Source organism: Rutidosis leptorrhynchoides, chromosome 10 (genome assembly GCF_046630445.1).
Source record: "Rutidosis leptorrhynchoides isolate AG116_Rl617_1_P2 chromosome 10, CSIRO_AGI_Rlap_v1, whole genome shotgun sequence".
NCBI lineage: Eukaryota > Viridiplantae > Streptophyta > Magnoliopsida > Asterales > Asteraceae > Rutidosis > Rutidosis leptorrhynchoides.
The window spans coordinates 73255994-73324617 of record NC_092342.1 but is presented as its reverse complement, the minus strand read 5'-3'; the positions used below and the strand labels follow the sequence as shown (position 1 = coordinate 73324617).

At 34.1% G+C, this 68624-nt stretch overlaps 2 protein-coding genes across 2 annotated transcripts; one reads left to right on the top strand and one right to left on the bottom strand.

Annotated features, from left to right (window-relative positions):
* The first annotated feature begins 31298 nt into the window (after positions 1–31298).
* On the top strand, positions 31299–32102 carry LOC139870373 (uncharacterized). Its single transcript, XM_071858183.1, has one exon. The coding sequence runs from the start codon at positions 31299–31301 to the stop codon at positions 32100–32102; it is 804 nt and encodes a 267-aa protein (XP_071714284.1).
* A 1458-nt stretch (positions 32103–33560) lies between these two features.
* LOC139870372 (uncharacterized) lies at positions 33561–34106 on the bottom strand. The gene is made up of 2 exons (XM_071858182.1): positions 33722–34106; positions 33561–33619 (listed from the first exon to the last, which is right to left on the bottom strand). Exons 1-2 carry the CDS (start codon positions 34104–34106, stop codon positions 33561–33563), a joined length of 444 nt encoding a protein of 147 aa, XP_071714283.1.
* Positions 34107–68624: the final 34518 nt, after the last annotated feature.

Here is a 68624-nt window from a genome sequence, read left to right as displayed (position 1 = left end):
GTATAGTGCTCGAGTATATATGTTTATGCATGCTTGTATTCTAAATTTTGTCATTAAACAGTTTATGATGAATCACGAATTAAATACATATATTACTGATAAAAGGTATCTGATATGCATGTTTTTGGAAAGCTGGCGAAAAATCAATAACTTTTCATTTAGATATCGTATGATTTCGATGAACGAATTTAAAGATATGATCAACTGAATTATGATTGACTTTAATCGAAATTGCTTTTGAATCTGCAATTAATATTTAAACAACTTGTTTATAAGATTGATAAATTAAATTTTTAAATATTACCAGCGTAGTAAATGAATTCTTATATAAGGCACGTCTCGTTTTGTTGAACAATTGTCAAAATTGATTGTTTTATCATATTTTAAAGCCTTATAAAAACTATAGTTTAATTTTACAAGAATTGAGAAACTATGTGAAATGTTAAAATGTTTCGATTGCCCTGATCATTCAACTATAGTATTGAGTCAGATTGACTTTTTGAAACGACTTTTGATAACTTTTGTATGTCGATCTCGAGCATTAGGATTGTGATACACTATGACCAGATCTAGCTTGATAGACATTTATTGACCAACATATGTTCTCTAGGTTGAGATCTACGGTTATTTGGTATTCCGAGTTTCGGTCACATTTCGGTGAACGACTTTATGTGCTGCTAAGGTGAGTTTCATTTGCTCCCTTTTTAATTGCTTTTGCAATCTATATTTTTGGGCTGAGAATACATGAACTTTATTTTAAACGCAATGGACACAAGTACATACTTAATTCTACACTGAGTTTGAACCAAAAATCCCTTAGCTTTGGTAACTAGTAGCTGCCGGTTATAAGAACCGGTGGGCGCGAATAGTAGTATATGGATCCATAGGCCTTGACATCCCCGTCTGTTCCAGGTATAGAAACCCTAGCCTGAACTATAAAACAGACGTATGCTATTTGAGTTTAGTACATGTTGGTTTGCATGTATTGTACATGTTGGTTGCATGTATGTTAAAACAGGGGTACTTATTATAACGTTAAAGCTTAGTTACCAGGGTGCTCAATCTTGTAGAATATTTTGATAAACGTTTCTGGATGAAATAACTGAAATCTTGTGATCCACCTTTATATACAGATTATACGAAACATTAAAACTATGAACTCACCAACCTTTGTGTTGACACTTGTTAGCATGTTTATTCTCAGGTTCCCTGGAAGTCTTCCGCTGTTTGCTTATATGTTATACAAGATATGTGCATGGAGTCATACATGCTTTATTCAAGAAAACGTTGCATTCACAAAACATCACCATCTATCTTATTTTGACTGCATTGTCAACAGAAGTATTATTGTAAACTATTATATTACGGTGATTGTCTATATGTAGAAATCATCAGATGTCGAAAACCTTTTATTTAAATATTCATTTATGGTGTGCCTTTTCAAAAGAATGCAATGTTTACAAAACGTATCATATAGAGGTCAAATACCTCGCAATGAAAACGATGAATGACGTGTTCGTCCAAGTGAATTTGGAGCGATCATCACAATATGTAATGTCATGACTTTTTCATAGAATTGGTACACCATCATCGATGGTCCAGCCTCTTCGATGATTTTATTTTATCGTTATATACATACACAAATATTATAATATTAATTATTCATGACGACTCTCTCGAATACTATTCTTTTGCTGAAATAATAACAACTTTTTAAAAATTAAACTTGCGGGTTACACTTTTATTTAAAAAAATAATTGTATATAATAATTTTAAAATAATATAACTTATACTTTACTAATGCTACGTTTCATGACAAATTTTCAATGTACTATAAATATTGCGTAGTATAAAATTTATATATTAAAAAATATTAATTGTGAGAAAAAATTGTAGATATTAAGTTAATAACACCACCATAAACACCTTTTTTGTCAACAACACGGGTTCTTAAACTTAAAAAAACTTTTAAAATTCGTCAACACCGCGGGCTTTTAAATTCAAAAGAAATTTTTAAAATTTGTCAACACCACGGGCTCTTAAACTCAAAAGGATTTTTAAAATTTGTTAACACCACGGGCTCTTAAATAATTTTTATATTTTTCATATTTTTTTGGTATTGCTATTTACATAGCAATATGAACTGCAAATTTCTTTTTTTGCACGATTTTTTACACACTCGTACAACGCACGGGCTCAAAAACCTGGTATATATATATATATATATATATATATATATATATATATATATATATATATATATATATATATATATATATATATATATATATATATATCAAAAGTTTTGCTATTTCTTTTATTAGTAAAACTATTGTTCATCCTAGATAAGTATGCTCTGTATTAGCCAAACTATGTTTGGAATTTTACATCAGAAAACATGGATGATATCTAGTTTGAATGACTAGAAATATGTACAATAATGTTCTCTTACAAGATATTCCCGGAGGCCGGAGTGTTATTGTAGCCGAGGAAATGGCGTTGTTTGAACACGTAGCCGTAGGAAGTTGGTAGAAGAAAATTATTGTTTTCAAAACCTGAAACCCAACATCAGAAAACTTTGCAAAAGGTGTGTAATACCAGATCACTTCTAAATATGTCTTTCAGATCTCCATCAAACTCATCTTCCTTACCCTCTTCAAAATTAGATTATCTATATCAGTTATCATATATAGATGACGAATCTAAAATTCCAGAATCTAGATATCCTGTAGTTAATCCTTATGATGTTTATAAAAAACCTTCTTCTTCAATTTCTAGAGTAGCTTCTCAAGTATTTCACTCATCGAAAAATCCAAAAACAAAAGAATTTATCCAAGCTTCTCGATTTGATCAATATCAAATCCCTTCTGATTCAAAAGAGCAGTTGGTATCTCTTGAATTACCAAAACATTTAATCCCTAATTGGCAGAGAGCAGGTTACACACATATGCACTTTGGTGCTATCAGATTAGCTCTTACTTTTCATGGGAGAAAAGGACTTGGAGTAGTCTCTCGAATAGCTCTCCTTGATTCAAGGTTTACAAGATATCAAGATGCTTGTATTGCAACAGTACAAACAACTCTGAATGCTGGAACAGTCTTCCTGACTTTCTTTCCAAATTTCAATATGCCTCTCACACATCCATCACTGTTGACAGCCTTGAAAGTCCAGATGCAGATAACTGGAGCACCTCAGGTAAACACATATGCTGCTACTCTTCACTACCAAATGGTTTACAGAGTACAAAACCATGCTTTTGACATACCAGTTCCATCTCACATAAACACAGAAGATGCTATATTTCTTAATATAGATTCAACAGCTACACCTAGTCTTTCCTACATCCCAAAACAAATAACCAAAGAAGCCCTTTGTGAATCACTCCCTTCTTCTTGCTTAACAAATTATGAATCAATCCACTCCCAGACACAAACAGCCCAATCAACAGATCCAGTTTTCCATACTAGATCAGATGGTCTAGTTGAGATCCGTTTTCCAAAACCAAATATTGTTCAAAATTGTCCAGTGGTTCCCTCAGAACTAAACGTATTAGATTCTGATCCACTAAAAGTTGCATATTTTACAAGTGAAGGAAATCCTGTTTATCATGGTAAAGATCCAGTCACAGGACATATATGGTATGATGATTCCATTTGTAAATGCTATCTATGTCTAAATCATCAAGATGATTCTGAATCTGATGAAGATATAGAAGATCCTCAACCATCTACCAGACGATCGAGAAGAAACCCCAGAACCAGATCTAATCGTATCCTACAACCGGAATGCAACATGTTTGAACTACAAAACCCATCATATGAACAAGAATTCCCACCTCTTAAACCTTTTCAAAACCCAGAGAAAATCTCTCATTCATGGAAAATAGAAGCCCCTGTAGCTATTGATCATCAAGGCAGACGAACTCAACAACCACTTGTTGAGTAAGTGCTTAATTGGCAATCAGAAAATCAAGTTGCTCAAAATAAAGTATTAAAAAAGCTTTCAGATGACAATGAAAAAATGAAATCTAAAATTTTTTCTATAGAAGCAACTACTGCAGAAATCAAAGCCAAAATTGATGTACTTCATAAAGAATTGATGATGGTGGTTACTACAATGAAAGGTACCATAAATTATTCTGAACTCCTCTCTCAAAAAGAACAAGAGAAAAAAGCTCTTGAAAACCAATTATTTTATTTTCAGAATAAACAAAATCAACCCTCATCTTTTCCTTCAAACCCTTTTTCCCCAAGAATTTCACAACCAAACATCCAGATTCAAACACTTCAAGCAAACTCTTCATTCCACCCATCAGTTAACCCATTCTCACTAAAGCCAAAACATACCATAGACTCCAAACCACAAGTTAAACCAAAGGTACCCAAAACTGAACCAGATGAACCCGATGCTTTTATTGGTGCTTCAACCTCAACCTCAACAGCAAATGAAACCCTTGAAACCATGGCCCTACAACAAGAAAACCCGATAAGTGCATTTTTGAAATCTCTTACCATACAACCACCAAATCCAAAACCCCATATCAAGCCAAAAAAGCCAATTCCAGAACCATTTGATCCGTTTCAAGCTTTTGAAGAACTATACATGGCAGATCAAGAAGAACTTCACTTTGATGATCTTGAAACTCCTTACACAGAAACCCACCAAACATCACAATCCATAACGTTCAAAAGTTTCACTATTGATGATATTCCTTTTTCGCAATGGCGAGATCGCATGCAACATTTTCTTGCATGGTGCACGGCTGAATTAGAAGAAAATGATATGCATGAAGTCTGTAGACGATTTGTTGCAAGACTTGAAGGCAGACTCTCTGATTGGTATCATTCTCTTGGCGAATACCGACAGATAGAAATCCTTTCAGCAAGATCCCCAATTGATCTCATGAATTATATTCACACAGAATTTCTTGGTACTGGAGATCAGATGCTTACTGCAGCTCGTGAAGAATTTTTGAAAATGAAATGCTGCTCCTTCGAATCAAAACACCTGAATAAGCATTATAATCGAATGTCAAAAAGATTTTATATGCTTGGTGGAATAGATGATGTTAATCTCAAACAAGTTTTCTTGAACTCTTTTCCTGAACCTCTGGCAATAGAAGCAACACGAACTATCCAGAAAACAGGCAAGCAATTAAAAGATGTTTCATTAGGTGTTCTATATCAATTCATTACTGAAGCATTGGAAAAGTTTTGTAATCACAAAAAATTTCTCAAATACGTTGAAGAAACTGGCTCTAAGCTTGGCAACGCATGTGATGACAGAAGATTTAAGATAAAGTGCAAAGATGAAAAATGCAATTGTTCTTCCAAAAGATCCACAAGATTCAAGAAATACAGAAACTACAAGATGAAGCCTTTCAAACGAGGAAAATGGAAATTCCTAAGAAAGAAAAATAAAAATTCTTTTAAAGGGAAAAATCGATGCTTCATTTGTGGCAAAAGTGGTCATTTTGCAAAGGAATGCAGAAACAAGAAAAAAGATAAATTCATGAAACAAGTCTCGATGATTACAGAAGAAGACTCGTCTGATCATGACATCGAATCTTTATTTTCATTAGATGATGAGCCCAATGATGAAACAATTTTAATGATCCAATTGTCTGATTCTGAATCAAATTGCTCAGAAGATACTTCAGAAAATGAATCGATGATGATAGATATTCAAGGAATCTATCCTGTTGAAAGAAGTGTCCCTTATGCACCAGTCCAAATACTCCTTACCCATTATTCAAAACCTCAAACCCTTATCGCCTTTTTTGATACAGGTTCTTCTTCAACCATTATGAATCCAGATCTCCTCCCCTCTCATATGTGGCAACCATGTTCTCAAACCTTTCGAACAGCTAATAGTTCTTCTCTTTCTATAGAACTTATTAGTAAACCTTTACTCATAAAACTCTTTCCACAATGTATAATACGTCATAGAGTTTTAGGATCTCATCTTCCCAATAAAGATTTGTTATTAAGTTTTGATGTCTTGAGTCAAATCAAAAATCTTTCATGGTCAAACCAAAGTCTAAAATATAAGTCTTTTGTATTACCCTGGTTATCACTAACCCATTTGCAGGTACACACAATTGACAACAATTTTGGAGAATTTTCAACAAAGATAATTAGTACATCCTGTGCTAATTCACATACAGAATTTCTTCAAAAATGCAAGAATCCTTTATGGCAGAATCCAGAGTTTTTCATCAAACTACCTTTCAAGCTCAATGAAGATGTCAATCCAACAAAAGCAAGCCACCAAGGAATGAATCCAGAAGACTTACAACTTGCAGTCCAAGAACTTTCCCAACTCCAGCAAGAAGGCCTGATCGAACCAACAACATCCCCATGGGCGTGTGAAGCTTTCTATGTCAACAAACATTCAGAGCAGATACGTGGCAAGAAAAGACTTGTAATCAACTACAAGCCTTTGAATGAATTCCTTGCAGATGATAAGTTTCCTCTTCCAAACAGATGAACTCTTTTCCAAAGCTTAACCAATGCAAAAGTTTTTTCCAAGTTTGATCTTAAAGCAGGTTTTTGGCAAATTGGCATTCATCCTGAAGAAAGATACAAAACAGCTTTTTGTATCCCTGATCATCACTATCAATGGACAGTGATGCCCTTTGGTCTAAAAAGTGCTCCTTCAGCTTTTCAAAAAACAATGATCAAGATCTTTGAACCAATTCTCTCAAGTGCAGTAATTTATATTGATGACATTCTTCTCTTTTCAAAGAATGAAGAAGAGCATTTAGTACTGCTAAACAAATTTCATTCATTGCTTTTGCAATATGGAATTATGCTCTCAGAAAGAAAGATGATTCTGGCAACAACTCAAATTGATTTCTTGGGAATGACCATCAACAACTCTCAATATCACCTTCAACCTCATGTAGCGGAAAAACTACTTGAATTCCCAGACATGCTTTCCACTACCAAGGAAATTCAACAATTTCTTGGTATAGTAAATTACATGTCCCCGTTCATCAAAAACCTTTCCCATTTAACCAAACCATTGTATGATATGCTCAAAAAGAACCCTCCACCCTGGAATTTTCAACAAACCAAAGCAGTGCAACAACTTAAGAGGCTAACTGATAATCTCCCTCCCCTCCAAATTCCATCCAATGGAAAAAGAATATTACAGACAGATGCAAGTGATGAACACTGGGGAGCAGTCCTCTTAGAAGAAATTAATGGTAACCGCAACATCTGTGGTTATCAAAGTGATCATTTCAAACCTTCTAAAACACACTACCATTCTACTTTCAAAGAAATCCTTGCAGTCAAAAATGGTATCAAAAGGTTTGCCTTTCACCTTATTGGTCACAAATTTCTTATTGAAATGGATATGTCTTCATTTCCTAAAATGTTACAATTCAAGAGCAAGACAATCCCACATCCTCAATTACTCAGATGGGCAGAATGGTTTTCCCAATATGATTTTGAAGTCAAACACATAAAAGGATCAACCAATTTTCTTCCAGATTTTCTTTCAAGAAAAGGTGCAGAACAAAGCAATTTACTCATTCCTGTTATAGCAGTTTTACAACCAGATGCAGAATCTTCATCTTCATCATCAGCACCTCAATCAACAGTATGGCAAAGAATGGATCAACTCCCACATGAAATCACAGAAAAAATCCTAGAAAAGTCAATTCCTGTCTACTGTCATGAAACATGGACAGCATATTGGAAAATACTTGCTAGAAAATATGGAAGCTCTCCATTTCGAGGAATGACCTTCAATTCTGAATACCCTATTCTCAACCTTTTCCACATTCATGATCCATATCACCTTGTCCCTGAAGCAATCCCTTTCTTCCTCAATCTATCCAGGTGTCATTACATTGCAATTGTATTCAATGCATAAGTGATGAACAGATATTTGTTCTTAACACAAGTAGGAAATCCCCAAGATGAATAACAAATGTTTCGAAATACTCTCAAATTCCTTCTAAGATATCAAACAATGTCTTATTGGGAATCAATATTTGGCAATTTCCTCACTACATATGTTGTAGTTATTTTCCATCAGAACCTGGTCCGATGTTCACAGTCTCCAAACGGCACAATAATCCATCAAGATTCATTTGTAAAAATCCATGGCTGGTATGGATATAATCTCATCAGTACAAAAGATGTTCACCCAGAACAGTGGTTATTATTCAAGGTAGAAATGAGTCAGCTCAATGGATTACCTCATACATTCATTGACTCAACATCTTTCCGACAAGAAGATCACCCTCTAAGCCAGTCACCAGGAACAGCTTTGGATACTTTTGTTAAGAATACTATTCGTGAAAGAGATTTAATGGAAACCATAATCAATACAGATCCAAACAATCACATGGATGAAACATCATCAGAAGAAGAACAGTACAGGCACCCTAGAGATGATTTCGACAGTGATGAGTGGCCGGATACAGATTAAAATACGTATTTATGTATTTGTGTAATATTATGTATGCAATGATGTCATAGTGTGGTGTGATGTGTGCAATGATGTCATTAGATCAATAATTGTGAGTGATGTAAGCAATGATGTAATTAGATCAATAATTGTGAGTGATGTAAGCAATGATGTAATTAGATCAATAATTGAGCTTTTACCTGATTAGCAGGTAACAAGTCATCCGGTAACCTCTTTAAGAGGTAGCAGGTCATATCTACTTTTATGGCCTATAAATATGTATTGATAGCATGGAGTTGGATCATAACTAAAAAAAAGATCACAACTTCTTCTTCCTTGTATACTAAAATTCCCAGTTTATTGTAATTCTCTCCTTCTGCTTCTCTATTTTTCCACTTTGTTTTACGAGTTTCTCTCCTCACTGAGACAACCCCCTCCTTGGTATCAGAGCCGGTAACACACTCATTAATGAGTCACTAAACACCTCATCTGGTAAAACACCCTTATATCTGGGAGCTAATCTGATCCACAGTATGGTTAATATCTGGGCCATCAGAGTTTCTATCTGAATATCTGGGAGTTTTATGATAGAAACTTGAGATATAATTGGCTAACAATCACATGGATGAAACATCATCAGAAGAAGAACAGTACAGGCACCCTAGAGATGATTTCGACAGTGATGAGTGGCCGGATACAGATTAAAATACGTATTTATGTATTTGTGTAATATTATGTATGCAATGATGTCATAGTGTGGTGTGATGTGTGCAATGATGTCATTAGATTAATAATTGTGAGTGATGTAAGCAATGATGTAATTAGATCAATAATTGAGCTTTTACCTGATTAGCAGGTAACAAGTCATCCGGTAACCTCTTTAAGAGGTAGCAGGTCATATCTACTTTTATGGCCTATAAATATGTATTGATAGAATGGAGTTGGATCATAACTAAAAAAAAAGATCACAACTTCTTCTTCCTTGTATACAAAAATTCCCAGTTTATTGTAATTCTCTCCTTCTGCTTCTCTATTTTTCCACTTTGTTTTACGAGTTTCTCTCCTCACTGAGACAACCCCCTCCTTGGTATCAGAGCTGGTAACACACTCATTAATGAGTTACTAAACACCTCATCTGGTAAAACACCCTTATATGCAAAGAGTGCTTAAATATCAAAAGTTTTGCTATTTCTTTTATTAGTAAAACTATTGTTCATCCTAGATAAGTATGCTCTGTATTAGCCAAACTATGTTTGGAATTTTACATCAGAAAACATGGATGATATCTAGTTTGAATGACTAGAAATATGTACAATAATGTTCTCTTACAAGATATTCCCGGAGGCCGGAGTGTTATTGTAGCCGAGGAAATGGCGTTGTTTGAACACGTAGCCGTAGGAAGTTGGTAGAAGAAAATTATTGTTTTCAAAACCTGAAACCCAACATCAGAAAACTTTGCAAAAGGTGTGTAATACCAGATCACTTCTAAATATGTCTTTCAGATCTCCATCAAACTCATCTTCCTTACCCTCTTCAAAATTAGATTATCTATATCAGTTATCATATATAGATGACGAATCTAAAATTCCAGAATCTAGATATCCTGTAGTTAATCCTTATGATGTTTATAAAAAACCTTCTTCTTCAATTTCTAGAGTAGCTTCTCAAGTATTTCACTCATCGAAAAATCCAAAAACAAAAGAATTTATCCAAGCTTCTCGATTTGATCAATATCAAATCCCTTCTGATTCAAAAGAGCAGTTGGTATCTCTTGAATTACCAAAACATTTAATCCCTAATTGGCAGAGAGCAGGTTACACACATATGCACTTTGGTGCTATCAGATTAGCTCTTACTTTTCATGGGAGAAAAGGACTTGGAGTAGTCTCTCGAATAGCTCTCCTTGATTCAAGGTTTACAAGATATCAAGATGCTTGTATTGCAACAGTACAAACAACTCTGAATGCTGGAACAGTCTTCCTGACTTTCTTTCCAAATTTCAATATGCCTCTCACAGATCCATCACTGTTGACAGCCTTGAAAGTCCAGATGCAGATAACTGGAGCACCTCAGGTAAACACATATGCTGCTACTCTTCACTACCAAATGGTTTACAGAGTACAAAACCATGCTTTTGACATACCAGTTCCATCTCACATAAACACAGAAGATGCTATATTTCTTAATATAGATTCAACAGCTACACCTAGTCTTTCCTACATCCCAAAACAAATAACCAAAGAAGCCCTTTGTGAATTACTCCCTTCTTCTTGGTTAACAAATTATGAATCAATCCACTCCCAGACACAAACAACCCAATCAACAGATCCAGTTTTCCATACTAGATCAGATGGTCTAGTTGAGATCCGTTTTCCAAAACCAAATATTGTTCAAAATTGTCCAGTGGTTCCCTCAGAACTAAACGTATTAGATTCTGATCCACTAAAAGTTGCATATTTTACAAGTGAAGGAAATCCTGTTTATCATGGTAAAGATCCAGTCACAGGACATATATGGAATGATGATTCCATTTGTAAATGCTATCTATGTCTAAATCATCAAGATGATTCTGAATCTGATGAAGATATAGAAGATCCTCAACCATCTACCAGACGATCGAGAAGAAACCCCAGAACCAGATCTAATCGTATCCTACAACCGGAATGCAACATGTTTGAACTACAAAACCCATCATATGAACAAGAATTCCCACCTCTTAAACCTTTTCAAAACCCAGAGAAAATCTCTCATTCATGGAAAATAGAAGCCCCTGTAGCTATTGATCATCAAGGCAGACGAACTCAACAACCACTTGTTGAGCAAGTGCTTAATTGGCAATCAGAAAATCAAGTTGCTCAAAATAAAGTATTAAAAAAGCTTTCAGATGACAATGAAAAAATGAAATCTAAAGTTTTTTCTATAGAAGCAACTACTGCAGAAATCAAAGCCAAAATTGATGTACTTCATAAAGAATTGATGATGGTGGTTACTACAATGAAAGGTACCATAAATTATTCTGAACTCCTCTCTCAAAAAGAACAAGAGAAAAAAGCTCTTGAAAACCAATTATTTTATTTTCAGAATAAACAAAATCAACCCTCATCTTTTCCTTCAAACCCTTTTTCCCCAAGAATTTCACAACCAAACATCCAGATTCAAACACTTCAAGCAAACTCTTCATTCCACCCATCAGTTAACCCATTCTCACTAAAGCCAAAACATACCATAGACTCCAAACCACAAGTTAAACCAAAGGTACCCAAAACTGAACCAGATGAACCCGATGCTTTTATTGGTGCTTCAACCTCAACCTCAACAGCAAATGAAACCCTTGAAACCATGGCCCTACAACAAGAAAACCCGATAAGTGCATTTTTGAAATCTCTTACCATACAACCACCAAATCCAAAACCCCATATCAAGCCAAAAAAGCCAATTCCAGAACCATTTGATCCGTTTCAAGCTTTTGAAGAACTATACATGGCAGATCAAGAAGAACTTCACTTTGATGATCTTGAAACTCCTTACACAGAAACCCACCAAACATCACAATCCATAACGTTCAAAAGTTTCACTATTGATGATATTCCTTTTTCGCAATGGCGAGATCGCATGCAACATTTTCTTGCATGGTGCACGGCTGAATTAGAAGAAAATGATATGCATGAAGTCTGTAGATGATTTGTTGCAAGACTTGAAGGCAGACTCTCTGATTGGTATCATTCTCTTGGCGAATACCGACAGATAGAAATCCTTTCAGCAAGATCCCCAATTGATCTCATGAATTATATTCACACAGAATTTCTTGGTACTGGAGATCAGATGCTTACTGCAGCTCGTGAAGAATTTTTGAAAATGAAATGCTGCTCCTTCGAATCAAAACACCTGAATAAGCATTATAATCGAATGTCAAAAAGATTTTATATGCTTGGTGGAATAGATGATGTTAATCTCAAACAAGTTTTCTTGAACTCTTTTCCTGAACCTCTGGCAATAGAAGCAACACGAACTATCCAGAAAACAGGCAAGCAATTAAAAGATGTTTCATTAGGTGTTCTATATCAATTCATTACTGAAGCATTGGAAAAGTTTTGTAATCACAAAAAATTTCTCAAATACGTTGAAGAAACTGGCTCTAAGCTTGGCAACGCATGTGATGACAGAAGATTTAAGATAAAGTGCAAAGATGAAAAATGCAATTGTTCTTCCAAAAGATCCACAAGATTCAAGAAATACAGAAACTACAAGATGAAGCCTTTCAAACGAGGAAAATGGAAATTCCTAAGAAAGAAAAATAAAAATTCTTTTAAAGGGAAAAATCGATGCTTCATTTGTGGCAAAAGTGGTCATTTTGCAAAGGAATGCAGAAACAAGAAAAAAGATAAATTCATGAAACAAGTCTCGATGATTACAGAAGAAGACTCGTCTGATCATGACATCGAATCTTTATTTTCATTAGATGATGAGCCCAATGATGAAACAATTTTAATGATCCAATTGTCTGATTCTGAATCAAATTGCTCAGAAGATACTTCAGAAAATGAATCGATGATGATAGATATTCAAGGAATCTATCCTGTTGAAAGAAGTGTCCCTTATGCACCAGTCCAAATACTCCTTACCCATTATTCAAAACCTCAAACCCTTATCGCCTTTTTTGATACAGGTTCTTCTTCAACCATTATGAATCCAGATCTCCTCCCCTCTCATATGTGGCAACCATGTTCTCAAACCTTTCGAACAGCTAATAGTTCTTCTCTTTCTATAGAACTTATTAGTAAACCTTTACTCATAAAACTCTTTCCACAATGTATAATACGTCATAGAGTTTTAGGATCTCATCTTCCCAATAAAGATTTGTTATTAGGTTTTGATGTCTTGAGTCAAATCAAAAATCTTTCATGGTCAAACCAAGGTCTAAAATATAAGTCTTTTGTATTACCCTGGTTATCACTAACCCATTTGCAGGTACACACGATTGACAACAATTTGCTAGAATTTTCAACAAAGATAATTAGTACATCCTGTGCTAATTCACATACAGAATTTCTTCAAAAATGCAAGAATCCTTTATGGCAGAATCCAGAGTTTTTCATCAAACTACCTTTCAAGCTCAATGAAGATGTCAATCCAACAAAAGCAAGCCACCAAGGAATGAATCCAGAAGACTTACAACTTGCAGTCCAAGAACTTTCCCAACTCCAGCAAGAAGGCCTGATCGAACCAACAACATCCCCATGGGCGTGTGAAGCTTTCTATGTCAACAAACATTCAGAGCAGATACGTGGCAAGAAAAGACTTGTAATCAACTACAAGCCTTTGAATGAATTCCTTGCAGATGATAAGTTTCCTCTTCCAAACAGATGGACTCTTTTCCAAAGCCTAACCAATACAAAAGTTTTTTCCAAGTTTGATCTTAAAGCAGGTTTTTGGCAAATTGGCATTCATCCTGAAGAAAGATACAAAACAGCTTTTTGTATCCCTGATCATCACTATCAATGGACAGTGATGCCCTTTGGTCTAAAAAGTGCTCCTTCAGCTTTTCAAAAAACAATGATCAAGATCTTTGAACCAATTCTCTCAAGTGCAGTAATTTATATTGATGACATTCTTCTCTTTTCAAAGAATGAAGAAGAGCATTTAGTACTGCTAAACAAATTTCATTCATTGCTTTTTCAATATGGAATTATGCTCTCAGAAAGAAAGATGATTCTGGCAACAACTCAAATTGATTTCTTGGGAATGACCATCAACAACTCTCAATATCACCTTCAACCTCATGTAGCGAAAAAACTACTTGAATTCCCAGACATGCTTTCCACTACCAAGGAAATTCAACAATTTCTTGGTATAGTAAATTACATGTCCCCGTTCATCAAAAACCTTTCCCATTTAACCAAACCATTGTATGATATGCTCAAAAAGAACCCTCCACCCTGGAATTTTCAACAAACCAAAGCAGTGCAACAACTTAAGAGGCTAACTGATAATCTCCCTCCCCTCCAAATTCCATCCAATGGAAAAAGAATATTACAGACAGATGCAAGTGATGAACACTGGGGAGCAGTCCTCTTAGAAGAAATTAATGGTAACCGCAACATCTATGGTTATCAAAGTGGTCATTTCAAACCTTCTGAAACACACTACCATTCTACTTTCAAAGAAATCCTTGCAGTCAAAAATGGTATCAAAAGGTTTGCCTTCCACCTTATTGGTCACAAATTTCTTATTGAAATGGATATGTCTTCATTTCCTAAAATGTTACAATTCAAGAGCAAGACAATCCCACATCCTCAATTACTCAGATGGGCAGAATGGTTTTCCCAATATGATTTTGAAGTCAAACACATAAAAGGATCAACCAATTTTCTTCCAGATTTTCTTTCAAGAAAAGGTGCAGAACAAAGCAATTTACTCATTCCTGTTATAGCAGTTTTACAACCAGATGCAGAATCTTCATCTTCATCATCAGCACCTCAATCAACAGTATGGCAAAGAATGGATCAACTCCCACATGAAATCACAGAAAAAATCCTAGAAAAGTCAATTCCTGTCTACTGTCATGAAACATGGACAGCATATTGGAAAATACTTGCTAGAAAATATGGAAGCTCTCCATTTCGAGGAATGACCTTCAATTCTGAATACCCTTTTCTCAACCTTTTCCACATTCATGATCCATATCACCTTGTCCCTGAAGCAATCCCTTTCTTCCTCAATCTATCCAGGTGTCATTACATTGCAATTGTATTCAATGCACAAGTGATGAACATATATTTGTTCTTAACACAAGTAGGAAATCCCCAAGATGAACAACAAATGTTTCGAAATACTCTCAAATTCCTTCTAAGATATCAAACAATGTCTTATTGGGAATCAATATTTGGCAATTTCCTCACTACATATGTTGTAGTTATTTTCCATCAGAACCTGGTCCGATGTTCACAGTCTCCAAACGGAACAATAATCCATCAAGATTCATTTGTAAAAATCCATGGCTGGTATGGATATAATCTCATCAGTACAAAAGATGTTCACCCAGAACAGTGGTTATTATTCAAGGTAGAAATGAGTCAGCTCAATGGATTACCTCATACATTCATTGACTCAACATCTTTCCGACAAGCAGATCACCCTCTAAGCCAGTCACCAGGAACAGCTTTGGATACTTTTGTTAAGAATACTATTCGTGAAAGAGATTTAATGGAAACCATAATCAATACAGATCCAAACAATCACATGGATGAAACATCATCAGAAGAAGAACAGTACAGGCACCCTAGAGATGATTTCGACAGTGATGAGTGGCCGGATACAGATTAAAATACGTATTTATGTATTTGTGTAATATTATGTATGCAATGATGTCATAGTGTGGTGTGATGTGTGCAATGATGTCATTAGATCAATAATTGTGAGTGATGTAAGCAATGATGTAATTAGATCAATAATTGAGCTTTTACCTGATTAGCAGGTAACAAGTCATCCGGTAACCACTTTAAGAGGTAGCAGGTCATATCTACTTTTATGGCCTATAAATATGTATTGATAGAATGGAGTTGGATCATAACTAAAAAAAAGATCACAACTTCTTCTTCCTTGTATACTAAAATTCCCAGTTTATTGTAATTCTCTCCTTCTGCTTCTCTATTTTTCCACTTTGTTTTACGAGTTTCTCTCCTCACTCGTAAAACAAATTGTGTCCCATGGTAATGGGACACAATTTGTTAAAGGATTACAATAAACTGGGAGGTGTTGTAAAACACAACTCCTTTACAACTCCCATACTAGATCCAGTTTGGATCTAGTATGGGAGTTTACATTGGCACAATGTATGGTTACACACCATATCTGGGATTGCTATCTGATTGTGGGAGTTTTACAACCATACAATATCCAGGCGTCTATTTTATCTACAGTTGACACAAATACACAAATAGATCTCAATACCCGAGTTCCATAAAAGTAGATATGACCTGCTACCTCTTAAAGAGGTTACCGGATGACTTGTTACCTGCTAATCAGGTAAAAGCTCAATTATTGATCTAATTACATCATTGCTTACATCACTCACAATTATTGATCTAATTACATCATTGCTTACATCACTCACAATTATTGATCTAATGACATCATTGCACACATCACACCACACTATGACATCATTGCATACATAATATTACACAAATACATAAATACGTATTTTAATCTGTATCCGGCCACTCATCACTGTCGAAATCATCTCTAGGGTGCCTGTACTGTTCTTCTTCTGATGATGTTTCATCCATGTGATTGTTTGGATCTGTATTGATTATGGTTTCCATTAAATCTCTTTCATGAATAGTATTCTTAACAAAAGTATCCAAAGCTGTTCCTGGTGACTGGCTTAGAGGGTGATCTGCTTGTCGGAAAGATGTTGAGTCAATGAATGTATGAGGTAATCCATTGAGCTGGCTCATTTCTACCTTGAATAATAACCACTGTTCTGGGTGAACATCTTTTGTACTGATGAGATTATATCCATACCAGCCATGGATTTTTACAAATGAATCTTGATGGATTATTGTGCCGTTTGGAGACTGTGAACATCGGACCAGGTTCTGATGGAAAATAACTACAACATATGTAGTGAGGAAATTGCCAAATATTGATTCCCAATAAGACATTGTTTGATATCTTAGAAGGAATTTGAGAGTATTTCGAAACATTTGTTGTTCATCTTGGGGATTTCCTACTTGTGTTAAGAACAAATATCTGTTCATCACTTGTGCATTGAATACAATTGCAATGTAATGACACCTGGATAGATTGAGGAAGAAAGGGATTGCTTCAGGGACAAGGTGATATGGATCATGAATGTGGAAAAGGTTGAGAAAAGGGTATTCAGAATTGAAGGTCATTCCTCGAAATGGAGAGCTTCCATATTTTCTAGCAAGTATTTTCCAATACAATGGTTTGGAACCCCTCCTTGGCACAATAATGGTAACAGCTCCTTCACCATTTTTGACACAACATATCCGGAACACCTAATCTCTTTACAGTAGGTGTTAACAATGTACCAGAAGCTCAATTATTGATCACATTGTGAAACATTGATCAGATTTAGCAACCATTGATGGTTGCTAAATCTAGAAGTGTAACCATTTGGCAATCCCTAATTAGCCAATTATATCCATGTGGATATAATTGGCTAATTAGGTCATATCTGATATCTGTGACCTGTGTAACCATGCTTACATATAACTAAACCAAACCCGAAACCTAAGTTATAACCAACACGTGTTTTGAACACAAAGAGGGTGAAACACTACACTAAGACACCAAACCAAAAAAAAAAAAAAAAAAAGTGCTACAACATCGCTACTTTTGCAACTGCCGAATATAGAGATTCATGAAGCCGTGTGCCTGAGAATGCAACCTAGATTTAAAGTAGATGGTGACAAGGAAAAGAATAAATAATTGACATTCTAGAGAAAAGAAAGAAAAATAACAAATAATTGTAAGATCAAATATCTTAAGTGTTCGATCAGGCAGAACGACTCAAAAAATAAATTACTATCCTCAATTTTGAAGAAAAATAAGTATAATGAGTGAACGGTCTTGTATCTTTAGTATATCGCACCACTAACAACATATTTATTGTGATGGACGAAAAAAGTGACCCGGTTTCTTTATTAGATTTATTTTTATTTTTATTTTTGTTTTCATCCGATTCGGTTAATTTATGATTAATATGGATGATCCAAATGATGCGTAGTAGATATGGATATGGATATGGATATGAATGCAGTTGAGGATAACTGTGTATGAGATGAACATGTGGGTGGTTGAGTCCTTCTGAATGAGCCTAACAGCTGTCCAAAAAAAAGATATGGATATGAATAATTTAATAATTTGCAAATTAAATATGAATAACTATTTATTATTTATAAATATATTCATTATTATTCAAAATTATATACATACATATATGCATACTAAAACATATGTATATTCATATGAAATTATGGATAAATAACTATAAATTCTAAACTTATTAACATAATTAAAGGTTAAAAATTTTACATTACTAAATTTTTATGAATAATATTAAACGTGATACATATAAATTGGTTTAAACATATATAAGTAACGTTTCCTCAATGGAAGGCACGCTCGGCAATAAATCACAATAAGAACATGTGTAATAATAAAAAACATAATGATTAAAATATCGTAAACTCTCTCACGATCCCTTTCATCATTTTCGGTGACTTCAACGAAGTCAGGAAAGCTTCCGAACGCATGAACTGTGAGTTTAATCAACAATGGGCCACTAACTTTAATAACTTCATTAACAACTTTGGACTAATAGACATCCCACTTGGCGGAAAAAAAATCACCAGAATCTGCATTAAAAGAATGAAATTCAGTAAACTAGATAGATTCCTCGTATCTGATGACATTTTAAAAATATGGCCAAACATTTCATCTAAAACCCTCGATCGTGATCTCTCCGACCACTGCCCCATACTCCTTAGGAACACATACTTCAACTCCGGTCCCAAACCTATCCGTGTCTTTAACACTTGGCTTGATCTTAAAGACGCTGACTCGATCATCACTCGAGCCTGGTCATTACCTATAAATGGAACCCGTCCTGACTGTATCTTCCGTAATAAGCATAAAAACGTCAAATCTGAACTTAAGAAACATAGTGCTCAACTCGATAACCTTGATTCTCAAATTCTAGATCATTTAAATAATATTAACAAATGGGAAGCCCTAGCTGAATCTAGACCTCTATCCGAATCCGAGAAAAACAAATGGCTTGAAGATAAATTCTCACATCTCGAAAAAGAAAAAAAAGAAAACAAACATGTTAAAACAAAAGTCAAGAATTAAATGGGCCCTCGAAGGAAAGGAAATGTAACGACCCGGAAATTTCCGACCAAATTAAACCTTAAACTCTATATGTTTCCGACACGATAAGCAAAAACCTGTAATTTTGAGTCTAGGAAGTTTGAAATCTATATTCAGTTAATCAGTTACCCTTTGACCATGCCTGAAGATTCACGAACAATTGTGTGTAAGTAAATCTGTAAATATATATATGTATAAACAATTTTATACATAGGTAATATTGTATATACTGTAAATTATAAATATTAATGATTCAATAAGTAATATAATTGATAGTGATATATTTGTAATATTAATATTATTATTATATCAATATTTGTATATAAAGTATATATATGAAATTCGTTATGTACAAGTATTATTATTAATATCAATATTATTATCATTATTAATTTTGCTGTTATTATAATTAATTGTTTCATTAAAATTAGATATCAAATTGTATAATTAATATAATTATGATTCTCTATACATTCACTATACAGATATATAGATATATATATATAGAACTCGATATAAGTTATTATATTATAAAAATTATTAATATTATTTTCATCAATAATATTATGATCAGTAGTATTATTAGTATTAATAAACATATTATTGCTATCGTTTTATTATGATTGTTATTAGTTAACTTATTAAAATTATCAATTTTATGATTCTTATTATTACCACTATTTATAATAATTATTAATATAATTATTATTATTATTATTGATATTATTAAAATTATCATTTGTATCATTTTTAATTTCGAAATAATTATTAATAAATTTTATTAGTATTAGTATTTATTATTAATAACATTATAAATATTAAAGTTTATGAATTATATATAATCAAATATATAAATAAATATATATATATAAATACATATACATAATATATTTAAATACTGATATATAAATATATAATTAAGAGATAAGTACATATATTATACACCTAGGATCCTAATCAAATCTAAATTACAATCTAAGAATCTACTTTTGTCTAAAAATCTTGTAAAAATTCGAAATCAAACAGATTGCCCAAATTTTTTTTACTAGCAATCGACATCAACTGTTCTTTTATTTATTTTTATCTGTACATGATTTTTTTTTTTATTTGTCGGGTTATTACAAGTCCTTCTCAAATCGTGATTTTTAAACAGCAAATTCTTCTATATATATTAAACGTGCTATTGTGAATGAATAAAAAAGCGATTTTTTTTTTCATTAGCGATACCTCTGTTCAGAACCCTTTAAATCGTGAACTTGAAACCGAATGAATTTCCAAAATCTATTAATGCCAAATTGTTAGAAAACTTCTGGTCAATCTAACTGTAAAGTTTCAAAATTCAAATCGTTGAATTGAATTCGAATTTTGAAATCAAAGTTTATTTTTAAAAAAATCAACTAATATGTTCAACCTAAAATTCGAATTTGCTGATATGGTTTAAGTTAAATTAAGGAATCCAATAGTTTCTATATATGATTAGAAAACTTTTTCGTGTAGAAATCATGGTCTAAAACATCTTAGAAATTGGATTTGATGTTTGGGTTTTAAGAACGTGTTCTTCGCCCCTGTTTATTTTTTTAGCAATTCTAATAAAATATATAAATCAAACTGAGTATTCTGCTTCGTTATAAGGTTTAAGACAAACAAATTATAGTTATGTTAGGATTTGTGAGTTACTGGTCGACTGAAAATTTATAAAGAAGAAGATGATTAAGATAAACAGGAAACTGGGTTTAAAACAATAAGGGTCGATTATAAAACATAAAAGACTGAGCTAGCGTGATGGTTAAGGGGTGTGGAGTGTTAACGGGAGGTCTCGGGTTCGAACCCTGGCAGGATCACCATAATTCTTTTTGGACGAATTTTTGAGGTAGTTTTCTATTCCAATATTATTATTATTATTATTATTATTATTATTATTATTATTATTATTATTATTATTATTATTATTATTATTATTATTAAGTAGTAGGTATCATTATTATTATTTTGATTATGATTAAGAATATCGTTATTATAACTATTAAAATCTTAGTAAATATACTTATTATTAATTTTGTTATTATTAACTATTACTATCAATTTATCAGTTTTAATATTAAACTTATCTTTTTATTAAAAACTACTAATAATATTAAAAGTATTATTACTTTTAATCTATCATTTTGTTAAAGCTATTAATACTATCATTATTTTTGCTAGTACTATTAAAATTATTTTTTTTATACTTATTTTAGTATTATCATAACTGATACTTTGCAAATAAAAGATTAAGATATAATATAAGTATATGATTTAAATGGAATTTAGTATAAATTTTATATAACTACAAAAATATAAATAATATAATATCATGTGATAGCCCTATTATATGTCTTAATATATATATATATATATATATATATATATATATATATATATATATATATATATATATATATATATATATATATATATATATATATATATATGAATGATATAGGTTCGTGAATCCGAGGCCAACCTTACACTTGTTCAATGATGTTATATGTATTTTTACTACAAAATACAGTATGGTGAGTATATAGTCCCTTTTATCTCTAAATATTTTTGGGCTGAGAATACATGCGCTGTTTTTATAAATGATTTACGTTATGGACACAAGTGATCAAAAATATAAATTTTACGTTGAGTTGTACCATGGCATATCTCTTTATACTTGGTAGCTAATATTTACGTGAGGAGCGTAAACGCGAATCCTGTTGATAGATCTATCGGGCCTGACAACCCCAACCGGGCTGGACGACCAGTTTTAACGGTTGCACAGTACTTCGTTTCGTTACTACACTTGGTACGGTGTAGGGTTTATTTAAGAATATGCTGCTGTGATTTAAATGTTAAGTATGGTTACCAAGTGCTCAACGACTTTTCCATACACTTGCGAGTGTATTATGTATAAACATGAAATCTTGTGGTCCATAGTTATAACGCTGCTAGCATCAAACCTATATATCTCACCAACTTTATGTTGACATTTTAAAGCATGTTATTCTCAGGTACGAAATAAGTCTTCCGCTGTGCAATAGCTCATATTAAGGACCCTATTTGGAGTCGATCATCGCAATGGGACCAACTGTTGAAGACTCCGTCCGGGAGGATTAGTTCGGGTTACTACAGTTGGTATCAGAGCGTTGGTCTTAGCGAACCAGGCCTTGCATTAGTGTGTCTAACTGGTAGTTGATAGGATACATTAGTGAGTCTGGACTTTGACCGTATCTACCTGTCAAAAAGTTTTGCTTATCGTTTCTAGTCGGAGATCATCTGCTTATCATCCTTAGAAAATTGCCTGCTTATTATTCTTAAGTCTAGACACGTCTTACTGCATTTAGTGCATCGATAGTGTATAGACAAAATTCATATCTTAGCGCATCTGTAGACTTGCCTGACATATGCCGTAGGTTCCTCTGTAGTCTACGAAATCTTTAGTATTATATATATAGATATTCTATATAGCTAGAATATCATCCGATATCCGAAAATCATTTCACATCGAAGATCCCTTCCATCCATCAAATTGCCCTCTCGACGAGAACCTAAAGCACTTATCGGCGAACCTGTTCGAGAAACCAATTTTTCTTTCATTTCCAGAATATTTCGTCATGATTATATACTTTTCATATTTCGAATCTTGTTCATTCGCTCGCTCCAACCGCCAATCATCCCGGTGTACTAGAAAAAGTTAACGAACTACGCGCTTGTGTGACGGCTTTAGAGAATATGGTACGAAGGTTACAAACACCAGCAGCATAATCTGTACCACCATCATCAACGTCGACAGTACCCTTATCATCCCTAAACCATAACCGCGCCATAACTCTCAACATCACAATCTGTACCTCGAATATCAACATTACACGTCTCAATATCACCATCTGAACTTCGAGTATGAACTTCGTTCTACACATCGATCTACATCGATTATCTTCGCTTTACGTATCATTCTACTTCATTTTTCCTCGTTCGACATGGTGATTATGTAATTTCTAAAGTTTTAGAGATTATGTAATCTAGTATTAACGATAAATCAAATGAGTTTTTGACTCATTAAATCCATAATTACATCCGATGAAAATATATATGCAAGTATATTTTCATAAAGATTGTAATTAAAAATTCTTTTGTACAAACTGTTAATGATGATAATATTTTAACGGGTGGGTAGTACCCGAAGAATATTTAGAATTCACATTAATAAGTTACACTATACATTTTTCGAATCTGATTCAACGATCATTTACTATCCTATTTACAACCACCGATACACATATCTGTTTACCACAGAATAACCATTTCCATTCAAATTTCATATTTGGATTTTTACCTACCAGAATCCAACAAGTGGCATAACGAAGAAAACATTGGATATAATAAAACTTGTTAGAAACAAACGGATTAACTAATTGAAATATTGTTAAGATTTCATGCTAACTGTTCCTAGCTAACTGTTCCCAGCTAACTGATTAACATTTAATTTATCGCAATTTACATTCTCGCAATTTTATTTATTGTTATTTAATTTCCGCACTTTACATACCGTCGGGACACATGTACAACAATACGTCGGATTAATTCTGAGACAACACGTTGTATAATGGGTCATGATATATATTTATTTATTTTACGCACTTTAAATAAACGGGACACGTATACAAGGTTTCGACTTATCATATTGACCCATCTATATATATATTTCGGAACAACCATAGACACTCTATATGTGAAGGTGGGAGTTGGCTATACAGGGTCGGAGTTGATTCCAAAATATATATATACTTTGAGTTGTGATCGATACTGAGACCGGTACACGGGTAACGATACGTATTAATTAATTTGAATATTATGTATTTAATTTATGAAATTATTGGACCATTGGACAATCGGACTATTAGACTGCTAACTTTGGACAAGTAAAATGAATTAAAATATTGATTATAACATATGAAACTAAACTAATCTTTAAGTTTGCCACTTGATTTCATCTTAAACCTCATTCGTATCTTGACGATTACAATCCGCGTTCAAACCTATCATGATTCTTAAAAACACCCGATTGAGAAGTTGAACCAGCCGCACCTCGTCTACGGAAGAAAGATTTATGCATACAGTTATGCACCTGAAAAATTTTCGAAACCGAAGTTATAGTTAAAACGTATCCGCGTCGAATTCCCTATCATTCATTAGCAAAAACAACCTTGCAATTCCTTTTCAAAGTAACTAAATTTTGTTACAGCTCCAGCAAGATAGCTTCAACTTTTCAGTGAGACTAGTCTTATTATAACCTCGATATATATACGTTGTCCTTTCACCATCGTTACCGGGGAACCTTTTATATTCCCCCATACTACCATAAGCGTTTAATCATCTAAAAACACAATTCGCCCGAAAACACCACGGATTGATAATCAACGATTCAGATATGGCTGCATTAAATGCAGAGGAAACAGTAAAATTGTAGATGGCCTAAATGGCTAAAAGTTGATGATAAAGAAGGGAGTGTTGGGAACGCTCGATAGAAAATTTGGTACTGAAAAATGGATTGAGCTAACCGTGAAGGAAACAAAGAACAAATACAAGGACTGAATCTGCTTTCAAATAATCCAAATGATTCAGTGTCTGTTGAAACCGTCAGTACGAACCCTACTCCTTATTCTAAACTTTTTCCGATGATATTCTTCATCATCATCTTATCTTAGATATTATAAGATATCTTCCTATCTTCCGTTATACATATTCTCCATATTTCTGGAGATATTTTCACAACTATCCTTATTTGAAATCATTTATCACTCCGTAATATTTGCGTTACAATATAAAAGAAACTGTGTTAATTTCTAAGTTCTAAAACCTTCGAGTTTGAAATAGGAATGTTCTGAAGCAGTGTTGGGAACTGATGCATGAATTAGTATAATATAATGAAACTTGATCAACTTCATTATATTACAGTAAGTCATGTTAAGTTTCTAATGGAATGTGATGATTCACAGTACCGTCATCATGTGCCATGTTACACGACTCTTACATTCTATCCAATCTCCAAACACATTAGGAACATATCACTTTGATAGTTCTATCTTTCCAGAATATCCTGGTAATTTGACAATTCGAAACCATTCCATTACCATTTCTTTCTATGAACATTAGCTATATTCATTCCAAATTTCATACCTACGAATTCCGGACCATTGATCGCTTGACTCAAGGACGGGAAGAAGAAACGAAGAGACAAAGTCTCCAAAATAAAAATTGGGGTATAGATCACAACAAATAGGAGAGAGTATTAACAATGGTTGACAATGATTATGGAAAACAGAAGCAGGAGCATCAAAGTATAAGGGAAGATATCAAACTCAACAACCACCCAGGATCTACAAACCGTGTATATCAATACGTATTGCAACGTAAAGACACGGGAGTATTAAGAACATTATAATTCCAAGGAAAGGATAAAAGAGAATAGATTCTTCTGGCGATAGATGAAAGAGAAGAATGAAAGATATGAAAGTTAGAAGTATAACAAGAATCAGAACGGGATGGAGCATATTAGCGAATGCTTTAAAGTAGGAATTAAGGATAAAGAGTAGAAGATGTAGAATATGGAAATAAGGAAACGAAGGAGGTGGATTTATAGTGAATTATCCGACAAAGAAATCGAAACAGATTACCGCATTAAATCAAAGGAGATCCTTTTTCCTAAATCGTCGAAGAACCAAATCTTATTACATAAGATTTTCTTTAAATCCCTTAAATTTTGGAAAATCAATCATAACCACGTCATCAGTTAAAACGATATCATATTACTCATTTCACTCTCTTTTGTGATAGCTTCGCTCGTACGCTTCACATGATCGAAATGTTTTATCTATATCTATCCATAATGATAAAATTACGTTATTACCTCATATTTGTCATGAAAACATTCCTATTGTTATTTATGACAACCTCTACCAAATTTCGGGGACGAAATTTCTTAAACGGGTGGGTACTGTAACGACCCGGAAATTTCCGACCAAATTAAACCTTAAACTCTATATGTTTCCGACACGATAAGCAAAAACCTGTAATTTTGAGTCTAGGAAGTTTGAAATCTATATTCAGTTAATCAGTTACCCTTTGACCATGCCTGAAGATTCACGAACAATTGTGTGTAAGTAAATCTGTAAATATATATATGTATAAATAATTTTATACATAGGTAATATTATATATACTGTAAATTATAAATATTAATGATTCAATAAGTAATATAATTGATAGTGATATATTTGTAATATTAATATTATTATTATATCAATATTTGTATATAAAGTATATATATGAAATTCGTTATGTACAAGTATTATTATTAATATCAATATTATTATCATTATTAATTTTGCTGTTATTATAATTAATTGTTTCATTAAAATTAGATATCAAATTGTATAATTAATATAATTATGATTCTCTATACATTCACTATACAGATATATAGATATATATATAGAACTCGATATAAGTTATTATATTATAAAAATTATTAATATTATTTTCATCAATAATATTATGATCAGTAGTATTATTAGTATTAATAAACATATTATTGCTATCGTTTTATTATGATTGTTATTAGTTAACTTATTAAAATTATCAATTTTATGATTCTTATTATTACCACTATTTATAATAATTATTAATATAATTATTATTATTATTATTATTAATATTATTAAAATTATCATTTGTATCATTTTTAATTTCGAAATAATTATTAATAAATTTTATTAGTATTAGTATTTATTATTAATAACATTATAAATATTAAAGTTTATGAATTATATATAATCAAATATATAAATAAATATATATATAAATACATATACATAATATATTTAAATACTGATATATAAATATATAATTAAGAGATAAGTACATATATTATACACCTAGGATCCTAATCAAATCTAAATTACAATCTAAGAATCTACTTTTGTCTAAAAATCTTGTAAAAATTCGAAATCAAACAGATATGCCCAAATTTTTTTACTAGCAATCGACATCAACTGTTCTTTTATTTATTTTTATCTGTACATGATTTTTTTTTTATTTATCGGGTTATTACAAGTCCTTCTCAAATCGTGATTTTTAAACAGCAAATTCTTCTATATATATTAAACGTGCTATTGTGAATGAATAAAAAAGCGATTTTTTTTTCATTAGCGATACCTCTGTTCAGAACCCTTTAAATCGTGAACTTGAAACCGAATGAATTTCCAAAATCTATTAATGCCAAATTGTTAGAAAACTTCTGGTCAATCTAACTGTAAAGTTTCAAAATTCAAATCGTTGAATTGAATTCGAATTTTGAAATCAAAGTTTATTTTTAAAAAAATCAACTAATATGTTCAACCTAAAATTCGAATTTGCTGATATGGTTTAAGTTAAATTAAGGAATCCAATAGTTTCTATATATGATTAGAAAACTTTTTCGTGTAGAAATCATGGTCTAAAACATCTTAGAAATTGGATTTGATGTTTGGGTTTTAAGAACGTGTTCTTCGCCCCTGTTTATTTTTTTAGCAATTCTAATAAAATATATAAATCAAACTGAGTATTCTGCTTCGTTATAAGGTTTAAGACAAACAAATTATAGTTATGTTAGGATTTGTGAGTTACTGGTCGACTGAAAATTTATAAAGAAGAAGATGATTAAGATAAACAGGAAACTGGGTTTAAAACAATAAGGGTCGATTATAAAACATAAAAGACTGAGCTAGCGTGATGGTTAAGGGGTGTGGAGTGTTAACGGGAGGTCTCGGGTTCGAACCCTGGCAGGATCACCATAATTCTTTTTGGACGAATTTTTGAGGTAGTTTTCTATTCCAATATTATTATTATTATTATTATTATTATTATTATTATTATTATTATTATTATTATTATTATTATTATTATTATTATTATTATTATTATTATTATTATTATTATTATTATTATTATTAAGTAGTAGGTATCATTATTATTATTTTGATTATGATTAAGAATATCGTTATTATAACTATTAAAATCTTAGTAAATATACTTATTATTAATTTTGTTATTATTAACTATTACTATCAATTTATCAGTTTTAATATTAAACTTATCTTTTTATTAAAAACTACTAATAATATTAAAAGTATTATTACTTTTAATCTATCATTTTGTTAAAGCTATTAATACTATCATTATTTTTGCTAGTACTATTAAAATTATTTTTTTATACTTATTTTAGTATTATCATAACTGATACTTTGCAAATAAAAGATTAAGATATAATATAAGTATATGATTTAAATGGAATTTAGTATAAATTTTATATAACTACAAAAATATAAATAATATAATATCATGTGATAGCCCTATTATATGTCTTAATATATATATATATATATATGAATGATATAGGTTCGTGAATCCGAGGCCAACCTTACACTTGTTCAATGATGTTATATGTATTTTTACTACAAAATACAGTATGGTGAGTATATAGTCCCTTTTATCTCTAAATATTTTTGGGCTGAGAATACATGCGCTGTTTTTATAAATGATTTACGTTATGGACACAAGTGATCAAAAATATAAATTTTACGTTGAGTTGTACCATGGCATATCTCTTTATACTTGGTAGCTAATATTTACGTGAGGAGCGTAAACGCGAATCCTGTTGATAGATCTATCGGGCCTGACAACCCCAACCGGGCTGGACGACCAGTTTTTAACGGTTGCACAGTACTTCGTTTCGTTACTACACTTGGTACGGTGTAGGGTTTATTTAAGAATATGCTGCTGTGATTTAAATGTTAAGTATGGTTACCAAGTGCTCAACGACTTTTCCATACACTTGCGAGTGTATTATGTATAAACATGAAATCTTGTGGTCCATAGTTATAACGCTGCTAGCATCAAACCTATATATCTCACCAACTTTATGTTGACATTTTAAAGCATGTTATTCTCAGGTACAAAATAAGTCTTCCGCTGTGCAATAGCTCATATTAAGGACCCTATTTGGAGTCGATCATCGCAATGGGACCAACTGTTGAAGACTCCGTCCGGGAGGATTAGTTCGGGTTACTACAGGAAAACTCGAAATATTTTCATAACTTTATTAAAAAACGCAACAGCAAAAACAATCTTCATGGTTTATCGATTAACGGAACTTGGATTGAAGATCCAAACATCATTAAAAACGAAACCTATCTTCATTACAAAAATCTCTTTAAATCTAGTAATCTTAACAACCACTGTCCTCTTGATAATGCACCTCACCTAGATTATATCTCCTCGCAAGACAACCTCTTTTTAGAATCCGAATTCCTTGAAAACGAAATCAGGGATGCTATTCACGACTGCGATTGCTCGAAAGCACCTGGTCCCGACGGTTTCAACATGAAATTCTTCAAAAAATATTGGGATCTTATAAAACACGACCTTATCACAGCACTACATTGGTTCTGGTCCAATTCCGAAATTTCCAAAGGTTGTAATGCATCCTTCTTCACCTTAATACCCAAAAAATCTAACCCAATCGGCCTAAATGAATATCGCCCTATTTGCCTAATAGGGAGTTATTATAAAATTCTAACCAAAATCCTGTCCAACCGCCTCGCCAAAGTCATCCACAAGGTCATTGGGACGGAGCAAACCGCTTTCCTCAAAGGCCGTAACATCTTAGATAGCGTGTTAATTGCAAACGAAATTATAAATGAACTTAAACGTAAAAAAACGCAAAGGTTTGATCTTCAAAGTCGATTTCAAAAAAGCTTTTGACTGCATCGAATGGGATTTCCTATTTAACACCATGCATTACATGGGATTTGGTCCTAAATGGATCAGTTTCATTCGTGCATGTCTTTCCTCCTCATCTATCTCCATTTTAATCAATGGTTCTCCTACGGTCGAATTCTTCCCCGAAAGAGGTATTCGCCAAGGGGACCCAATCTCGCCTTTCCTGTTCATTATTGTTGCTGAAGGCCTTAACATACTCACTAAACGGGCCTTATCTAGTGGTCATCTTCGTGGAATCAATGTTGGCAATGACAACATTTGCGTCACCCACCTTCAATACGCCGATGACACAATCTTTTTCGGGGAATGGAGTAAAAGAAATGCCAAACACATTTCCAAACTCCTCAAATGCTTTGAGAAAATTTCTGGACTCAAAGTCAATTTTCAAAAAAGCAAACTCTATGGTATCGGAATTCCTCCCCAAGAAATAGAAGAAATGGCCAATTATATTAATTGTTCCTCCGGTACTTTCCCCTTCACATACCTTCGTCTTCCCATTGGTGTGCCTTCATCCCACCCTTCCTCTTGGCAACCAATTGTGGAAAAGTTTGATAAACGACTTTTCGACTGGGCGGCCAAAGCAATCTCGTTCGGAGGACGACTTACCCTCATTAAATCTATTCTAAGTAGCATACCACTATATTATTTCTCCCTCTTCCATGCACCTTCTTCCATCCTTAAACTCCTTGAATCTAAAAGACGCAAATTTTTCTGGGGTGGGTCTTCAACAGAAAATAAAATTAATTGGATAAAATGGGATCAAATTTTACTACCTTATGATAAAGGAGGGTTAAATGTGGGTTCACTCTTCAGCAAAAACATCTCACTACTATGTAAATGGTGGTGGCGCTTCAAAAACGAGAAAAACGCACTTTGGGTTAAAATTATTACTAGTATTTATTGGGGGGGGGGGGGGGGGGGGTTGGAATCTAACGTTTCTTGCAGGAATATTTCAGGTCGCACGGTTTGAAAAGAAATCATTAAAGCTGGAAAAATAGCGGATAGCACGGGCGCCTCATTCTCTTCCTCCATCACAAAATGTCTCGGGAATGGTGTTTCTATCAAATTTTGGAATGACATTTGGTTCGGCTCTGAACGATTTAGCACACTTTTCCACAGATTATACATGCTTGAAACAAACAAAGATGCCTCGATCGCTGAAAGAATTACACACCGCAATGGACTTTCTTACGGTAACTGGAGCTGGACAAGGGACCCAACTAGTCGGGCCACAAACGAAATCACAGAATTAAATAGCATAGTATCTTCTGTTTCGTTATCCGATAAACAAGATTCCTGGAAATACAATTTAGACTCCACAGGGATATTCACTACCAAGTCCTTGGCATCTCTGATCAACTCCCTTCGGTTTGGTAATAACGCGTTAAGCTTGTCAACGCCCCGTAACAAACTCCTACCGCAAAAAGTATATATCTTTATATGGAGAGCCATACAAAACAAGATCCCGGTCAGATTTGAAATAGACAAAAGGGGTATTGATCTCGATTCCACTTTATGCCCTTTGTGCGAATTGGAAGTTGAAATCACCGAACATATCCTGTGTTTGTGCCCCAATTCGGCACTCTTATGGAAACTTGTTCTTGATTGGTGGGCCCAAGATGTTTCTCTAATATCCAATCTTAACGAAGCCATCATCAACAATCAGCCATTCGCTCACAACATCCCCGGATCCTCAATTTGGCAAGCAACCAAATGGATTACATGCTACATAATCTGGAAACATAGGAATTTGAAAGTTTTTTCCAAAAAAACGTGGTCCCCGGCCTCGATCTTATCTGAAATACAAACACAAAGTTTTAGCTGGATTTCCAAAAGATCTTACAAAAAGAAAACAATCGAGTGGCACCAATGGCTCATCAACCCCTCCTTCTTTGTCGCGGATACCACACACCGTGTTGGGATTGGATAATCTTCTGACTACTACCATATGCAGCCACGAATTCCATTTCTTCTATTGAGGGTTTGATTAATCGGGATAGTTTGTGTAACTTTGTTGGCGCTAGATCGTCACTGTTATTCTCTCTATTCCAGCTTGTTTCTTCAAGTTCTTATTCCCTCTTTAGTTTTTATGGTGTTCGTTTGGTTTACTTGTAATATAATAGCCTCCTATAATTGTATTTCCGTTTCAATATTGTATAGATATATTTAGGGCCCTGTAACTCCTTTATTAATAATAATTAATTTTGCTTTTCAAAAAAAAAAAAAAAAAAAATATTGCGGGTTGGGTAATGATACTAAAATGTCGTGAGTTAAGTGGGAATCCATCCTTGTCACTTACACATGATTAGTACCTAATATACGTAATGGTCTGCACGTTTTTGACGCTAGGAAAATTGCGTAAAAAGAGAAAACGGAACCATCGATATGATGTAGGTAGTTTAAGTTGTTTATTATACGTGTATGATGTAGTTTAAGTTTTTTTTTTTTTTTTTTTTTTTTAAAAAAAACTTTTTTCTACTTAAAGGCCGGAGGTCCTCTCAGAAGCAATCTCTTTATCCGTCGAATAAAGAGAGGTATGACTTTCTCTACTCTTGAGAGTGTTTCACTCTGGGTGGAGAAATGACTTGTCTTTATTTCTCGGATAGAGAAAGGATTGTCTACATCTCACCTCCCCCATACACCACTCATGTGGTATTGGGTTTTGTTGTTGTTATTGTTGTATAAAAGGTAGCCCAAAATATTTAACGTTTTTGAAAGATGTTTGTTTCGCGTATAGCTAGTTGCGTTTTGTTCGAAAAATTATTTCGAGTTGAACGTTGATGTCGAAAAAATTTAACGCGTGACGAGCGAGAACATATGGCCCGTAAGTTAGGATGGAGTTTATTTAAAAATTTTGATTAAATAAATAAATTTACATTTTGTACCCTTAGTTTGAGGGTTAAAATTATAAGTTGGTTAAAGTGTAGGGATCAAATTTGTTTTTTTTATGTTGTCGTTTTGATTGGTCATTAGGCATCCGACGACCAAAGTCGGGTTGCATAATACTAGTATATAGATAAATAAATAAATTACCAATATGAATGAATAAAAACTAAATACTTGTGTATTCATGTATGTGAATATGGCATCACACAATCTATCGTCATCTCTATCAATGTGCATATATAAAAAGCCAAGGATATTGTTAACGATAGTGTTTGCTAACGATAATTTATACGACTGTCGTTAAACATAATTATATTGTACATAGATATTAAAATTAAATGCACGATAAAATCTGAGAATAATATGCACGATAAGAGGTTGTAGTTAGCAAAATCTAAAAGAAACAACCGTATACTTTAAGGACATCCATTTCTGTTTGATAAAATTAAAATTAAAAATTAATTCTAAGAACTACTCCGCATAAGATATTCATCTGAATAGGTCACTGAGCCGGCAAAGTTTCCGGCCGCCATAACAAATCGGACGAACCAAATCCTAGATCTGTATGATCGAACAATCCATCTAACGCCACGTATTCACTACCAGTATTATTATTACTACCACTATTATTATTATTATTATAATAATTACTATTATTATTACTCGTAATATCCACATCACCATAACCATATTCATAATCAAACGAGTCATAACTCGTTATCTGTTTATCTAGCCCCCATAACTCACTGAGTTCGACCGACTCAGCTAAATCTCTCGTTTTTTCAGTTGGAGGTAAACCAAGTTCATCATCCGACGCTTCCAATAAAAACCCTAGCTCCGGCCGTGACTCGCCGGACTCGGTTACAAATTCCGGCGCCGGTGAAATCTCGTCTTGAAAGCTTTTCATGAACGAGTCAAGGTCTTGACTCACTGTGTATCCATCCGAGTCATCGAGTATATCGAAGAGGATTCGCTTGGCTTCTAGTGAGTCAATACCTGACTCGTCCGAGTCGGAACGGGATCGTTTTCTAGAACTCACGGAGTCCATTTTACTTGTAAAATAATTAAAAAGAGGAGGAGAAAGTAAGGGTAGTTTCGGTATTTAGAAATGAAAGAGTTGGGAGACAAAGGATGTTTGTGAAGTGTCAAATGAAACACGGGAGGATTTTATAATGTCGACAAATCTTTGATTTTTATTTATTTATTTTTTATTTAATATTATTTTGATATTTGGAAAATAAAAATCATCGTAGGACCCCAAGACAAGAGCGGGTAGGATGGATACTTCGAACATCACGCATGTATATTCGGCTGCTTTTTAATAATTTTCTTTTCTCTTTCGGAGTATTTAATTGAAATTTAAATATTTTTTTATTGAAAAGTAATACGAAGTATAATTTTACTTTTTCCCTCTTATTTTAGTAGTTCAGTATTTTTTATTGTCTTAAATTATAGTTTACTAGTTTCATAAATAGATAAAAACTAGTTATCGAACCCTCGCTTCGCGTCGGGGTTCGATTTTTAATGTATTTTATTGCGTTTAGTAAAATTATTTTGTGGCTAACGATGATGTCGTTGAAGCGCAACTCGAGTCGAACTAAAAGGTATAACATGTGAGAGATTTAAATGTTTTTTTTAAATTAACAATATATGTGCATCTCCGCGTTTCGCTATGAAATTGTCGACTTTTAAAAATTTAACGCAAAATCAACGTGTATGAAAAGTACCCCAAATATTTAGCATTTTTTAAAAAGCGTCTGTTTTGCGTATAGCTTGTGACATTGTGTTCCTAAAATTATTTCGAGTTTAACGATGGTGTCGGAAAAATTTAACTCGTTGCGAGCGAGAAGATATGACCCGTTGAATATTTGGGTGAAGTTTATTTAAGATTTTTTATGAAAATGATTATTTGACACTTTACCCCCCTGTTTGGGGAGTCGATTTGAATTTTTTTAAAAAATGTGAGGCCTTTGTTGGTAAAATGAAATTTAATTTAAATTAAAGGAAAAAAAAAGTGAAAACTCGAAAATGCCCCTAATTACCATTCATAACTTTTGTCTAATAGTTAGTATGTAAATAATAAGATATATATTCTTTATTTTCTTTACTTTTACATATAAAACAATAAATAGGTTAAAAATTACTCTCTAGTCTCTCCGTCCCATATTAATAGTCCAGTATTCCATTTTGGGATGTCACAAATTAATAGTCCACTTTCATAAATAGAAAAGAAAAAAATAAGAAGCTTAAGTTCTATTATGCCCTTAATGTATGTGGATAGAATTAAAATAGAAAGAAAATGTAAGGGTAAAACTGGAAAGTAAATAGAAAGTACAGTACTTTTATGACATTCCCTTAAACTGTGTGTTTTTTGTGTGTGGACTATTTTTTTTTTTATTTTTTTTATTTTTTTTTTTAGAACGGCAAGTTAGTTTTCATCGCACGGTTAGTGGTTAGATCGCATCGCACGTTCCAGGAGGAAACCGCCACCATCCAAACGGGCAGGTGGGGAAAACCCCTGGTGAGACTCGAACCCGGGTCTCCTCGAAACCATGCAAGCATGGTTACCAATGAGGCAAAGCCCCATTGGCGTGTGTGGACTATTAATATGGAACGGAGGGAGTAATTGTTAAAACCGTAAAGGAAAAAAAAACATGCAATAGTTTTTTTTAACTATGTGACAATTCATTTGAGACGTAAAATTTAATGTACGAAGGAGCAGGAACCCGTGCATCTACATTCAAATGCATGGGACAGTAAGATACATATATATAAAGTTACACGAAAATATCACATGACATAACTTCAGAAGGAGTAAAACATGAAGGCATCTAGAAGTAAGCAAAATATAAATGAATTGACAGCTGTAGAGCAAGCACTGAAAACATAATTTCAAACTAATGAAGGTAGACACTTGGGCTAAGTAATTGGTAACGCTTCGACGGCCCCGAGTTATTTGAATTAGATCGAAACTTTGGCTTTTCTGAAAGTCTTGAAAAGAAAGGCCCGATTTCTAATCCCGTGACGTGTGTTAGGATTGGTAACGCTTCGATAAAGGTATTTTCATATGCGTTTGAAAATCGGGTTGGCAAGAAATTCAACCGTTTGAAGGTTGAAGGTGCGGTTTTGGTTCGAATTTATGTTTGTAGTTTTTGGTTAGATTTGGAGTTTGTATTCGTTGTAGTTTTTTCATTGTGTCTCGCATGTGTTTTAGTGTTACGCTTGCTCAAGGCTCGAGGTTAGTTAGGTTAGGCTCTTTGTTTAGTTTTAGGGAACGTTTGCTGCATTCAAGCCTTGGTTTGCGTTTGGATCGATTGTATTTTGTTCATCTTTTTTATTGATTGATGACAAGACTTGGTTATATGTTATCATTATTTTAGTAAAAAAAAAAAAAAAAAAAAAAAAAAAAAAAAAAAAAAAAAGGGGGGGCAAGTGATTGAGTATGCCTATCCAATTTAACACCATTTATCCTCCTAACAATCCATTCAAAAGACATAATTTGCACTACATTTAGCGCCACGATAGCTATCCAACTGATACGTTTAAACACTCGACAGTTCCTATTTTTTTAAAGCAAATAACCGCACGTCCATTCTAATGCTTGTCAAATTTATTTCCCAATTGATGAAAGTGGAGAAGAACAATTACCCATAAATGCATCAGACATGTTATAGCTCGAACCAGTGCTCAGATTCCACCACTTATTTATACGATCCCACACATCTTTTGCGAATTTACAACGAAGTAATGAGTGTTCAACCGTCTCTAAGTTGTCATCGCATCGTGAGCATCTAGTATTATGTAGATCCACCGCTCGTTTATCAAGTTCTATCCTAACCGGTAGTCGTAATTTCAAGGCCCGCTAAACAAATTGCTCAACTTTCTTTGGAATAAGTGAGTTACGTAGAGTACCATGAGATGATCTATAACCCTCTAGCAGTTTCGCATCCAATAGATCCGTGAGTTTTTTGACAGTTAAGACACCACTATTGCCTAAAACCCACTGCCATCTATCATTCGATCTTCGATCAGCAACAAATAGGTTAAACATATCTTTTCATTTAACTCATCAAGTTCCCCTTTAGTTCGTCCCTTCTGAGCTCAGATCCACGACTAGATCCCTGTGTTGTGATTACCATCCCACGAAATCCTTTCTTTAACAGTTGCTTATTTGTTTTCCTAAAGTGTAAATAGTCTCGCAAACCTCTCATTGAGAAGAGAGTCGTCTAACCATAATTCATTCCAAAAAGAAGTATCTTCATTTTCACCTACTACTTTCTTGAATGATTTGTTGAATGGTATATCCAAGTCAGTCATCACGTTTCCTGCAAAAACAATGTTAAGTCATGGACTAGACGATGGATTTTGAAATGAGTCTCCATACATCGACAATCCGCCACACGAACCATAAATACTGTAAATAACTTTGAGTCGTAAAGCATTGGTTTCGGTTTTAAAACTCCACCACCATATCCCTAGCAAAGCTAAGTTTATGTGTTTAGGAGATATGAGATTTAAACCTCCTTGTGAGGAAGAAGAATGTTTTCCCATTTAACCTAAGCAATTTTTGAAGTTGATCACGACACACCCCCAAAAAAGGAACGCCTCACTCACTCTAATTTTTTAATCACACTATTGGTACGATTTTCCGTATAGGGGCTGTAAGGTACAAGTACAAGACAATAGTTGCTCAGCGTGTGGCGTATGATGTTGATTGTTGTTTGCCCTTGAGAAATAATCTCTGCAGACCCGGAACACGGATGAGAGATCCGTGGGGTGGCCTCAATCAATCTGGGGATCAATCTGTAATTGATCCGTCTAGCGCAATGCTGTTAAGCGGCTAATGTGCGTTTAGAGTGAGAAAGAACTGTGTGAGAGAGAAAGTATACTTCTCTCTGACTGAAGTTCCGATGTGAAATGTGGTGACCCAGGGGGTCTATTTATAGGCGCAGAATGCCCAAAATTCTCGGGATACACGTGTCAATTGATGAGTGGTTCTGTTACACGAAATATTCGGAAGGTCGGTGGCGTGTGCTGACGTGGCTGCGTGCCGTTCACGAGCTGAGTTAAAGGGCTTAAGGATAGAAGCTGCCTGTAGGGCTTACGCTTGACGCTGGGCGACCTAGTGTACGCTGGGCGGCAAACACTGAAAACCGCCAAATTTTATTATCTTTTGTGCTCTTTAATCCATTTTTCTTGTATAAAAATGGTGTTGTTATACGTGTATCCCCTAGGATACACCATTAAGTCTCCCCAGTTTAATGTCTTATTTTTGTAAAAAATAAAGTCATTAAACTAAAAAATGAAGATTGCCTTTTTCTCTGGAACATAAACCTGTCACAGCCGTCCTGTTTACCTGCTATTGCAGCTACTTTTTGATCATCACCTGCAAAAAGTGCCTTTTTGAAATTTGAATTTTATTTTTAATTAAATTTACTTCTCTTGCATATTTGTATACCCGACACGTGGCAGCATATCAACCACGCGATTAACCGTCAACTGTTCATCTTCTACTCGCTATTTATTATCCAACTTTTACTGCGTCGTATTTATTCGATCCGCATTTATTTCCTTCATCTACCTTAAACCTCTGTCAAGAATTTCTTTCTTAACTACCTAATTAATGGCCATCTTTAATGTTGAAGATATTCCAAGCAGAATTTCCTCGATCTATCTCGATCGTTTCAGAGTTGCTTTTCCCAAAATTTTTGGTGCCGATGCTGTTCTTCCTAGTCCTCATGATCGTGCATCTCGTCCTCCCTCTGAAAAAGTAGCTATTTATGGTCGTGCTTTATATTTTTCCGATCTTCGTATTCCTTTTACAAAGTTTTACTTAGACGTTTGCTTCTTTTATGGCGTTAGTGTTGGACAGTTTGAACCGATTTCCATCCGCAAAATTATGCTTTTCGAGATGTATTGTATGGCTCGAAATATTACACCTTCTGTACGTCTTTTTTCTTATCTTGCAACCATAAAAGCTTATGATAAAGGATGGTTTTATATTACTCTGGATGGGTTTTTGCTTAATTATGGTGATACAAATGAAATCTGGCAGAGTACTTTCTTCTTTATTAATAGTGAAGTTATTCCCAACGATTGTCTGAAAGCTCTTTATTGGCGTACATCACTTGATCCTCCCAAAGTTATTCATCCAAGGATAACTCCTGATGAACGAAAATTATTAAATTCAATTAGAAAAGAGAAGATTTCAAACCGTCAATATCCAGAACATATGCTTTCTTTATGCTCCCTTAATGCTGAATGGGATGCAGAAACTCGTGGCTGTGCCATTGTTATGTTAAAAACAAAGGTATATTCTAATTAAAATTTGTTTAATTAATGTTATCATTTGTATAATAATTTTTGTATGCTGTTCTTTTAGTGATTACTCCGCTCGCCACCTTGCGTTATACCAAATTAAATGAACTGCAATTTGTATCTGAAAAATTGGTTGATGAGACGCTTGAGAAAAGTTTATGTGAAAATGAACTTGAAGATGATGATGCTGCTGCTTTAACTCGAGCAAATTCAAGGAAATGTCGTGCTGCTGGTAACCTCTCTTTTGAATCAATAGCAGAAGAAAATTTTTATTGCTTTTTCCATATGCCTAGCAATCGTGGTTATTATAATGTTGATCAGGATAAGTATCCAATATTGAATTGTGATTCATCCTATATGGATTGGAAAAACTTTTTGAATAACAATTCTTATGTTAATTCAGCCATGGCATCTGAAGAAGCACAAAGAAAGCTTGCTCTTCCGCCACCCGCTCAGCGTAGCAGAATAGGGGAAAGCAGTTCTCAAATTAGCCTTCCTAATTTGGATACTGCTGGTTTGACATCTATTTTGGCTGGTCCTCTTGGTAGTTATGAGGATTTCATGAAATATCTTGAAGCCATACTGTCTCCTTCACTCATTAATTTCTTTGAGAGTTTATCTGATGGTGATGCCCGAAAATGTCAAGCACAGGGTATTATCTGGAATATTGCCTCTGAATTTAATAATCTGAAGAGTTTAGAACGTTCTGACCAAGTTTATCGTGACAAATCTGAAAAAATTGAAAAAAAAATGCAGAGGCATTGAAAACTGCAAAGCTTGAGTTAGAAGCTGCTGTTGCTACAAAAAATGCTGCAGAGGCTCGTTATGTGGAAATGACAACAAAAGAGAAATGGTATCGGCATAAGATTGATACATTAACTCAGTCTGAAACATCATTGAAGGAGTAACTGGAACTAAGAAAGGGTGAGACCCAGCGACTTATTGCTGGTGTGCCAAAGATTATAAAGAATGCCTTTGCTTCTAAGAAATTAACTGAGCCTTTCGATGAATTTATAACCGTTGCGTTGGACACTGAACGGATAAGGTTTCTGGATACCTTGAAAAAGGATTTGCCTGATTTTCCAAAAGTTTTACCTGAATCACTTATATCTCAGTTGAAACCTGATGCAGAAGACATACTTAAAGTGATAAGTGATCAAATAGAGCATCTATCATTTCCTGAGTTAGAAACTTTGTGTAATAATGATGGTACATCGGTAGACGATGTTTTTAATTTGAAATTATAATCTGCATTGGTTGTATTATCTGTTGATGTATATTATATATGTTTTTACTTTGTTGTTAATTTTGCCAAAGCTTTATATGTTGGATTTAATCAATCAAAAAATGATGACTAGTCATATACTGTTTGTATTATTTTTACGTCATGACAGTCGTAGACACATTCTATTGTCTGGATGTTCAGCGGATTTCTACGTTATCCGCTGCCATTTCAATCTTTTGTTTATGATTGAACTTCTGCCACCGAGGAAAAACTTCTCTTTTGCAGGCACGAATGGCACACAGCTTTGTGACATCTGATAAAAATCCTTGGCCAGATAAAAGATTATAAATAGTATGTTATAAGAATTTTGTCTGAATTCTTAATTCAATAAAGAAATTTCTACATTTATGATTGCATCTCATATTCTAAATAGTTGATCAGGCTATTTGAACATGCAATACTACGTATAAAATTTCTTTAAGCTCATTGCATTCCATGTTCTTTGAATTTCTTCACCGGAGGGCGCTGCGAGGGTATATGATCCATTAGGATATGCCTTTACAACTTTATATAGACCCTCCCAGTGTGGCCCTAACTTTCCTTGTTTTTCCTATCTACTTGCTTCATTGTCTCTCAACACTAAATCCCCTTCCTTGAATTGCACATATCTGACTCGCTTGTTGTAATATTTTGCCATTCGCTGCTTTGCATCCGCTTGACGGATGGCGGCCATGATTCGCCTTTCTTCCAATAAATTCAAGTTTTCACGCAAGATGGATGAATTATTTTCAATAACAAATGCCAAAACCCTTTGTGTTAGAACACGGATTTCAGCTGGTATTACTGCCTCAGTGCCATATACCAAAGTGAATGGCATTTCACCCGTGCTCCGCTTTGGCGTTGTGCGGTGAGCCCACAAAACATATGGCACTTCATCTACTCATTTAGTTTGACTCAAACCCAACCTAGCCTTTATGCCGGCTACAATTTCTTTGTTTGTCACCTCGACTTGCCAGTTGGCTTGTGGGTGAGCAACTGAGGTAAATGTTTGATTAATGTCTAACTCTTCACACCAACTTCTGAACGGATTATCTGCAAACTGCTTACCATTGTCACTGTCAATTTCAGTTGGTAACCCATATATACACACAATATCGTTCCACACAAACTTCTTTATATTTTCTCCAGTTATCTGTGCCAACACTTTTGCTTCAACCCACTTGCTGAAGAAATCGATTGCAACAACTAAGAACTTTACATTTTCTACACTACTTGGAAATGGCCCTACTATATCAATTGCCCATTTACAAAATGGCCATGCAGATGGTACTGAGGTTAAATCATACTTGGGTAGACGCTGGACGGTTCCATGCCGCTGACAGGCATCACATGTTTTGATTACCTTTGCTGTATCTTTGTAAATTGATTGCCAATAATACCCTTGTCGCATTATCCGTCCAACCACAGCTCTATAACCAGAATGTTGTGCACATAAACCTTCATGCATCTCTCTTACGACTTCTATTGCTTGCTGTGGTGTTAAACACCTTAAATTTGGACCACTGGAGGTGATAATGTTAAAAACGAACATATATTTCATAACATTATCCCTCAAGAAAGATAAGCTTTTAGTTGCAATTGTTCTATTTACAAGTGATATTCGTTTAAATAATAAAAGGTGAAGACAAAAGACAGATTCGACGAATTGAAGACGCAAACGACCAAAAAGCTCAAAAGTACAAAGTACAAACAAAGTGGTTCAAATTATTGATGAGAAACGTCTAAAAGTTACAAGAGTACGAGCCGCAAAACGCAAAGTACAAGATATTAAATTGTACACAAGGACGTTCGAAAATCCGGAACTGGGACCAGAGTCAACTCTCAACGCTCGATGCAACGGACTAAAAATTACAAGTCAACTATGCACATGAATATAATATAATATATAATTAATTCTTAAAATTATATATATATATATATATATTATATTACATATATAACCGTCGGCAAATAAACAAACAAAAGATTGTGAGCTGTATTCTTGCACCATGCGATCGCATGGCCTGGAGGCCTAATTCCCATGCGATCACATGACTTACTTTTTCTGGCCACACTCCTATAAAAAGCATTTTGGTGCTCGAGCAAAACATACCATCTATCCTCTCTATCTCACATATATATATATATATATATATATATATATATATATATATATATATATATATATAAAATTATATTTTAATTTTAATTTTAATTTTAATTTAAGATTAATAATAATAAGGGTATGTTAGCGAATGTTGTAAGTGTGTAAGTCGAAATTCTGTCCGTGTAACACTACGTTATTATTAATCATTGTAAATGTCTCGTAGCTAAGTTATTATTATGCTTTTTTAATACTGAAGTAATCGTGATGTTGGACTAAATATTAAAGATGGGATAATTGGGCTTTGGACCATAATTGGGGTTTGGATAAAAGAACGACACTTGTGGAAATTAGACTATGTGCTATTAATGGGTTTTATATTAACTAAATGATACCTCGTTAATTTAATATATAGACTTATAATTTGATGTATTTATATATAACCACATAGGCTTGACTGGGTACGGTGGGCGGGATATCTATAAATACCAATAATTATTCATTTGATCAGACACGGGAATGGATTAATAGTCAATGGACTCGTTGAAACAGGGGTAAATTACATACAAGGGTAATTGGTGTAATTGTTAACAAAGTAGTAAAACCTTGGATTACACGCAGTCGATAACCTGGTGTATTCATTAAACAAAGTATTAAGACCTTCTTACAATTCGAATCCCGAATTAGTTGGAATATTTGACTTCGGGTATAAGGATAATTTGACAAAGACTCTCGCACTTTATATTTATGACTGATGGACTATTATGGACAAAACCGTATGGACATATCGAATAATCCAGGACAAAGGACAATTAACTCATGGTAATAAATTAAAATCAACACGTCAAACATCATGATTATGGAAGTTTAAATAAGCATAATTCCTTTATTTCATATTTCATCGCACTTTTATTTACTGTCATTATATTTAATTGCACTTTTAATTATCGTACTTTTTAATTATCGCAATTTTATTTATTGTCATTTTATTTATCGCATTTTAATTTATCGCACTTTAATTATTGTCATTTACTTTACGCTTTAAATTAAGTCTTTTATCTATTTAATATTTTACATTAGGTTTTAACTGCGACTAAAGTTTTAAAATCGACAAACCGGTCATTAAACGGTAAAAACCCCCTTTTATAATAATACTACTACTTATATTTATATTTATATTTATACAAATATAGTTTTAAAAATATAGCGTTAAACTTGGCTAGTTCCCTGTGGACGAACCGGACTTACTAAAAACTACACTAATGTACGATTAGGTACACTGCCTATAAGTGTTGTAGCAAGGTTTAGGTATATCCACTCTATAAATAAATAAATAACTTGTGTAAAAATGTATCGTATTTAATAGTATTTCCTAGTAAAATATAACTATTTTTTACTACACCTCGCACACATCAAGTATTTTTGGCGCCGCTGCCGGGGACTGCTTAAACGTCGGAAGCGCAACGCTATATAAAAAAAAGATTTTTAATTTACTTTTGTAAAAATACGTTTTAAATTTTAAAAATACAATTAAAAATATAATATATATATTTTTAAGAGTTTGTTAAATATATATAAAATTATAAAGTTCTTTATTTTTATTTCAGTTTTTAAAATATAAGTTTTTATTTATTCTATTTAAATATTTAAAAAAAAAAACATTTGAACCTGTCGAATTTAAGCCTGCATCAGAATTTGAAAATGCATCCATGCGGTCGCATGGCTTCTGCGTTTCAAACTCATGCGATCGCATGAGAGATTCTGACAGGCCAGGTTTGATCCTCGTACAATATTAATTACGGAGTATTAATTATTATTATTATTGTTAAAACCTAATTAGGGTTAAGATTTAATATTATTTTTAATTAGGGTTTATATTTAATAATAATTAGTTTTAGTTTAATTAATTTTGTATTTTAAGTTTTAAGTTTTATTTAGTTTTAAAAATTAATACTTTTATAAATAAAAAATATAAAAATAATTTTTTTTATAAATTGTATTTTTATACCTTTAAGTTTATTTTTTTTATTATTTCTTATCTTTTTAGTCCTTTAGTAATATTTGTATTTTTCGTTCGTAATTAGTTATAAACTTAGTTTTTGCCTTAGTTTATTTTTATATTTCTAGATTTTTAGACTTTGCCGTAAAATCCCTTAAGTGCTTTTTCTTTAGACTAAGATTTAGGTGCTTTAGAATTTTACAACGTCGCTTTTCACCTTAATATTTTATAAGTTTTAGTACCTTTTTAAGTTATTGCCGTTTTGGATATAGAATTTCTTTAAGCTTTAATACCTCTAGACGCAACTTTTAATTCTTAGTTTTTAGACTTTTAAGTTTCGATGCGCTACGTTCTTTTTATTATTTTTCGACCTTTTTATTTTTCGACGCGCTCTTTTTCTTTCTTATTTCTCGACACTTTAGTTTTTAGGACATAGAATTTTCTATTTCTTCTCTAAAATTTCTTTAAACTTCAACGAAAAATTATTTTAAGTGATTAAATTAATAGACATCCAAAATTTTCTGGTTCGTAGTAATAGTTGGATTTGTTAGTGGCGAGTTGTGGGCTTCCGATTTAAAAGGTCCTGGCTACCTGCTGCATCTATTGGCTATTCGAAACGTGGGCAAAATCAGAAAAGTCTATTAATTTGATAACTTATATAATTTTTATCTTTTATAACTAATAGGATATTCAGTGAATGCACCGAGCAAAACGTTCACCACCTTTTATACGTTCACCACCTGTAACTCGATCAAGATATCTAGCCAATATTTTCGCCGTTGATTTTTCTTTAGAATCTTCATCAAGTCGACCAAGTACTCCAATTCAAATTTTCGATAATCCATTTTTTGAACCCGACCTCACAATTGAGAATCCGGAGGATATTCAGGGGCAATTCAGAGATCCTGAACCATTAATCTTTCCTCCGGAACCACCAATCACTCATCCAGAGATTGTCGAGGAAGAAACCATTAAATCAGAATCCCTTAGTGATTCAGATTCAACAAATTCAATCATGAAAAATCTGGAACCTCTAAGTATGGAAGACCGAATGAGAGCTAAACGCACTGGCCAAGGTCACGCAATGACTCAACCAGACATTAATGCGCCAGATTATGAAATCAAAGGACAAATCCTACACATGGTAATTAATCAATGCCAATTTAGTGGTGCGCCGAAGGAAGATCCAAATGAACATCTTCGTACCTTTAATAGGATCTGTACTTTATTTAAAATCAGAGAAGTAGAGGATGAACAGATATATCTCATGTTATTTCCATGGACTTTAAAGGGAGAAGCCAAAGATTGGTTAGAATCATTACCTGAAGGGGCGATTGATACATGGGACGTTTTAGTTGAAAAATTTCTTAAACAATTCTTTCCGGCATCTAAAGCCGTGAGACTTCAAGGAGAAATTGTTACGTTCACACAAAAGCCAAATGAAACTCTATATGAGGCATGAACAAGATTTGAAAAGTTATTGAGAGGATGTCCGCAACATGGTTTAGACACTTATCAAATAGTAAAAATATTCTACCAAGGATGCGACATCACTACAAGAAAAGACATCGATATAGCAGCTGGTGGTTCCATTATAAAGAAAACCGCAACTGAAGCTTACAAAATTATTGATAACACTGCTTCCCACTCACATGAGTGGCATCAAGAAAAAGATATCGTTAGATCATCTAAAGCGGCTAGAGCCGATTCTAGCCATGACTTTGATTCCATTTCTGCAAAGATAGATGCTGTCGAGAGACGAATGGAAAAGATGACTAAAGATATTCACTCAATACGAATTAGTTGTGAGCAGTGCGGAGGACCACATTTGACAAAAGATTATCTCAGTATTGAAAAAATAATGGAACAAAGAGAGAATGTTTCATACATGAACCAAAGGCCTGGAAATAATTATCAAAATAATTATCAACCGCCAAGACGAATCTACAATCAAAATCGGAATTATAACCAAAATGTTCCATACAACAACCAATAAGGTCCTAGCAATCAACAAGTATCCAACAATACTTACAATCAGCAAAGACCTATTTTTCAAAATAAACCACCACAAACCGATGATAAAAAACCAAATTTAGAAGATATGATGTCAAAGCTAGTTGAATCTCAAACTCAATTTTTCACATCTCAGAAACAAACCAATGAACAAAATGCTCAAGCATTTAGAAATCAACAAGCTTCTATTCAAAATCTGGAACAAGAAGTAAGTAACCTTGCAAGGTTGATAGGTGAAAGAAAACCGGAAAGTTTACCTAGTGATACAAATGCTAACCCCCGGAATGAAACAGCTAAAGCCATTACCACAAGAAGTGGTATTACACTTAAACCACCTGAAATACCTGTAATTTCTGATAACGCTATTCCTACTCCACAAGAACCACAACCTGAGCAAGATAAGGAAATAGAACCGGTAGTTGAAAAGGTTAATGAAGATAACACAGTTAAGGCTAAACCTTATGTTAAACCATACCAACCACCGCTTCCTTACCCGAGTAAAATGAGAAAAGAGAGACTTGAAACCGAGCAATCCAAATTCTTGGATATGTTTAAACAGATAAATGTAAATCTTCCTTTAATTGATGTGATTTCAGGAATGCCAAGGTATGCCAAATTCCTAAAAGATCTAATCACAAATAGAAAGAAAATGGAAGAACTCTCGGCTGTTACAATGAATGCTAATTGCTCTGCAGTGCTGTTAAATAAGATACCAGAAAAATTATCTGATCCAGGAAGTTTCACAATTCCATGTTTTCTGAGTAGTCTTAGTTCAATAGAAGCATTGGCAGACTTAGGTGCTAGTATAAATTTAATGTTGTATTCACTATACGCTAAACTAGACCTTGGAGAATTGAAACCAACACGAATATGTATACAACTAGCCGATCGATCAGTAAAATATCCTAGAGGGATAATGGAGAACATGCTTGTTAAATTTGGTACTTTAGTATTTCCAGTAGATTTTGTTATTCTGGACATGGAAGAAGATTCTCGAGTTCCTCTCATATTAGGAAGACCATTCTTAAACACGGCTAAAGCAATAATAGACGTGTTCGGTAAGAAACTGGCCCTAAGTATAGAGGACGAGAGTGTTACCTTTTCTGTTGATAGAGCCATGCAACAACTGCAATCTGTAGATGATACATGTTATTATATTCAAACTCTAGATTCATATGCAGAATTGTTAGAAGAATTTCTAGAATTACAAGGAACAGGAGAATGTTCTTTAGGAGAAGGAACTGAACCAATTGATGAAGCTGAAGTGTTGCTACACTTATGGCTAATGATTATGAACCAACAACAGAAGAAATTCAAATGCTAAAAGAAGAAGACAGATATCGATATAAATCATCGATAGAAGAACCACCGACATGAGAGTTAAAGCCACTTCCAAACCATTTGGAATATGCTTATTTACATGGTGAATCTGAATTACCTGTAATAATATCGTCTTCTCTTACTGAAAATGAAAAATCTCAACTCATTTTTGTTCTAAAAGCTCATAAACCAGCTATTGCATGGAAGATTCATGACATTAAAGGCATAAGTCCTTCGTATTTCACACATAAAATCCTTATGGAAGAAGGTCATAAAACGTATGTGCAACGCCAACGAAGACTAAATCCGAATATGCAAGATGTAGTTAAGAAAGAAATTATTAAACTGCTAGATGCAGGTTTAATTTATCCAATCTCTGATAGTCCATGGGTAAGCCCAGTTCAATGTGTACCTAAGAAGGGTGGCATGACTGTCATCACAAATGAGAAAAATGAGCTTATTCCTACTAGGACTGTAACAAGATGGCGTGTCTGTATTGATTATAGAAAATTAAATGACGCCACCAGAAAAGATCACTTTCCCTTACCATTCATTGATCAAATGTTGGAAAGATTAGCCGGACATAGTTACTATTGTTTTCTTGATGGTTTTTTTGGATATTTTCAAATTCCAATAGCACCAGAGAATCAATAGAAAACCACATTCACGTGCCCTTATGGTACTTTTACTTACAAACGCATGCCATTTGGACTTTGCAACGCCCCTGCAACCTTTCAAAGGTGCATGATGGCGATTTTTTACGACATGATAGAATAATGCATGGAAGTTTTCATGGATGACTTTTCAGTCTTCAGTGATACATTTGAATCATGTCTAGTTAATCTTGAATGAATGCTTATTAGATGCGAACAATCAAATCTAGTACTTAATTGGGAGAAATGCCATTTCATGGTTAAAGAAGGCATCGTTCTTGGTCATAAAATTTCAAAGGAATGAATTGAAGTAGATAAAGCTAAAGTAGATGTAATTGCTAAACTTCCACATCCCACCAATGTTAGAGGAGTTAAGGAGTTTTCTAGGGCATGCCGGTTTTTACCGACGTTTCATAAAAGATTTTTCTAAAATTGCCACTCCTATGAATAAACTCCTAGAAAAGGATGCTTCATTCATCTTTTTAGATGAATGCATCAAATCTTTTAATATTCTTAAAGAAAAACTCACTAATGCGCCTATCATGATAACTCCAAATTGGAATCTACCGTTTGAACTTATGTGCGATGCAAGTGATTTTGCAATGGGAGCCGTTTTAGGATAAAGGATTGAAAAATGATTTCAACCTATCTATTACGCAAGTAAGACGTTACAAGGAGCACAAACGAATTACACAACTACTGAAAAAGAACTCCTTGCCATTGTCTTTGCTTTTGACAAATTTCGTTCATATCTAGTTTTAGCTAAAACGGTGGTCTATACCGACCATTCTGCTCTTAGATATCTATTTTCGAAACAAGATGCTAAACCACGATTAATCCGTTGGATCTTACTCTTACAAGAGTTCGATATTGAAATCCGATACAAAAAGGGAGCAGAAAATCTCGCCGCTGATCATCTTTCTCGTCTTGAAAATCCTGAATTAGAAGTTCTAAATGAATCGGCCATACAAGACAACTTTCCTGATGAATATCTTTTGAAGATCGATTATAGTGAAATTCCATGGTTTGCAGACTATGCAAACTACTTAGTATGTGGATTCCTAGAAAAAGGGTTGTCGTACCAAAAACGAAAGAAATTCTTTAGTGATATAAAACACTATTTCTGGAAAGATCCACATTTGTTTAAAAATTGTCCCGATGGAATAATACGCCGATGCGTATTCGGGGATGAAGCCAGTCAAATCTTAAACCATTCTCACACTGGACCAACAGGAGGGCATTATGGGCCTCAACTCACAGCAAGAAAAGTTTATGATGCTGGATTCTATTGGCCTACAATTTTCAAAGACGCACACCTTCTTTGCAAATCCTGTGATGCGTGTCAAAGGGTCGGAAAAATAAGTCAACGTGATGAAATGCCACAAAATGTCATTCAAGTATGTGAAGTATTTGACATTTGGGGTATTGACTTTATGGGTCCATTTCGAAAATCTCATAATAATCTCTACATTCTCGTTGCCATTGATTATGTATCTAAATGGGCGGAAGCACAAGCTCTCCCAACTAATGATGCACCAGTTGTAGTCAACTTCTTAAAACGTCTTTTTGCAAGGTTTGGAACACCGAAAGCTTTAATAAGTGATCGGGGTACTCATTTTTGTAATAATCAACTTGAGAAAGTTCTCAAAAGATATGGAGTAACTCATAAAATCTCAACCGCTTATCATCCACAAACAAGTGGACAAGTTGAAAATTCCAACCGAGCATTAAAACGTATTCTAGATAAAACCATAGGATCAAATCCAAAGGAATGGTCCATGAAATTGGAGGATGCACTCTGGGCTTTTAGAACAGCCTACAAAACTCCAATTGGAACCACACCTTTTAAACTCGTTTAAGGAAAAGCATGTCATCTTCCAGTAGAAATTGAACACAAAGCATTTTAGGCTTTGAAGATATGTAATCTTGATTTACATGAAGCTGGGCGTCTACGGTTAAGTCAACTAAACGAATTAGAAGAATTAAGACATGAAGCATACGAAAATTCGTTAATCTATAAGGAAAGAACGAAGAAATGGCATGATAAAAGAATCAGAAGTTCAAAAGAATTTAAAGAAGGAGACAGAGTTCTTCTTTTCAATTCACGATTCAAGCTATTTCCTGGAAAATTGAAATCAAGATGGTCTGGACCATTCATAGTTAAAAGAGTTTTCCTATACGGAACAATAGAGTTAATAAATTCAAATGGGATTGAATTTAAGGTTAATGGTCACAGAGTTAAACATTACATACATGGTCCGATGGAAGTTGACAATGAAGTCAATCATAATTTCACCACCCAAGAAAACCCTCAGAATGAAAACATAAATATGCTATCAACAACATATGAAAAACCAAAATTAGAAGACGGGGAAGCTTCAAATTGGAGTGATGAAGAAGAATTCTTATACAAACCTCCCATTCCAAGAAACGAAGAAAAATGTGAACAAGAAGTTCAAGTAGAAGTGAAAGAACCAAGAAAAGATCACTTGGAAAAGGGTAACAAACCAACTCTACTTACTAAAGTAGGAGACCCAGGTGAATTTATCATTTCTTGCTTGCTTAACGATGGTGCTATGTATAATGGACTTGCAGATTTAGGAGCAAGTGCAAATGTTATGCCTCTTTTCTTATATAAAAGATTAGGTGTGGGTAAATTAAGACCAACCAGAATAGGTGTTTAATTATTTGATCAAACCATTAAACACCCGGTTGGAATAGCAAACAATTTACTTGTTAAAGTGGGAAGTTTGACCTTTGTTGCAAATTTCATAGTTATTAATATGGAGGAAGACCTTGTTATTCCTCTAATTTTAGGTCGCCCATTTTTAGCAACCACCGAAGCGTTCATTGATGCAAGAGAAGGTAGAATGACACTTAGGGATGGTGACAAATCGATCACCTTTGTGAACCAAAAATTTAGATCTCCACCAACCAAAATTGTTGAACCAATAAAAACGTCTAAGTGTGGGGAAGATGAAGCAACAACCAATGATGACCTGATAACAAAGAACCCCGTTGTTAATACGAAATTAGATGAACCCGTTTTTAACAGTTCAACGAAGAAACTTTATAAACGGATTCAAGATGCTAGGATTAAGGGGAACTTTAAGTTATGTAACCGATTAGTATCCAATTTGTCGCCTAAAGAAAAGGCAATGTTAGTTGAATTTGTGAAAGTTACAGAGGAAGTCAACAATTGGCTTGAAGCAAAAGTCAGAGATATACAAGTTGTTGATAGTCCAATTGAAAACGAAGTTAATCACAATTTTGACACCACAGCTAACTAAGTGTGGGGAGAATCAAGTCTTTTAAGGATAATATATGTTTTTATTAGAGTTAGATATTTTGTTTTCGTGTAGTTCTCGAGAATGGAATCCGAATGGTCTTTCCCTAGCAGACCCTAAAGAACTAGCCTTCTCCTCCCATTCTGAATTTTTATTTTTTTTAGGTTTTACGCGATGAAGAATTCCTTTGATCTGAACCATGGTCTAATGCTACACGCTATGATTACTAAACGTAATAATGACACCCTTCCGAGTGAACTGGTATCATTCATAAGAGAAAAAAATGGATGGAGTAAGGAAAGAACTCAGGAAAGATCATCATAAGATACATTTTGGTAAAGGAAAATCAAAATCCGCAACAAAAAGAAGAGCACGACACCTTGAAAGATGTTATAAATGCGAAAAATGGTCACACGAAGGTAAATGTTCAAATAATCAAACATATTCAAATACCGAATTTGTTACTATATGCAGAGAAAGACCGTTTATATGTTTAGAAGAAAAAATATTGAAGAATCGAGGTTACGCTTACGTAGCTATGGAAAATCAAATCACACGACTCTCCTATGAGTCGGCTAAAGCAGGTCTCTGAGAATTCTTTCTCACAGGTAAGTATGTACAGTTTTTATTTTTATTTTTATTGCTTTTAACCTTTTGATAATAAACGCTGAATCGTTCGCTATAAAGTATTAAATTGGTATTCAATAAAATTAGGTATGCGTAACCGAAATTATTGATATCATACAAAAATTTATTACATCACTGCGAAATTTACCGTTTATTCTTAAGGTATAAATATCTTTAATCAATCAACCCAAAATATTTCAAAAATTCATCAGGAGTAAAACTAGGTTATGGAACCGAAATTACTTTACCGAAAAGAGGGGCGTATATTTTTGATAATATTTGATTGTTTAAAGTGGGATAAAAGACCAAAAAGATTTTTTTATTTTTACCTTGTTTTTAAAATTAATATATAAATATTAAATTAATATTGTAAACTTTTTAAAATCAATATATTTAAGTTTGTAAATATTTGAAAAATTAATATTTTTAATATAAGTCTGTATATATAAAAATAATAATGATATGAATTTTTAATTTTATGCATTTTCAAGTTTGGTGTGAATTTAAAAACAAAAATTTACTTTATTTCACTAAGTTAAAAATTTAATTTTTAAAATTCGTCGTGAGTTGAAAACTAGGTCGTTGAACCGAAATTGCTCTACCCAAGGGAGGGACGGGAAATTTTATTATCATTATTTTTAATCTTATTGAATTAAAGTATGCCAAAAACATTAAAAAAATCCAAAAATCTTTGCTTTTAAAACGACGCTTAAAAAGTAACAAATTTTAAACTTTTGTCGAGGGACGGACTAGGACAACGATCCGAAACGCCCGCATCCTAAAAAGAAACAAAATTTTAATTTTTAATTAATTATTTGTTTTAAAAGTATAAGGTTTTTATATAAAAAAAAATGCCAGACCCCATGCGATCGCATGGGGTTTCCTCTTAAACCTCATGCGGTCGCTTGAGGCCAAAATGCTGGGCAGAATGATAAAGTCCAGCGACTGCCTCTGTTCTCATCACAATACACACACATACATACGAGCATACACACACATACACTCCTCAAATCACCATTTTTTCACCAAATTACTTCAAATTTCTCACAAAACTTCGCTACAATCATGCCTAGGTTCGGATTTTTTAGCAAGAAGGTAAAAATTACACCCCTAAACTCTTAAATTTCTTAGTTTTTGTGATAATTACCAATATTTTACCTAATTTGATTTTGTCAATTTTTAGTGTAATTAGAGTTAAATTGTTAGTATTTTATGCATGTATAACCTAGATTGATGCTATTTAACATGATTTGAAGCCAAAAACTTCAAAATTTTTAGAAATCTAGGGTTTGTGTTCTTGAGCAATTTGGGGCTTTTTGATATAAACAGGTTATGGCTGATTTTTAGTGTAATTAGAGTTAAATTGTTAGTATTTTATGCATGTATAACCTAGATTGATGCTATTTAACATAATTTGAAGCCAAAAACTTCAAAATTTTTAGAAATCTAGGGTTTGTGTTCTTGAGCAATTTGGGGCTTTTTGATATAAACAGGTTATGGCCGATTTTTGTCATGAATTATTGCTAAATTAAGTAGTGTAACATGTTTAGGTAGCTAAATGATCCAAACTTTGATCCTAAACATGATTTTTGAGACTTAAAGTGGACTTTTAAGTCTAAAATTCATGAACTTGATTAAATTGATGTAAATGCCATTTGAAACTTGTTTAATTGCTAGTAATGGTTATTTTAACATGTTATTTGAGTTGAATGCTTATGAACTTTGTAAACATTTTTATATATGCTTATATGAAAAAGTGTAGAATTGTAAAAATTGTGAAAATGTGTATAAGTTTAATTTTGATTAAACATATTATTGTAATTGTTTCAAGTTGTTATTTTTCTAACACTAATGCATATTTAGATGCACAAATTTTGTGTTTAATGTGTTTTGCAGAAAAATACCGATACTGATGGTGCATCATCATCATCTAGGCAACCTGCTCCAGAAGCTGAACCAGAAATGCAATATGAGCCACAATATGAACCAGAACCTGAACAGGAGCAACAACAGGAACAACAACAACAACAACCTAATCAACACGTACCATATTATGATCCGCAGCAAGAATATGTTAATGCCTACGTAATATTTTCGATTCATCCGATAGTAGAACACCCAACGATTCATGAAGCACAGTTGCATCCCAATTTGAGATTTGATCGAAGCTGGAGAGATTACCCAACATATCAAAGTAACAAATTCAAACTAGTAACGAAAAATGTAGAAGTGCCGAGGGTAATCGATTGGGAGCCTTTGGAAAGGGTCCAACTAGTTAACTCAGTTAGACTGCATCTAATCCAAAGGTATGGCAGCTCCTCTTTTCCCGATTGGGACCGTTTATTCACCATTCGTAGGCCTGTATATAAGGAATGGTGTGTTGAGCTTATGAGTACTATAGCGTTAAATGCGGATGTAGTTAGGTTAGATGATAGAAGTTTTCTTAGATTTATACTTGGCCGTAGGATGTATAGGATGTCCATGCTGGACATGGCCAGGGATTTACAGATTTACACTCCTGGTGAATTACTACTACCCGATTGTACAAATTTGATTTATCATGGGGAGCGGGTAGATAGGAATTTTGACGCGGATGCCGTCTGGAGGCGTATGTCAGATTATAATATTTTTACGCTGGGAGGAAGACACTCCTATTTAAATATTAACAAAGCAGAGCTACATATTATACATAGATTTTTAGCTAATTCGATTACACAAAGAGGTAAAAACAAGGAGAAGATGACCTTACACGATTTATTTTACCTTAAGTGTATTCGAAACCCTAGAAGCTTTGTTAATATCCCCTACTGTGTTGGTTTTTATCTGTCCAAAGTAGTGGCAGGAATACAGGACGGGGGAGTAATAGGAGGAAGTATTTTTGTTACTCTCATTGGAGAGTATTTTGGTGTAGATAGGGATCAAGGGGGTCCACTTATGGTATGTAGGAAACAGAATGATACTTTAAGATTGAAGGTCTATCAGGGTGCTAAGGTATTAAAGAGCAGACGCAATCAGGCAGTACCATATAATGGTAATCATCCACAGGTAGAGAGAGGTTCAGATAAAGAAATGAAGGAAGCAGATGACATTAGGGATGTCATTAGGGAGGCTATGACTGACGTCTACCAGGGTATAGATGAGGTAGAAATGACAAACCAGGATAGACATAGTCGGTACGAGCAGTGGCAAGCCGCGAATGTGTACGAGCATTCCAGGCAACGACAGCATGATAGATGGCACTATCATCAGCATCAGATCATGAGCGAGCTATCACCTCAGGATAACTATGTACTGACCCGACCTGCTTACTATCCTTCATACCAGCCTGATATGCGACCACCATTTACTCTCTACGACCCTAACCAGGCCTATCAGTACACCTATAACCAACCATGGAACCCGCCCGACGACATGAACTGGAACCCCTATCCAGATTGATATAGTTTCCGTTGGTGATTTCTATGATTTTTATCTTTTTATTATTTTTATTTATTTATGTTTAAACATATAAAATTGTGATACTTTTAATGTAATGTTTAATAATTTTATTATGTTGTACTAATATTTTATATTTGATTTGAAAGTGGGATGTTAAGTCCCATTTCAAATTACCATGCATGTTATTATTTGTATGTATGTATATTGTCAATTGTACACAACAGGGTAATACAACGCATTTTCAAAGACTGGCATTAAGTTCAGCAAAAGCTACTAATTTTGACGACAAAACGAAAAACAAATGTGATGTAACAACAAGACGGAATGAACAAATGATGTGCACCATTTATCATTCAGCAAACAAACACCAATATATTTGGAAACTTTGGTAAAATTTAATCATTTTTCTACGCTAATCACCCTCAATAATTTAAATTGTTACTGATTTCTTGCAAATGAGGGCATTGCAAGATCTTAAGTGTGGGAAGGGGTTAAATTCTTTCGAATTTTTAAAATTTTAACTTATACACTTGGTTACCATTAAAAATACTAGTAACGCAGTAGTTGTATTAGAATCTAGTGCTCTCTGATAATAAAGAACAGCCCTAGCCTTATATACTGACTACCCAATTCTAGTAAATTTTTTCAAAATTTTCAATTAAATAAACTCAAAATCATGTTTATACATATTTATGAACGATAAAACTAGGTGTTAACACCGAAATTATTGTTACCTCGGAAAGGACATAAATTGAGAAACAACCCAAAATGTTAGAATTCATTTAAAATGGAATAGAGGACAATAAAAAGGCAAAGAAAGGAAAATAAAAGCCAAGTGTGGGAAAAATTTATCAAGTTATTTAGAACATATGTCACATATTTTTGTACAAATAATTGAAGATACTTTTGTTTTGGACGATATTAATCAGTTTTACCCAGTTTATTGTAATTTAAAAGGAAGTAAAGTCTTCCTAGAGAAAAAGACATGCACTTCTTGATTTAGGTCAGGAAGTTGTCGTCCAGACCAGTTGTAGAGTCTACGAAAAATCTTGAAAAGTTTTCTCGAAAATTAGCTGGAAATCCACGGACCTCAGCATCAAACAGGGTCGCCAAGTGGTCAGACTTATCCTAACCATGAGAGGATCTGTCTCGTGCAATGAGGGGGCACCATGCAAATTAGCTTATAAGACTAATGAATCAGATCCCCAGAAAGGATAATCTCCTTAAAGATCAAAAATCAGCTTTTAAGACTGATATTACTCAATCCTTGAGATTGACCTTAAAGATTGAGAATTCAAACTCATAGAATTCAATGATATCTAAACTCGAGCTTGAACGAGAAAATATTTTAATCAAATTCAAACCGATTTGCTTTCTGAAAACCCATTTTTAATGCGTTCATTACCATTGAACGTAAAATCCTAGGAATTCACCTGGAATTCATTAGGTCACCTGAACCAAATCGGGTGTCAACCGTAAGAACGGTGGTTGCATAGCATGGTCAAAGACAGGACCTTGTGCCAGACCGAAAAATTATAGGGTGATCTTTACTATTGCTCCTACAAAGGATAGTAATTGCATCCGACACATTATAGACCATAATTAAAAGCATGTCACGGGACATTGCCTCAACAGTTGCTTGTTCAACGCTTTCCTTTACAACCGGACGGTAGTTTACCGAAAGGTAATATACGGAGCAAGTATACTGGACGTGTTGCTTTCCTAATACAAGGTTAGCAAGTGGGTGACACAAAACCGCAAGTTTTGAGCTAAAATTTTAAATATGAAACCCACACAACCCACAAAAACAATTTGCAAACACCGGTGACGGGTTATTCCGGAAAACTTATCTAGGGTAAAAGCTAGATTGAATTTTTAAAAGATCAAACGTTTTCATAAAGATCCAATTTCCTAAAGGATCTAAATTTTCATAGTCATGTGGGACTGTAAACCACATTGTTACTACCATTGTTCATACCGCCGTATAGAAATCACTAATGTACAAAGTGTGAAGAATAAAGAAGTGATTCTAGTATTTCTATTTCAAGATTATATTTCAAGATTATATTGCTTGATAATGCTAAAAACGAACATATATTTCATAACATTATCCCTCAAGAAAGACAAGCTTTTAGTTGCAATTGTTCTATTTACAAGTGATATTCGTTTAAATAACAAAAGGTGAAGACAAAAGACAGATTCGACGAATTGAAGACGCAAACGATCAAAAAGCTCAAAAGTACAATCAAAGTGGTTCAAATTATTTATGAGAAACGTCTAAAAGTTACAAGAGTACGAGCTGCAAAATGCAAAGTACAAGATATTAAATTGTACGCAAGGACGTTCGAAAATCCGGAACCGGGACCAGAGTCAACTCTCAACGCTCGACGCAACGGACTAAAAGTTACAAGTCAACTATGCACATGAATATAATATAATATATAATTAATTCTTAAAATTATATTATATATATATATATATATATATATATATATATATATATATATATATATATATATATATATATATATATATATATATATATATATATATATATATATATATATATATATATATTATATATAAAACCGTCGGCAAATAAACAAACAAAAGATTGTGAGCTGTATTCTTGCACCATGCGATCGCATGGCCTGGAGGCCTAATTCCCATGCGATCGCATGGCTTACTTTTTCTGGCCACACTCCTATAAAAAGCAGTTTGATGCTCGACCAAAACATACCATCTATCCTCTCTATCTCACAGATATATATATATATATATATATATATATATATATATATATATATATATATATATATATATATATATATATATATAATTATATTTTAATTTTAATTTTAATTTAAGATTAATAATAATAAGGGTATGTTAGCGAATGTTGTAAGTGTGTAAGTCAAAATTCTGTCCGTGTAACGCTATGCTATTATTAATCATTGTAAGTTATGTTCAACCTTTTTAAATTAATGTCTCGTAGCTAAGTTATTATTATGCTTATTTAATGCCGAAGTAATCGTGATGTTGGACTAAATATTAAAGACGAGATAATTGGGCTTTGGACCATAATTGGGGTTTGGATAAAAGAACGACACTTGTGGAAATTAGACTATGGGCTATTAATGGGTTTTATATTAACTAAATGATACCTCGTTATTTTAATATATAGACTTATAATTTGACGTATTTATATATAACCACATACGCTTGACTGGGTACGGTGGGCGGGATATCTATAAATACCAATAATTATTCATTTGACCGGACACGGGAATGGATTAATAGTCAATGGACTCGTTGAAACAGGGGTAAATTACATACAAGTGTAATTGTTAACAAAGTAGTAAAACCTTGGATTACACGCAGTCGATAACCTGGTGTATTCATTAAACAAAGTATTAAGACCTTGTTACAATTCGAATCCCCAATTAGTTGGAATATTTGACTTCGGGTATAAGGATAATTTGACGAAGACTCTCGCACTTTATATTTATGACTGATGGACTATTATGGACAAAACCGTATGGACATATCGAATAATCCAGGACAAAGGACAATTAACCCATGGTAATAAATTAAAATCAACACGTCAAACATCATGATTATGGAAGTTTAAATAAGCATAATTCCTTTATTTCATATTTCATCGCACTTTTATTTACTGTCATTATATTGAATTGCACTTTTAATTATCGTACTTTTTAATTATCGCAATTTTATTTATTGTCATTTTATTTATCGCATTTTAATTTATCGCACTTTAATTATTGTCATTTACTTTACGCTTTAAATTAAGTCTTTTATATATTTAATATTTTACATTAGGTTTTAACTGCGACTAAAGTTTTAAAATCGACAAACCGGTCATTAAACGGTAAAAACCCCCTTTTATAATAATACTACTACTTATATTTATATTTATATTTATACAAATATAGTTTTAAAAATATAGCGTTAAACTTGGCTAGTTCCCTGTGGACGAACCGGGCTTACTAAAAACTACACTACTGTACGATTAGGTACACTGCCTATAAGTGTTGTAGCAAAGTTTAGGTATATCCACTCTATAAATAAATAAATAACTTGTGTAAAAATGTATCGTATTTAATAGTATTTCCTAGTAAAATATAACTATTTTGTACTACACCTCGCACACATCAGAAGGATTTTCTATAAAGAACCCCATTTTCCAGGACGTAAAGCCGAGCACTTACCTTTATCTGTCTTGCTTCTGTAACATCGGTTGGCAGTGTTCCGTCCTGCAAATATTTCATATAAGGAGTTATCCAACACGGTATCCCTTCTTCAACTGTTGCCACTACTACTTTTTCATCAATGGATTTATCTTTTATCCAACACGGTATCCCTTCTTCAACTGTTGCCACTACTACTTTTTCATCAATGGATTTATCTTTTAAAACCTCTACCAAAACCTACTTGTGCAAATGATCAAATGTTAGCGTTGCTAACTTGCTCAAAACATCTGCCTTTTTATTTTTATTTCTCGATATTTGCACAACTTCCAATGTTTCAATGTTTTTGAAATTTTCTCAATTAATTTCAAAAACTGTTTCATAGAGACATCCTTTGCTTCAAATGCTCCATTAACTTGTTGTGCTACAATCTGAGAGTCTACATATGCACGCAGATATTTTATTCCCATCTCAGACGCTATGCAGAGGCCGGATAGCAGTGCCTCATATTCTGCTTCATTGTTGGATGCATAAAAACAAAACTTTAGTGCATATGTATGTTCTTCCCCTTCTGGACTAGTAAGCACTAATCCTGCACCAACTCCTTCCTCACTTGATGCACCATCAGTGTGTAATTCCCACACGTAATTACTGTTTTTAACATCTTGCAAATAATCTATTTTTTCTGTTGTTTCTAATAGTAAATCTGCTAAAATTTGACCTTTAACTGCATGTTGTGGTGAGAAATTTATTTCATAATCTCCCAATTTAATTGCTCATTTTTCTAGGCGTCCTGACAATTTTGGATTTTTCAAAATCTGCTTTATTGGCTGATCTGTCAGGACAAGAATTGAATGTGCCTGAAAATAACTTCTGAGTCGCCTAGCTGTGTGCGTTAAAACATACACCAATTTCTCAATTGGCGGATAGTTAACTTCACTTTGTTACAATATCTTACTGACAAAGTATATTGGCATTTGTACGTCATTTTGTTCTGCGATTAAAACTGAACTAATGGCTTCTGTGGATGCTTCCAAGTACAAAATTAGCGTTTTCCCTGCAATTGGGGCAGTTAAGGTAGGTAATTCCTTTAAAAGTTGCTTAATATCCTGAAAAGCTGTCTCAGCTTCTTCTGTCCACATAAAATCCTTTTTGTTCAAACAACTTTTTAAGACCTTCATAAATGGTAACGATCGATCTGCTGCTCTAGATAAAAACCTTGTTAGAGCTGCCGATCTTCTGTTCAAACTCTGCACTTCTTTCTTTGTTTTTGGAGATACCATGTTTTCAATTGCTTGAATCTTTTTTGGATTAGCCTTGATTCCTCTCTCTGTAACAATATGACCTAAAAATTTGCCTTCTTCCACACCAAAAGTATACTTCTTGGGGTTCAAATTCATATTAACCCTTCGTAATGATTCAAATTTTTCAAGAGTATCTCTGAGCATACTGTCTTCTGTATGACTCTTGATAACAATATCATCAACATAGGCTTCTACATTCCTGCCTATTTGATCTTTAAACGCTTTATCGATTACACGCTGATAAGTTTCCCCTGCATTCTTTAATCTAAAAGGCATCATGATGTAGCAAAAAATTCCATCTGGTGTGTAGAATGCTGTTTTATCTTGATCCCGTATTGCCATTGGGATTTGATGATATCCCTTGAATGCATCCAAAAAAGATTTAAATTGATATCCGCTGACGGACTCTACTTTCCAATCTATTTCTGGTAAAGGGTAGTTGTCTTTTGGACATGCTTTATTTATATCTGTGAAATCGACACACATCCTCCATGATTTATCTGATTTTCTAACCATCACTGGATTTGCTACCCATGTTTGGTATTTTACTTCCCTTAATATCCCGGTCTCCACTAATTTTTTAACTTCGTCCCTGAGAAATTTTGTTCGATCGGGAGCCATACCTCTTTTCTTTTGACATACTGGCGGGATATTTGGATTTACACCAAACTTATGTTCAGCTATATGACATGGTAGTCCACTCATATCAGAATCTCGCCACGCAAAAACATCTAAATTGGTTGCTAAAATTTTATAAAGCTTTTCCTTTGTTGCTTTTGTTATTGTGTTTCCAATAAGGATTTTCTGATCTGGAAACTATGGATTTGGTGATACTGACCCATCTTCATGAACAATTGGATTAACAACTGTTCTATTTATCTGTACACATTCTATTGCTCTTCTCCGTTCAGGGTATAGCGTGGCAATGCCAGCCGGTGTGGGAAATTTCATCATTCCGTGTACCGTTGACGTCACAGCTCCAAACGTCATCGTAGCTGATTGTCCTAAAATGACATTATACTGTGAATTCGCTTTGACAACTTAAAACTCGATATGAGCAGTTCTTTTAAATGGTGTTTTTCCCAATACTACTTCTAAGACTATGCTTCCCTCTGACCATGACGGATCGTTAGCAAAACTTGCTAAGGGAACAAATGTATCTTTTAACTTATCCTTAACTCTGTCCGGTAATTGTACAAAACAATGCTCATACATGATATCTGCTCCTGCTCTCGTATCAGTATATATTCCTCCAACAACACAATTTACTATTCGAGCTTCAATCACGACAGGAGCATCGGATGGATTGGTATTAAACAAGGAAGGAAAAGCAATCAATTCCTGTTTCCAATCTTCTAATGCTTCTGCTTTTCTCCGTTGTCCTGCTTGCCATGAGTGTATCATGTTTGCTTCAATAGGTATCATCTTACTATTACGTCTTTTGGTGCTCTTGAGAGTCGAGTGATCCTTTAGAACGGGTGGCGCCATTTGTTGGTACGATTTTCCGTATAGCGGCTGTAAGGTACCAGTACAAGACAATAGCTACTCAGCGTGTGGCGTATGATGTTGATTGTTGTTTGCCCTCGAGAAATAATCTCTGCAGACCCAGAACACGGAAGAGAGATCTGTGGGATGACCTCAATCAATCTGGGGATCAATCTGTAATTGATCCGTCTAGTTTAATGCTGCTAAGTGGCTAATGTGCGTTTAGAGTGAGAAAGAACTGTGTGAGAGAGAAAGTGTATTTCTCTCTGACTGAAGTTCTGATGTAAAATGTGGTGACCCAGGAGGTCTATTTATAGGCGCAGAATACCCGAAATTCTCGGGATACATGTGTCAATTGATGAGTGGTTCTGTTACACAAAATATCTGGAAGGTCGGTGGTGTGTGCTGACGTGGCTACGTGCTGCTCACTGAGTTAAAGGGCTTAAGCATAGAAGCTACCTGCAGGGCTTACGCTTGACGCTGGGCGGCCTGCTGTACGCTGGGCGGCAAACACTGAAAACCGCCAAATTTTATTATCTTTTGTGCTCTTTAATCCATTTTTCTTGTATAAAAATGGTGTTGTTATACGTGTATCCTCTAGGATACACCATTACACACAATGCGGAGCACTCGAGAAATCGTACAATAGACTATTTAGAACATCGGTCTTGCTATCCATTTCGAGATCCTTTTATTAAATTTATCAATCATAGGGGACCAACCACTCATTTTCTTCATTCTTGAACCAACGGGGAGACCTAAGTAAATAAAAGGCTAGGACACTGCTTGAAAACCAAAATGTGAGGATATCTCATCAGTTTCATCTTTAGCAATACCCGTACTAAAAACTTGACTCTTATGTGTAACATCCCGTTTTTCCCATACGTGAATTAAGGTACACACTTAATCATTAGTACGTTTATGTTTCATTGTTTATGTGGTTAAATGAAATAAAATGTTAATTTGATGTGTACGATATATATATATATATATATATATATATATATATATATATATATATATATATATATATATATATATATTACGCATGAGAATGTATGTGTGTATGAGTATACACACGGTTTAGGAGAGTAGTAAGTCTTGTGAGACTATTTGGTGAAGGCTAGGTGAATATAGGAAGCGGGAACGAAGTGTACAAGTCGTATAAATCAATGCTTGAGTTAAGTTGTCGAAAGTGGGCAGTTGCAGGCCATTGCCACGCCGCGAGGATCATGGTCACGCCGCGACTTTGAACTCAAACCAATTTCAGAAGGCACGTTTAAGAGGTCAAAAATCACTTGCATTGTCGCGCCGCGAGAAAGGGGGTCGCGCCGCGACCTTCCTGTGCAGCTGATCCGAATTTCAGTTTTTAAAAAGAGTGAATCAAGGGTATTTTCATCTTTTCGCATTTGGATCAGATTTGTGGCTCAAATATCAGCCACTTATCTCACTTATTCATTTCTTTTCCATTTTCTTTCTCTATTTCCTCTCAAAACACAAAACCCATTTAAATTCAAAGTAAGATTTGAGAGTGAAGATTTGAGATTTGTTCTTTGGAGCAAGAAGTAAAATTGTTCTCCTCGTTCTTAGCTACGAGTGGATAGTGTTGGTAAGTCTTAACTATGTGTTTTGAGTTTTAATAATTTATGGCTAGGGTTGATCATTTGAGACTTGTAAGACCCATTTGGGGACTTAAAGGGGTGAATTTGGGTTAATTTGATGTAAGGAAACCCAAATGGTGTTAATCTAGGGTTTGGTCATGTAATGGGGATTTTGTAAGTGTTAATTGTGTTGTAGTCACTAATACACTTATTAAATGATGAAAGATTGTTAATGGGTTAAGTTTGACCAAAACTTGTAGGTCAAAGTGTTAAAATGGGCCAAATGAGTAATGGTTGGCCTAGTTGGGTGAGATGGGTATGAAATACCCATAAATTGTGCTAGTTGGTGTTAGTAGACTCTAATCACTAGCTTTTAGTGATTTATGAGGAGTCATGGCCATTAATGGGCGGTTTTGGTGAATGTAAGTCATTTAATGCATTTAGGTTATTAAATGCTAAAGAGTTAAGTGTTGGTAGTTGATTCCACTAGTTGTATGTTGATTGTGTACTTAATGTATTAGGTACTTGCTTTTGAGGCTTACGGAAGTATTCAATCACCACCGGTGTGATAAGGTGAGTGGGATAAGTATACATGTACATATATGATGTATTTATTTGTATGAATGGATATGTGTTGTCCGAGTTAGTGATATATGTCGTTGTGCACTAACGGTTCTATGAATGAATATGCGTTGTCCGAGTTGGTGATATATGTTGTTGTACACTAACGATTTGTGAACGGATATGTGTTGCCGTTCCGCCATGGGATTAGTGATATATGTTGTTGTACACTAACGGTTGTTATGAACACCGATGTGAAATTCGAGTACCATTTCCTTTGTACGATTGGTTAACCATGGATGTGTGTTGTAGTGTAGCATATTACATTGCTTGTGTTATATGCCTTTGTTATGCTAGCTTGTGTGGGAGGAGGATTGTAGCGTTATACTTGAGATTGGTATGCTAATTAAATTGCTAGCTTGTATGAGGTGTTGTGTAAGTGAATGCAAGTAGATAGATTATATATGCATATGTATAATTATCGCACTCACTAAGCGTTAGCTTACCCCTCTCGTTATTTACTTTTTAGATGCAGGTGCGGACAAAGGGAAGGGGGTTGTTGGATACTAGTTCCCCATGTTGGATTCTTGTGAAGCTTTTGAAGTCGACCTAGCGTTTTGGGTAGTTTAGTCCCAAACCATGCTCGGGTGTAGTTTGGATTAAAACTATCATTTTAATGAGTCGAACTTGGAAACAACTGATTTAAAGACATTGTGCCTCTTATTGTAAACATTAAACTTGTATGTTTAAATGGGTTGTATGGAACGGTTTGCGTTATGCAATCATTTTATTGGGCGTTAATGGTTATTTATTAAAAAAAAATTTACTCGTGTTAAATACGGGTTGGGTTGTTTCAAGTGGTATCAGAGCATGGTCTAAGGGATTTAGGCGACTTGAGATAGGTTCCTAGACTTAGACTTTATTGTGTATGCGTTTATTGAGGGACTTGTAGGAGACGGGTCGGACCGGGTTTTGGTTAGTGCATAGGTTTATGTGAGCTAACCTTGCACTATTTGTTTTGTGTTGTATTTAAAATCCATCAAGCAAGATAGACGTTGTACTAGCAAGTTAATGTGAGATGTTCGCGTAACAATGACTAGCTACCATTGTTACGGGTGCAAATCGTGTCAAACAAGCGATGTACGACGATTGTTGAGCAAGATGTGTAAATATATATGTTATGTCTTTTTGTTTCGTTGTTTAACCTCTTCCGTTTTATAGAATGAAGATGAGAAATGGACACGACACCGATAATGGGGGCACGAGTGAGGACCCCGAGTTCACGGCCAAGGTTGAGGCCATTTTGAAAAGTCATAATGCTGCTTTCCTAGAAGATGTTAAGAAGATGTTTCTAGATACGATTGACGAGCAATTAGTCAATATAGTAAAGGAACAAATTAAGGTTGTCCTTCAACAGGATAACGTTGGAAGGCGGGACTTTTTCTACAAGAATTTCAAGGATGCTCAACCTCCTACTTTTGAGGGCGAACGCGGCCCACTTAAGAGTGCCCGTTGGATCTCCGATATGGAAGGGGCCTTTCGTACTTGTGAATGCCCTCTCGATAAGAAGACGAGGTACGGTTGTAGCATATTGAGAGGTGATGCTAAGTTGTGGTGGGATGCGAAAATCTAACTTTATGGTGAAGAACAATGTATGGATTTTACTTGAGACGAGTTCAAGGCAGAGTTTTTCCAAGAGTACCGAACTTCGGCCGATCTTACTAGACTTAAGGACGAGTTGCGTGCCTTGAGGCAAGGGTCGATGGATTTGAACACTCTCAAATCCATTTTTCTTGTCGAAAACCCAATTTTTCCCGGAGTATGTCGGGAATGATAAAATGTTGAAGGAAGACTTCTATTGAATCTTGAACGACAGCTATCAAGAGAAGTTTAGTGTGAACGTGGTGAAAAGTTTTGATGAGTTGTTTGATATGGCAAAAGGTTTCGAGTCGCTCATCTTGAGAAAGAGTGGCTTTACTTTTGGCAAAAGGAAGTTTGAAGCTACTAGTCACTCGAACAAGAAGAGTAAAGGTGCAACCGAGAGTGTTGGCAGTGTGAAGAAGGGTGTCTCCGGTGGTCACGTGGTCACTTGCTATAATTGTGGGCAAAAATGTCACATTTCTCGTGATTGTCTGAAACCATCGTCTACAACCAAGCTCACTTGTTTTAATTGTGGTAAAGAGGGGCACCGAAGGACGGAGTGTCCCGATGAAGTTATTTGATGACCAATGATGAGGCCAAGTAATCCAATGAAGTTGTCTCATGTACTTTCATGGTTAACTCTAACCCGGCAAGGATATTATTTGATAGCGGAGCTAAATTGTCTTTTGTGTCGCCTTGATTTGTGTCTAAGCTTAACAAACCGCTAGCTAAGTTAAGTCATCCGTAGAAGTCGAAATAGCGGATGGTAAGACGGTGCTAGGGGTTGATGTGTGTAAGGATTGTAATGTTGTGTTTGGTACCTAAACGTTTAAAATTGATCTCATTCCGATGACCTTGGGTGAGTTTGATATTGTTGTTGGTATGGATTGGCTCGATCATTATAGAGCCGATATTGTGTAGTGACCCGAACTTTTCCATGTTTATATATATTAAATGAAGTTAATATTTACATGATTAAATGTTTCCAACATGTTAAGCAATCAAACTTGTTAAGACTTGATTAATTGAAATAGTTTTCATGTAGAGCAATCAAACTTGTTAAGACTTGATCAAACTTGTTACCACCTGGGGAAGGCGAATGTGGTAGCCGACACTTTGAGTAGAAAGGACAGAGAACCTATACGAGTAAAAGCTATGAATATAATTATTCGTACTAACCTTACTACTCAAATAAAGGAGACGCAACAGGGAGTTTTAAAAGAAGGAAATTTGAAGAATGAAATACCCAAAGGATCGGAGAAACATCTTAATATTTGGGAAGATGAAACCCGGTATAGGGATGAAAGAATTTGGGTACCAAAGTTTGGAGATGTAAGAGAAATGGTACTTAGGGAAGCACATAAAACCAGATACTCAATACATCCCGGAGCGGGAAAGATGTACAAAGATCTCAAGAAACACTTTTGGTGGCCAGGTATGAAAGCCGATATTGCTAGATACGTAGGAGAATGTTTGACGTGTTCTAAGGTCAAAGCTGAACATCAGAAACCATCAGGTCTACTTCAAAAACCCGAAATCCCGGAATGGAAATGGGAAAACATTAACATGGATTTCATTACTAAATTACCAAGGACTGCAAGTGGTTATGATACTAATTGGGTAATAGTCGATCGTCTCACCAAGTCAGCACACTTTCTGCCAATGAGAGAAGGTGATAAAATGGAAAAATTGGCACATTTATACTTGAAGGAAGTTGTCTCCAGACATGGAATACCAGTCTCT

What these genes read in the sequence shown, in the direction of transcription:
- LOC139870373 (XM_071858183.1), top strand. Translation starts at nt 31,299, where the DNA reads ATGCTTGAAACAAACAAAGATGCCTCGATCGCTGAAAGAATTACACAC.
- LOC139870372 (XM_071858182.1), bottom strand. Translation starts at nt 34,106, where the DNA reads ATGGACTCCGTGAGTTCTAGAAAACGATCCCGTTCCGACTCGGACGAG. An exon ending in TGGTGATGTGGATATTACGA is followed by an intron (nt 33,620 to 33,721) that starts GTAATAATAATA and finishes TCGATCATACAG; the next exon opens with ATCTAGGATTTGGTTCGTCC.